General features: G+C 38.0%; 1 protein-coding gene across 4 annotated transcripts; it reads right to left on the reverse strand.

Moving 5' to 3' along the window:
- Positions 1 to 21,749: 21,749 nt before the first annotated feature.
- On the reverse strand, positions 21,750 to 46,881 carry LOC149238376 (cysteine protease ATG4B-like). 4 transcript variants are annotated; one of them, XM_089373006.1, is made up of 9 exons: positions 46,632 to 46,881; positions 44,715 to 45,077; positions 44,401 to 44,486; positions 44,190 to 44,240; positions 43,614 to 44,005; positions 23,357 to 23,495; positions 22,932 to 22,987; positions 22,736 to 22,806; positions 21,750 to 22,470 (listed from the first exon to the last, which is right to left on the reverse strand). In XM_089373006.1, exons 2-9 carry the CDS (start codon positions 44,968 to 44,970, stop codon positions 22,250 to 22,252), a joined length of 1,272 nt encoding a protein of 423 aa, XP_089229132.1. In that variant the 5' UTR covers positions 44,971 to 45,077; positions 46,632 to 46,881; the 3' UTR covers positions 21,750 to 22,249. The 4 variants fall into 4 exon arrangements, with proteins under 4 accessions (XP_089229132.1, XP_089229131.1, XP_089229130.1 ...); XM_089373005.1 differs by having other exon boundaries at positions 44,715 to 45,083; XM_089373004.1 differs by having other exon boundaries at positions 44,715 to 45,148.
- Between the last annotated feature and the right edge of the window lie 25,208 nt (positions 46,882 to 72,089).

Here is a 72,089-nt window from a genome sequence, read left to right on the forward strand (position 1 = left end):
CTGATGAGTTGATTGCAAGGTGTTGTTGTGAACATTAAAGGAGAAAGCGTGATGGTGGATTTTGAAGTCATTGAGATTATGGACAATAGTAATCCATATCTGGCTTTACTTGGAATCGATTGGGATTTTGATATGGATGCCATAATCAATTTGAAAAGGATAAGTATGGTATTTGAGAAGAATTGTACCAGGGTCATTGTTCCTTTGGACCCCTCTGAAGGAGCACAGTATAAAGAACCCATCCACGACGAATATGGCAATGAAGATATTGACCATATATATAAGTTAACTGTGTGGGACAAGGATTGGATCAACCCCACCATAGATGGGAGGATAAGCTGGGAAAATGATAGTTCATGTGTCTCGAACTCTGATGAGGAATTGGAGAAGTGGAAGAACCAGTTGAACGAAGTTTCTACTCTATGTCCTAATAGACTTACAAAATATCTCCGTTGCATCTCAACAGAGGTATGTAATTTACCTTACTATGATGGGCTAGGTGATGTCAGCTTATTCCTTGATGAGTTTGAAAGGGACATACCAGAAGAACAATGATTCTAGGCCTTGGATATAGCTTTGAAGGCTACACCTACACGATGGTGGGGCATGCATAAAGACAATATAAGAGATTGGAATAAGTATCATCGATTGATGAGGCTCGGGTTTGGTTATGCAAACACAAGGTTCACTGAGAAATATAATGGTAAGTATTATCCTCAAGAACATTTGTCTCGTTGGGCTAAAGCGTGCGGTGAACAACCTCAACCAGAGTGGGTACACATATTTTATCATATTTTGGATGTAATACCAATGAATTGGTATATAGAAACGGAGTTGCACCATGGCACCGCTGACTGGTATGATATGAAAAAAAGCTTCCTACTGACTTTTAATTTCGAATATGGGTTTCAATGTATGGATGATGCACTTCAGGAGATCAAAGCAAAAAAAATTCGGACACCAAAAGAGCCTATGACTTGGGTACAACCAAACTGGAACCCGCAGTTGCAACATGCTCTAGAATGTTATAATATAAACACGGAAGAAGGTGAGGAGGATTTGCACAACATCAACATCCCTGAATCGGAAGGACAGCGCAAGGTTGTGGGACCAAATGTTGAGATACCTGACATATTTCATCTTGTTAAGACGAAGCAAGTTAATATAGGTTTAGAAGTGGAGCCCAGGTTTGCACGCATCAGTGATTACTGGAATGAGGATATAGTAGGTAAGGTCACCAAATTACTGCATGAGCACCAGGAGTTTTTTCGAAGAAGTTCACTCGGTTAAGAGGTATTGTAGGCGATCTGGGCGTAATGAAAATCACTTTGAAGCCAAATGCGAAACATGTAAAACAACGACCATATAGGCTAAATCCAAAATACAAAGAGAAGGTGAAGGAGGAGCTTGAGAAAATAGTCACAGCTGGAATAATTGAACCTGTGGAAGAATATGAATGGGTAAGCCCAATGGTAGTACAGGAGAAAAAGACTAATGGAGAAATAAGGATTTTTGTTGATTTAATAAATTTGAATGATGCATGCATGCATGACTTGTTCCCAACACCATTTACTGATGAAGTTCTGGATAATGTGGCAGGAAATGAGGCCTACTACCTTACATATGGATTTTCGGGGTGCAATCAGATTAAGATCACATCGGAAGATAGGAGTAAAACCACTTTTTCTACGGAATGGGGATCGTTTCAGTATACAGTCATGTCATTTGGATTGAAGAATTCATCTACGATATTCTCCATATTTTTCGTTGCAGCGTTTAAAGAATTCATTCACACATTTCTAGAGGTTTACTTTGATGGCTGGATAGTCTTTGGACTGTTAAATAAGCATGTTTTGAGCCTGTGCTTAATGTTGGATACCTGTAGGAAATAACAAATCTTGTCGAACATAAAGTAACGACTTCTCATGCTCGAGGAAGATCGCTTTATTCCAGGATTTCACCAACAAGTCTAGAAATCCAGGGAAAAGGCATGGCATGACTGGCATATTAAGAAAAAAACTTTCAAGAATGGAGAGTTGGTTTTGTTATACAATAGTAAGTTCACAAAATTCCTGGGAAAATTCAAAATGCATTGGTTAGGACCATACATTGTCTAGGATATCTCAGATTGTGGCGCATTTCAGCTCGCAAAGCTGAATGGAGAACTCTTTCCTAGATGAGTAAATGGGAGTAGGTTGAAACTCTACAGCGACAATTATGTCTGTGGAACTACGCAATAACTATATGGACAAAGGAAAGTCTTAGTGCCACAGGTAATTGGAAGGAAGCACAGTACTATAAAGTACTTTGCCAAAGAAGAACTTTATCGAAGAGGGAGGGTTACACAGTATTCAAGAGGATGGCGCAGATGGAGGAAGCTACGATAAAGAAGGGGTAATTGCATTGTAGGGAAGGGTATGACGCAATTCATCTAGAATATGACCATTGGGGTTGTTATAGTTTATTTAACAGGGAAAAGGTCATTACAAGGAGTGGGGAGAATGCATTTAAGGCACATATATGGGAAAATATGCCGCCGAATTCGCATTTATGAGGAGGATCTGAAGGAGATCAAAAATTTTGAATTTGAAAAATGTTATAAATATGGCACCCCACTCCACATTTAGACACTTTGCTTGTTGATAATTCGAAGTGTGATTTTTTGGCAATGTGTGAGCCGAACGTTTTGTTGCATGTCTGGTTGGAATTGGGAGGAGATTGAGGAATATTTTCTTGGACAAGGGCTAGAATCCATTATGACTGCTACACCTCCAACACATGCCATTACACTAAGATCGTCGACGACAAAGCCTACTACCACAGAAGCAGCAGCTGAGACGCAGAAGAAGCCACAAAATCCTCTAGTTAGGCAATCACCGAGAAAATCCCCACAGAACAACAGACTGAGAGAATTGATAATTCGAAGCAACCAATGGAGCCCCAAGATTTGGATGAGGAAAAAGTGGTCGGAAAAATAGAGGATATCAACGCAGATGAGATGGAACCGATCTCCAGGTTTCCACCCATAAGTTCAAGAGAGTTTGCTCCAAGCGAGCATTGTTCAGGTGAGTGAGAGTCAAGCAAGCATGTTAACTTCAACTTCAGTCAGTACGTAGATGGTACTCACAACCAGCAGATGTTCAACGAGAAGAATAAAGCAATACAGGATCACGACGAGGCAGTTGCGTGCAGACAGCAACTGGAATATGTTATTACTAAAGCTTGCAGTGAGCTTCCATAGCTCCAAATCCAGACATGGGAAACCTTAGAAGAGAAGCTTTAGAAGCTTGCAGTGGGCTTCCATAGCTCCAAATCCTAACATAGGAAACCTCAGAAGAGAAGCTTTAGAATCTTGTTGCAGCGGTCAAAGGAATCAAAGGCATAGGTGGACAAAGTCATATTTGAGCTTCATATGCAAATTACGGAACTTCGGATGAAGCTGCAGCCTACCACACCACCTGAAGTTAGAGAGCAGCACGAAGCTACAATAAAAGTCGACATGGAAAAAATAGCCACTGTAGTTAAGGACTATGGTCAGATTTTTTAGGATACAATGGAGATATGGCCCTCACTACAAGAGGACCCACATGTGCAGAAGATCGAGGCAGAAATTCAAGAGAAACAACTGCAGTTCTATGAGCTCAAAGCAATGGCATAGACCTTAGCACCTATGCAACGGTTTTCCCATCTTCATGAGGGAACACTTCTGCAAAGAAAAATTGATGAGTTGTAGTGGAAGGCACAGATAATATCTGTGTGGATGTAGCCTTTGGCAGATGAGGCTAGTCAGTTCTCATAGACAGTGAAGAGAAATTTGAAGAGCATGAAGGAGACACATAGAACAATTGGTCTAGTGACAGAAGGGTCGACGACAGAGAAGCTTGTAGAGGAAGTTCGATAGGCCGCAGTGTAGTGCACAGAGACACTTCATCCATTGAAGTTTGCATACAGCAACCTCAAAGCAAGGGTTCAGGACATATCGGTTGAGTGACTCGAGAACGAGTCACATCTTTGTGTTGGGGATCTATTGGGTAGGGGTCCCTTAGGTCCAAGTTTTGTCTAAGTCAGGTAAAGTCTCTGCATTTTGAGGAGTGGAGTGTGATTCACGTAGAGTTCTAAGAGTCAAAGGGGCTTTATGGAAGGACAAATCCCCTTATTTTGTAAAGGGATGGGATAAATTCGAATATTTTCAGCTCTGCCCATGGTTTGCATATCATGGTATTGTAAGTGAAAAAAGTTATATAAAGATTCAGCTTAGTTAGTCATAAACAATGGATTTTGAACGGAATGAATATGTTATGTCTGTAGTCTTTCAGTATTTTGGTGAAGGGGAAGGCTCCTACAGCTGTGTGTGTGGAGACCTTGGTAAGTTTGTAGTTGTGTGTTCAAGCTCATAGAGTTGCGTGCGCAGGGTCAGAAATATTGTATTGGTCAAGATTTTAGATAATAAAGAATAATTCGAAATGGATCTATGTATTTTTATATGTTTGTGTAGTTTCTTTATTTATGCATAATTAGGGTTCGATTTTGTATATTTCTTTTGTAATTTCATCACAAATGTTCAAATACTATTTTATATGATGAATAATGCATGTTAGACTAGTTAGGTGTAGCTCGCAAATCTGTTAAGTAGGAAAATGCTCTATGACTGTAACAATAAGGTTAACGGTTCACGAAGGTCGGATTAAACCCTAAACTGAAAGAAACCCTACAGCCGCACTGCATAGCCCCTCTGGATGCAGAAACCTTGTTCTAGCATCCCCCAATATTTCCTCGGGTGAGGTTGTGCTCTACACTTTGTGAATTGTTGCCGAAAGGGTCGGTAACATAGGGTTTCGTTGGTTATCGCAGACTAGCTCTGAACTTGGGTCTAAGCCCCCTCAAGCCAACACCTATTATTTCCTGCCATAGATCCATAGTGTATAGTTTTGGCAGTCATGTTCATTTATGATTTATGTTGAGTATGGGTATGCCTTCTTAAAGGATGATCTATTTATGATTTATACTTGGCTTTCATGGGTTCTCTGATCTATTTCCTTTATCTCAACTCCTTCCTTGTATTCTGGTACCTAGTTGCAATGTATTTCAGCCATAATTGAACTCATGCATTAGGGGGTATCGATTATAACCCTATTTCCCACTCCACTTCAATAAGAGGAACCATAGGTCAGCTCCCTTTAGTTGTTGGTTTTAATTCACCCTTGTATGTGCCTACATAGGCGACCCATTACTCCCACAACACTATCATCGTGTATACCATTACTCCCATGTTAGCATACAATCTTTTACCTAGTACACAGCATGCCTTCTTTCGGGGAGTGATGGAGCTCAAATTTTCTAGATATTGGCCTTCTCAATAGGATCAAATCATCCTAGTATATCATGAGTTGGCTTGGGGTCAGTAATTGAAGAATTTTCCTATCTTCTCTTGGCCCTGAGTGCCTAGATACATCCTCCTAGATATAGGAATGGCATTTACAATGACACCCTCTCAGAGGTGAAAGGGAAGAGAAAGTAAATAGAATATCATGTTATGTTATAGAAATACCACCAAAAATTCTTCTCATGTTTCATGAATGATCCCAATTTGTGAGTAAGTGAAGGGAGGATAAACGTTAAGGGATTGGAGGATATCACTCTACACCTAGAGGTACAATTTTGTTGTTGTATTGATAATTTGTATGGAATATAAATTTGGTTTCCTTGTCTACATGATGTATTTCATGAGAACTGTTGTCGCTGTGACAACACCCTCCAAAATTTTGCCTGTATCTAAATTTTGGATCCTCCTTATGGTTGTGTCATCTTTCAGTTATGTTATTCAAATGTTCAAGTTTGTTTATGGGAATTCTAAGTGATGAACTACTTTCTTTCACATTCCTAACTCGTGATGTCTTCACAATAACACTTTTTCTAAACAGGCCTAGCAGTCCATGAGTTAAGCACTGCGCAATCCTTCAAAACCTGCATAGTTCCTAATGAAATTGGTTGTGTATTTCCAAAGACAGTGACTACGCAGTTCCTCGAGGATGATGAATGTGCAATTTTGAAGATAATGCTTGCAAAATTATTTTAGGTTGTGATAGTGTGATGGCATATTCTTCAGAAAGTGACTATGCATATTTTGTTGACAATGAGAGTGTTTCTCAAGTGATTCAATCCACTCTTGGCTCCTAAGCACATTCATCAATTACAAACCTCATGGCATGTTTGCTATCCCTGTATAAATAATCTAGTCCAAAGCTCATCCTTATCTTTCTCTTTTGATTTTATATATTGTTGCTTATAAGGAACATTCTCTCACTCATGGTTGTAAATGCTCTATCTGCAGGGTGAGTTTCTCAACTATCGCTTTTTCTTTCACAAGTGCCTCTTTTGCTTTCTTTTGCTCTTACATGTGTCATTTTTCTTTCTCTATATTTTACAATTGTCACTTTTGCCTACTTTTGTTCTTGCATGTGTCAGTTGTGTTTTATTTTTTTTGCAAGTGTCGTTTTCACTCTTGCATGTGTTTCTTTCACTTGTTTCCACGCATCTTAAAAGCACCATGACACACCTCCTAGAGGCAGTTCTAGCACACCCTCTTGCACTAGTTGATGTTATTTAACGTTATAATATGTGTTGGAAACTTTCCCATGGCATAGTGGACTTTTTATTGTAGCTGAAACTTGTATTTCCACTTGCATTTAAGTGTCATAATCTTATGTTTTAACTGTCGCACTCAAAAATAAGTGGCTACTAAAAATTAGTTTGCCTTGAATTTGATGGTATACATGTGTGTGATCTCTGTTTGGGACTTGTTTGGATGTTTTTCTCTTTTATTTCATTGATCCCACACTTATCCCTTTTGTATCTCTTCTTAATCCTCCCGTTAGGAGTAAGTAATAAAAGCACTAACCCTCCACCAGGTAATGATAACTACCCATACGCAAGCCTCATTAATGAAAACTTCACCTCCTAGACTTGCACATTGAACCTTTCCTGAGTATATCTCCCATTATTGTGCATTCAGTACCTTCAAAGCATAGTCACTGGACCCTTTCTACTTGTATTGCCTCACTACACAAAGCCTTGATCAGCCCCTCCCTATATTGTGCATTGAGAACTTCTAGTTGACATCAAGGAATTCTTCATCCCCTTGAAATGAAAAATTGTGCAACACAAATGCTCTCTCCCCTTCATGATGAAGTGAGCATCCTCAAGGTACAATGACCTAATTTTTTTCTGCTTACACCAACCAACTATGTAATATTTTCACCAAGTGAGATTCTTAATTAGAATTGTGTAGTTCTAGTGGATACTAGGTCCATCTCTAGGCCACTGCAACCGTCAGCTATTCAACTCTGGAGTCTAGTCCTCAATCAATGTGCACTTCAACTTCGACTTGATGGTTATGTCAGGTTCTCATAATCCTAATGGGATCCATAAGCTAGGTCAAATTAGAATTCTCTCACATAATTATTTTCTCAGCATTGTTTCACCCTGTTTAAGCTCCCTCTTGACGTCTTTTGCATTTTCAAGTTCATTCTCTTAATCCTCAAGAGAGAGTCTTTGATTGGATAGAATATTCTTATTTGGTTAAGTATTCTTCATGCAGATCCCTTCTATTAAACCCATGGTTAGAGTGCATATCTTTCATAGATTCTAATTATCAAGACAAATATTATCATTGGCTGAAGATTTATCCCTGTCAATCTCTTCCATGAATTACCAATTCCTTATATTTGTTGTGTATATTATGAAGTTAATGATTTTTCTTATATATTCATTCCTTTCGAGTATCATTCAATGTTTAAATCATGTGGCGGATCAAAACCCTCATACTGATATTGGACTTGATTTGACACATAATTCTAATCTTTTGTTAGATTGGTATCCTATTTGGCTCCCTATACTTACAAGATTTCATATTGTTCGTATGGTATATAATCGGGTACAAAGGGAACCAAAGGAGAATCGAGTATCTTATATGCCAACCCACCAATCTGATCATAACACCAGTTCTAATAATTGTCGCCCAATTAATCATTTTCCCACTAGTACATCTGATGATAGTTGTTTTATGTCAGTTAATATTGTTTACCACATTGATCTTTATGATTCATCATTCCATTTTTTAGGTACATGTCGGATAGTTGAGGCACTTCAACTTTTGCAAATGGTTATGTCAAGTCCTCACAATCTTGAAAAAGTTTCAGAAAAAGATCAAATCAATTTTCCCTCACAATATTTTCCTTATAATTCGATTGGGCTGACTGAAATTTCATCTTCTCAATAATTTAAGGGTTTTCAAATGGGTTGTCATGAATTTCGTGATCCAATTGTTGAATTGTTAGAGCAATATTACTTGGAAATATCCATTGCTAATAATAAGTTTTGATCTTTCTTGGTGTGCCCATACTGAAAACATGGATGAATATATATTCATGAGCATTTTTTAGGGTTTGTATGATAATTTTTATAATTGACAAGGTAAATTTGCAAATTGGTTAAAGCTAGTTGTTATGGCACATATTTATTCCAATAGGCAAAACCTTCAATTTATTGTGTAAGGTATTCAAGTTGTCATCTTTATTTCTGCACATTATTTCATATTGTTCTTGATTTCTTGTATCTTTCTGCTTGCATGTCAGGAGAGCTCCTGTGGCTACATTGGAAATTTCACTTTACTTATCCCTGGCCTTCTAGCCTATTAGATTATGAGTAGGTCCTAGTCGCATTTTAGCTTTTCTTTTGCATTGCAGCTACCCAGAATTTTGCTCTTTGTTTAGTCTTTGTAATTGCTTTGTTTTCTTTCTTCCCATCTTGTATGTTGCTTTTCATTTTAGTCTCATGTTTTCCTTGTTCTCTTGTTTTATTTTTCTTGTTATGTCATGTATTTCTTGCCCATTTTTGTTTTAATAAGACCATGTGTTAAAGCCATCTTACTTGGCTCTATTGTAATGTAGCAAAAGTAGAAAGGCTAATTGTGACAACTAGCAATGCTTGGCTTATCTTTGTTCTACTTCTTTGTTTGGGCCTAAATATCTTTAAGGTCAATGATGCACCTACCGAAAAATGTTCCATCCTAAATAAAATCTCAAGTAGATCTACAATGCTCGTATCTATAAGAGGATCCTCATTCCTTGAATCAGATTTTATATTGTTTGGTTTTAATGTGTCGTCTTAGTTGAGTAGAGAAGGGAAAGGAGGAAAAACTCAAGCAAGCTAACTAATTTCATAGGTTTATATATAAGAGTCTCTGTAAAATAAGGAATAAACTCTCTTTCTCGTTAAATAAGTCAGGATCCCTCCTTCATGATTGGTAAAATAAATGCCTATAAAATTCCAATGAGCATAAAGTAATAAAATAAACAAAAGGTGGAAGAAGATAAAGTCTTCATCTGTAGAGAGGTGAAACAAGAAACTTCACCAGGGTATTGAACTGGATCGTTGGAAGTGAATCAATGCTTGTGATTCCTTGAAGTGACTACATCAAGGTACTGAACAGGCCTGCTGGCAGTGAAGCAACACCAGCGATGATAATAAAACTATGAAAATCTTAACTCGTGAAATCTATATGGTCCTACTCCCTAATTGAAACCGCTAAAGTTTAACTGGTCTTGTGAAATATGTGGATCCGACAAGAGGAATAGAAGAAACTGCATCTATAATCGGGATAAGTAAGGAAGATAGGGTGATCAGTAGGATGAAATAGTACTTCTATAAGGCTAGACCTCATACTTAATATTATACCTAAATAGAGAAGCTGGAGTTCTTCCAATGTGTCACCAAGTGTTGTCGTTGTGACAACACCCTCCAAAATTTTGCCTACATCCAAATTTTGGGGCCTCCTTATGGTCGTGCCATCTTGTAGTTATGTTATTTAAGTGTTCAATTCTATCTGTGGGAATTCTAAGTGATGACTACTTGTTGGTGATTTCTTCACAAGCACACTTTTTAAAAACAAGCCTAGCAGTCCATGAGTCAAGCACTGCGCAATCCTTTAGAACAGTCACTGTGTAGTTCCTGATGTTAGTAGTTATGCAGTTCCAGAGATAATGACTACACCATTCCTTGAGGATGATGACTATGCATTTCTTGAAGATAGTTCTTGGACAGTTCTTGTAAGCAGTGATAGTGTGAGGGCATATTCAACAGAAAGTGACTATGCATATTTTGTTGACAATGAGAGTGTTTCTCAAGTAAGTCAATCCTATCTTGGCTCCTAAACACCTTGATGAATTACAAACCTCATGGAATGTCTGATCTCCCTGTATAAAGAGTCTAGTAAAAATCTCATCCTTATATTTCGCTTTTGATATCTATACATTTTGGGGGTATAAGGAGCATTCTCTCACTCATGGTTGTAAATGCTCTATCTACAAGGTGAGTTTCTCAATTGTCGCTTTTGCTTTCGCAAGTGTCACTTTTGCTTTCTTTTGCTCTTACATGTCTTTTTTTGGCTTTCTCTATCTTTTACAAGCGTCACTTTTCCCTACATTCATTCTTGCATGTGTTCCTTGTGTTTTATTTGTCTTGGTAAGTATCATTTTCACTCTTGTATGTGTTGCTTTCACTTTTTTTCATGCATATTAAGAGCACTATGACTCACCTCCTAGAGGTATTTCCAGCACACCCACTTGCATCGGTTAATGTTATTTACTATTACAATATGTGTTGGACACTTTCCCATGGCATATCACACTTTTTTTATTGAAATTGACACTTGTATTGCCACTTGCATTTTAAGTGTTGCAATCTTATGTTTTAACTACCACACATAGAAATAAATGTTGCTTTGTTGTCATTTCAATCTATATGTGTCAATGTTGGCTACTAAACATTTTTTTTGCCTTGAATTTGATGGCATACATGTGTGTGATGTCTATTTGGGACTTGTTTGGATGTTTTTTCTCTCTCTTATTCCACTGATCCCACACTTAGCCATTTTGGAGTTCTTCTTGATCCTCCCATTGGTAGCCATTTTGGAGCTCTTCTTAATCCTCCCATTAGGTGCAAGTTATAAAAGCGTTGACCCTCTAGCAGGTGATGATAACTACCCATTCACAAGTCTCATCAATGAAAGCCTCATCTCCTAGACTTGCGCATTGAACCTTTCCTGAGGACAGCTCCCATTGTTGCACATTGAGTACCTTCAGAGCATAGTCACTAGACCCTTGCTATTTATACTACCTCACTACACAAAGACTTGATAATCCCTACTCTGTATTGTGCATTGAGCACTTCTAGTTTACATCAAGGACTTCTTCATCCCCTTGCAATGACAAACTACAAAATACAAAGGCTCTCTCCCCTTCATGATCAAGTGAGTATCCTCAAGGTACAGTGACCTAACTTTTCGTTGCTTACACCAACCAACTACACAATCTCTTAACCAAGTGAGCCTCTTACTACACATTGCACAATTATAGTAGATAGTAGGTCCATCTCTAGGCCATTACAACCCTCAACTACGCAAGTATGGATTTTTCTCCTCAATCACTACGCACTATGCAGTTACAGTGCCTAGTCTTGCCACTCCTGCTGACTGAAAACCCTCACTGCGTAGTTTTCTTTTACTTGAATTTCCTCAATTGTAGACTTTACATTCCTAGTGGATAGTGGAGTCGTCCCTTATTCCTTATCAAGCCAAATTGTGCAATCCTTGTTTCCTTTTCCTTAAGCATTGTGCACTACACATCCTCAATCAGCAAGCTCATCACCCTTGTCTCCTGGAATTCCCCACTGCGCAGAACATTGAAATAGACTCTACTTATTGTGCATTGTGCACTTCTAGTGGACAACATGTCCATCCCTTGGTCACTGTTGAGGCCTAGTATCTCTCTCTCAAAACCCTTGCCCATTGGCCCATCGCAACTAGTATATTATATGAGAAAGAACATATAGAATAGGTGATTATGGGATTGTTGTTGGCTTATCATGAGCGAATTCATTTTTAGGTGATATAATTTTACCATGACAAGATGATTTCAAAGGGTTAGCAAAGAAAGGTCACAAGGAGGACACTTGTCAAGATGAGACACAAAGATGTTATCATGTAAGAGTTAAGGAAACTTGGACCAAGATAAAGAGATGGAAACTCATGCTGACTTGGAAGGTTCCAACACTTATCTAGACCCTTTGGAGGGTCAATATGGAGTACAAGAAAATATCTATCGTGAAGAAGTAAAATTCATAGAAAAAAGAGAAGAAATTGGCATTGATACAATGAAGTCTTATGTCACCGTCACCAAGTCATGGCTTCTCAAAGTATCACCACAAAATTTATGTGTCAATGTGTTTTTACACATCACTTGTGGAATGTAATTATGTAATTTCTAAAAAATGAGAAAATGTAAAATGTGTGCAAGCCCAAGGGTCCTACATGGAATGTGAAAGTCACTATAAAGTCCTAGGGTCATGTAGAAGCTCAAAGGTCACATGGGAATTCTAAAATTCCTAGTAGAATCTCAAGAGTCATGACGAAGGTAAAGAGACACATAGGAGGTGGGGAGTCACCTAATTTGTTATAAATACACCCCAATAGCTCAAGAGAGATGAATTTGAACTTTTCACCTTGGCTTCTCTAACTTAGCATAGGAGAGAAGATCATTCTTTGGGGGAGATAGTAGTGATTTAATGTTCCACTTTTGGGGCTAGTGTTGCATCGTTGCAATCATGTATCTTAGAACTTTCACTTAATTCAACATTTTAGCATCTAGAGGCACATCAAGAGGTGTAGAAACATATGGAAGTTGCTCAAGGCCTAACGCTCATCTCTAGAGGGGAAAAATTGGGGCCATATGGTCATGTATGTTCTCAAAATAGGGAAAAGTACCCCTTGGAAGGTCCTAAAAAGTATTCAAGCTATCCCTCAAGGGATCTTTGTTACATGTGTGATACTACTTGAACAAAACCTCTCAAGATCAATTAAGATCAACTTTGTTAGGGACATAAAACCATAAAAGCATCATAATGGACCATATCTAATGTTAGGGACAAAGAAATACTTTACAAAAAACTCACCTTCAAATGTATAACTAGCTCAAGACCTATACACAAGTTACCTCACATGTTTTAGGGATGATTAGGTCAACAACCCTATTAGGTGTTTCCAACCCCCAAAGAGAGTGACATGTCCCAGCTTGACCCATCAATACATAGTTGTGTGTGATAAGGTGGTCATGGAGTAGAAAATATTTTGAGGAAGATGCCACATCCTTAAGACTCACAAATTGGGGTCCAACATCCGAAGTGTAATGACAAAAGGAGGGATCAATCGTGATGGCAAGACTTACCTCTTTCCTTAGCTTGCTTTTTCAACCCCTCTTGTGTGCCTTTTACTTTAATGATTCATATTTATTTGGTACATAGCTTAGGATCCCATGCTTTATTTATACTTTTACAATAACCCTTTAAGATGTAGTAGTTTCTTTCTCATTGGGGTTGGGGCATTCAAGTGTTCCCTTATTTTAGGTGAAGCATTGCATGCTTGAGGAAATAGATGATGTCTATCTAGTGGGTAGAGCTCCTTCTAGGCTTTTACCCACATGTTAAATAAGACCCATCCATAATTTTCATCTTATGTTTTCATTCCAATATGGATTTATATGCTTGTATCATTCTTTTAGTAACATCAACCTTCACGGCCAAGTTTTTGAGCCCTAAGTCAATGATGTGGATATAGGGTGCCAATCCCAATCACCAATGGCTATCAACCTAAAGAATTATGATAGACAGTTGGGAGATATGGAAAGTGTTAAGTATGGATTAACCTGGAAATAATATATCAATCAATGCCTTCCAAGTAGTGCCCTTCCTAAACCATAAGACCTTAGAGGAGGTCCTACTAGACTAGATTCAAAGGCTAACCCCCCAAATGAATTTTAGGAATGATGATACAATTGAGACCAATCAATCATTTAGATTTCCCCATGATTCATATTAATATTTCCATATCATTAAATGAAAGCACATGATTACTAGAATGGTTAGAGTACCCGTTGATAGATATCTTGCCTTCCTTCAAGAAGCATGTTGAATGGGAGAGAGTGATGACTGAAGCAATAGGTGGAGAAATTTATCATAATTCTATCTATAGATCATATGGTTTCTATTTTGTTGGTTTTCAAACAAGAAGAAAACAATTCTCCTATGGTTACCAACTTTTGGTGGGTAATAGGGACTTTAAACTTAGCTTAATTTTCTTTCTAGTCTTGCTAAACATTGTGACTATCAAAATCTTCCATAAAACGTGTGATTGCTTCAACCCTCCTAATGCTCAGAGGAATTGTTGACCTGTGGAAATGCACCACCAATTAATTCAAGGGATTAAACCCGTATGAGATACCAAACTAGACTCTCCCTTGTTTGGGATAGTTGAATCCTCTAGATTATATGGCCCAACAACCAATTTCAATGGGATTTAATGATGGGAAAAGATGTGAATTAACTTAAAATACCCTAAAACATTATCATACAAACCATAAAATAAAGGAACTATGGGATTACTCGAGAATTACTAAGGCAAAATTCAAACACTATTTTGTAAATAACTAAAATAAAATAAAGCTACAATTCAGCAAAAAAAAATATTCTAGATCCATTGAATGACAATGTAAAAATCTAAATTAATTGTAGAAAGGAAAAGATTATTGTAATCTGATAGAAATGAATGAAAATAAATTTTTACTAATCGAATAAAGAAATGTCTAGCTAATATAACATGCAAAGGAATGTACACTTTTAGAGAATAGTCCATCAGCACACAGTCTTATCACGTGACTCCATTGAATTCACAAATTAGAATAATCCTTATGTAGAACTCAAGAAGTGATGTTAATCAAATAGGAAAAGAAAAAGAAAAATATATTGTATAACTTGCAAAAGAAATTAGTGCCCACATAATTAGTCCAAGGACAAGAAAATATCTTAAGCAAAGCAACTATACTAATTAAGCTAAGAATTAGAAAAGACAAAACTAATCTGAATTGCATAAGAAAACCTTTTTATTCCCGGAACATTCCAAAAGATAGATGCAATTTCGTAGTAAGGCTTCTTAGTAAGAATTGACTAGAAATAGTTCTTATAGAAATATTAATCACCCTTGAATATAAAATTTCCTAATACCTTCTCCCTGGGAAGCATCCCATATTAATAACATTACAAAAAATTCCCCCTCGTTATGAGTTCATAGGTTGCTTAATCATAAAACTAAATTTCGCTCCTAAATTTGACATGTAACGGTCAGGAGAAATCTCGATCAACGGAGAAAAAGTGGGGTAGTTTTGTTGTTTGTTGACCATGTGACACACGTAGCTATTTCGAGTTATTTTGATGTTCTTGTCTTGATGAAGACACGTATGACTTATCACTTATTTGCATATTTCCATGTTCTGAGTAAACAGTTATGGATCTTCATTAGTCCCTTTGAAGAATGACCTTTTCCGCTATGAGTCTTAATTGGTGTTCCTATCTATGTTGCCACTTTTCAAGAGTCTTCTTTGTCTCCTTATTTGAAAATTTATCTTCCTATTTTGGTTTTCTTTCGATATTTCTTAAGATCCACAACTTCTACTCATCAAGTGTGACTCTTGATTGCTTTCATTTATATGATATGTTGAACAGAATTGTTAAGGTTTAATATTTTTATCGAGTTCTAAAAATAGAAATTGAGTTAAACAAAAGGCACTAGAATACATTCATTTTGTATCATAAACATCCAAGACCTTTTACAAAGAATTTTGGAAACCAAGCCTTCAACTAGAATTTTGTCCTTTTTTAATGAAGATTTAGAGGGAAAACACTAATTTTACTTGGAGAAAATTTAAAATAATTCAAAACACTATCCAATAACCCCAATTTGTTTTACACCAACTTGAGACTCAAGTATTGATCTCTTTAATAAAAAATTGTTAAACCACTACACACATCATGTGACTTCTAGACGTATTATCTCTTAATCCACAAATAACAAAACCAATACATGTCATGTGACTTTCAGACAAGTGACAAATGCCCCCTCTTTATTTTACACCAACTTGAGACCTAAGTATTGATCTCTTTAATGGAGCCAATACACATGTCATGTGAATTTAAGACAAGCAACTAATGCTCCCTTTTTGTTTTACACCAACTTAAGACTTGAGTATTGAGCTCCTTAACGAAACCAATAAACACATCCTATGAATTTTAGACAACTAACTAATGTCCAAAATATTATGTGACTTTTAAACAAGTAACTATTGCTCAAAGTTTCATGTGACTTTTAGACAAGTAACAATCATGTAGGCATAACCCCATAAGCCACTACCATGTGGGCATAAGCCATTTCATGTGACTTTAGACATGTGAGGTGGTAGATGAGTAATTTTTTTAGACATGTGTGATCGCATACAAGTAACTATCATGTAGGCATAAGTTATCTCAAGTGACTTTTAGACATGTAGGTATAAGCCATCTCATGTGCGATTTAGACAAGTAATCATCATGTTGTATGACATCTCATGCAAATTTAGACATGAGATGGAAGTCAAGTAACTACCATATTGGCATAAGCATCACATGTGACTTTTAGATGTGGGAAGATAGAGAAGTAACTATAATGTGGGTATAAGTCGTCTCATGTGATTTTTAGACATGTGGGCATAAGCCATCTCATGTTAGATTTAGACAAATAACTATCATGTGGGCATAAGTCGTCTCATGTGAGTTTTATTCATGTGGGATGGTAGACAAGTAATGACTTTTAGATGCGTGGGACAGAAAACAAATAACTATCATGTGTGGGATCACAAACAAATAACTATCATGTGTGAGATGACATACAAATAACTATCATGTGGCATAAGCCACCTAAGGTAATTTTTAGACATGTGGGCATAATCCATCTTGTGTGAGATTTAGACACCTAGATTAAGCTCAAATTTACAAGACTCCTACACAAGTACATAATGTCCAAAGTTATAAGACATTCTACATAAGTAACTAGGGTCCAAATTCATAAGACATTCTTTTACAAATTTAAGCTTTATCAAGATATTTGGAAATTGTCAATAAGATTTTAATATCAAATCTATTTCACATATCCCTTTCATAAACATTATTTGACACTTTTCACTATATAAAAAATAATTACTAGTGGCTTGATTCATGATGTGGGATAAGGAATTAAAAAATAATAATTACCTTCTTTTTCCAACTAGCGCTTGCATATAGGTCGTCGGTTGATTGGAAATCTGAGTGATCATGTAAATTGATCAAGGTCCACTACATTTGACAGTGTAAACCAACATGTCATGCTCTTTAATTCCAAATACACATCATCAACCATGAAAGTACCCCAGACTAAAATATCCACAATCCCCCCTTCACTTACTAGATATTGGATTCAAATGGCAATTGGGGCAATAAGGAATTAAGTTGAAAATAACCTTCATCTACACACTCTTAAGAATTTGCTTCATTCTATTTCTCACATTTGCCAACACTAAGAAGGTAACTTAATCCTAATCTACAGATGCTTAGTGGGCTTGGAAGGCGCCTACTTGTCCCAATGGACCATTCCAAGATATCCTTCAATCCCATTGTCTCCAATTTGGAGTAATCAAAAAATAGGGATTGGAAAAGCAAGTGCAACAACTAACACCACCCAAATGTATCACAAAATTATTTGTATCTCATGAGTGGCGAAGGATGGAAAAATGACCAAAAACCATTTAGATGCCCATGGTCCTTGGAACAAACTCAATTCTTTGAACTATGGAAATGGAAATTATTTGCAAGTTCATGAGCACTTTAACATCACCCATTGGTTCCTAACATGTTTGGATCATTGTCAGTTATATTGCTTCAATAGGGAGTTGAAGTCCATCGATGCCAACAAAGATGACATGCTCACATTCGAGGAACATTTATGTTATCTTACCCAACACCTCCATCGTCATGATAAATAAAAAAGGAGATAAATCATCTTCAGCCGTGAAAGCAGTTGGATGTCCCGACATTAACCAAAACAATAAAAGAGACCAAGGAAAAACACTGGCTTATCAAATTTTTCAACCATATTGAGAACCCAAACTATAGAAGCGTGTTCTTTAAGAGCCCCAATTATAACTTGATATATGTCTCGACCAAATATAATTTCCAAAACATTCCATTTTTCTTTTGTGGCTTCAAGGAGTGTTATCACACAAATCTACACCAAAAGGCTATAATAGCACAAAGCATGGCAATCCTGGGTGGTAGAAGGAACACCCAATATGAGTGCCACAATCTAGATCTACATTGATTCATAATTGCCACCTAGAAGTGGATAATTGCAAGTTTAGATTGCTTGTGTGAGATATGCCAAATGGGTGTCGCCATTGAATGATTGTCAATGAGAAGAGAAATAAGAAATGCCCATTGGTGTTTGAGGTGCTGACCCATAGAATTGAGGCTTCAATGATAAGGATTTATAACACCAATGTATTTGGGACATTGGATTTGCTTGACATTTATGTAAATCTAAATCTAGCATGTTGAAAATAGTGCATGGGTCTCTACCATGGACTCAAACTTCTCATGCATTACTCACTATAATGTAGCTATCACAAGACTTCACATTCCATGGATCATTCCCATGGAACTACCCTTAAGATCAAAAGAGATATAATACCATGTTCAAAACACAACATAAAAAATAGTAAAGAACACCTTGGTTATCCCAACAATATATTCATCAAATGATATCAATACAAATACATGGATGTAATCACCTTGTAAACTAAAGAATGATAACACATTGACAGCTAATCAATATATTTGAATGACACCTCATGAAAAGATAATAATAAAAATTCATAAGATGATCTAGAACTTTGTGATTGTCTAGAGACTCGCAATTTAACAAAGTCCTCCTCACCCACTCAATCATATAGTGTGGATGTTGTGCTAAGTGAGAACCTCAAAGTTGATCCTAATGGAAAGCGCACTACATCAAAGCATCAACCAAAGAAAGAAAAAGCAAGGGAGATGTGAATATGGATTTAAGGTTGGCTTAACAGTTTAGGGCACTTTCAAATAAAATATTAATATTTGGTTTTTATTTCCCTAATAGGCATTGTGGAGTATCAATGTTATTGTCCCAATTTATGAAGCAATACACCTACCAAGAACACATAAACTGAATTAAAAATAAGTTAATGATAAAATTTTGTTCACTTTATGATAGCTATGATTATGACTGAATTAAAAATAAGTTATTGATAAAATTTTGTACACTTTATGATAACTATGATTATGGTTGTCGTTATAAATATTCTAGAATATTACTCATACTATATGCAAATCAAAGGTTGAGATTTGTCTCCAAAGCAATTATACTCGTTTTGTCTTTTTAATTAAATTAATTAATTATAAGAAAAAAAATGTCATATGAACGAGTGCCAGATGCAGTGTATAATGGTTTTCTAGGCATGTGATGTTGATAAGTCATAGTATTGGCCCATCATATTGCAACAAAGTGTATTTACATATTATGAATTTTCATGGTAAACTAGAGGTAAATGTCCAAGGTTAAGAATTTTTTTCCATATTATTTTAATTGTATATGTTTTGTTGATATATTAATTCATTTTACTATTTAATAATAATAATAATAATTTAAAATAAAGTTACAATTTAATTAGTTTTTATGATTTTTTTTAATTCAGCAACCTGAAATTTATCATGTAATAATTCATTTGATATTTATTATGGATTATCGGTAGTACGTGTTTTGATACTTACGTACTTAATATTGATGCTTATCAATATTACCAGCCATTTGATTTATATAGTTGCACTAATATATACATTGTTTATAATAAATTAAAATATATATATATATATATTAAAAGTACTCTCATCCACTCACTAGCTATAGAATAGATGTTGATGATGTATACTGTTAAGTCACTTCGTGATGTGAAATTCACAGGTTCAAAAATCGTTAAGAGCTAGTATGACCCAAACTAGGTGTGATCCCATGATTTTAACGGCATAGATGCACCTAGATAACAGATTCTCAAAGCAAAGATTAAACCTGAAGTCATCTCAAGACTCGAAACAACTTGACAAAAAAAATTTATTAAAAATACTACCATTAAATAAACACTCATATTTAAACATTTTTAAAACACTCGAAGTTCTCTCCATCAAATGAACACTCTCACATTTAAAACACTCATATTTAAACATTTTTAAAATACTAGAAGTTCTCTCCAATAAATGAACACTCACGTTTAAACATAGTGCTGGACAGTCCATCCAGGTTCATTCTCGCTATGCTCTTCCCTTCTCGCTATGCTCTTCCCACTGGAGTGACATGTTAAAAAGAAATAAACCCCTATGCAAGCCTAGGCGGATTCAACAGAGAATAAATGCTCTTGCACTTAGCATCTAAATTAAAAGAGAATCAACAGAAAATAAATGCCCACTGCACTCGGTATCTAAATTAAAAGGCTTACATATTATACCATGCACCACATTAAGGCAGGTTTAGAGAAGGCATTTCGATCAAAAAGCTTATACACACTCCTAGATCAAAAAAGCTCATACGCACTCCTAAATAGCTCTGACACACCACTAAATGCTCCTAAATAGCTCTGACACACCCCTAAATACTGCTTTCAGTCTTACCATGTTATTATATTGAAGAATGTATTAAACATTAGCATTTTTAGGCCACTCGTTTTATCACTTGTTGGTGGGCTTTTTTCTTATTAAAAATAAAATGCTATAATAAAGAATGGTTATTCTTTTCAGTGAATAGTGAAGATATCTAGAATGGTTATAATAAAGAATGAATAGTGAAGATATCTAGAATGGTTATAATAAAGAATGGTTAATCCTTTTAGTGGAGAGTTAAGTTCAGAGGAAAAAGATAGCTAGAGAGCTAACAAAATTAACCCATTGATAAAGGAATTATCTTTACTGTTTTAAAATTTGGATCTGTTTTGTTACTTTTTGGATTCTTTTTTATCATTATTTGACTGACTTTAACTGTATATACATCTAAAAAGTAAAATGGTTTGGCTGTTACTTTAACAAATATTAGATAGATGAAAAAAAATAAGCTTTTAAATCTACAAAACATTTAATCAAACAACAGACTGGTCAACTAGAGCAAGCATGTGTACTCATTTGAATATGCAACCAAATACTACGGCTTTTAGCAATAGCCATTGAAATACAAAATCGCATATCATCTGGGAACCGTGGTCACAAAATCTATAAAACAACCATATTGCCTGAGGAATTCAAGGAGATTAACCGGCCAATTAGTGCAAGCCACTGGTCAATTAGTGCAAGCCACTGTAATCTAAAGGAATTTGAATTTGTAATGAAATACTAAAGCTTTTTATCAATGATCGTTGACATGTCAAATTGCGAATCTAGTAACTGTCAAAACTGAGTGTGAAACTGTTTTACCTAAGGAATTCAAGAAGATGCATCTCATTGATTATCAAGTCTAACTTCCATATAGGATATGATTCATGACACCCATCTTAACTGTCTTATCAAGCATATTTTCCTCATCTTAGCCTGGTCATAAGAGAGAAGGAATAAATTTAAAAATCACCTTAATTGTTCCAAAAGCCATATGCACTAAGCAATGGATAGCAACTTCCATAAGAGTATTCTTATTTCAAGTTGATATTTAAAAAATGTCTTGGAAGATTCATTTTCCAAGAAAGCATTATCGGAGGCTTCTTATTATCAAAACGTGCAAGCAAAGCGATTCATGAATTCAAAAATAATGCACTTCAATAAAACTCCACTGTTACTGAAATTGCAGTAGTGATTACACGCCAAACTGAGATATAAAACGTAATTCATCCTTCTAATGTTGCCTGGCGAACATAACAACCCACACATTGTACAATACTATTATCTCATGAGCTTTTATCAAATACAAGGATATCATCAAACATATCCAGTCAATCTTGCATGATCAGCAAATTAGCCTATCCCAGGTTAACCACCAAATGGTAATAATGGGCAATAAGGAACAGAAGACAGGAATAAGTTATTCATTGCCATGAAATTTGGAACCACTCAGAGATATAATACCTACCCATCTGTGATACAACACCATGAACAATTTCTGAATGGCATTTATGAATTAGAATGAGGTTGCCCTTGTAAATCTTTACTTTGCAATGAACTACCATTGACACTGAAATTTGGATCATCAATTGGTGATATGGTTAGTCAAGAGCCACCAACAATCTTGTCTATGATATTAGAGAATTTGCCAATCATCTTCACTAGAAGGTACAGCTGTCATACTTTCACTTTCCAGGAGCAACTCTTCTGGAACAGTAACCACTGATTTCCCTCCCTCAGATGTCAAGGCATCATTTTGCTTTGATTTGTTGAGACTCTGAGCAACAGTGAACAATGGAGCACCTTCTGATTGACTTGCGAGAACAGATGCCCGTAAGCACAAGTCGTCAAAATTATCTGAAGCCACAATACAAGAAACTTATGTCTTTGTAACAACCCTAACAATGTCAATACAAGTATTTTAAGTCTTTGTAAGACCCTTAACAATGTCATGTATGGAGGCTTGTTCTCTACAGAAATAGCTGTAACACCTTTTACATGCATTGAATTTCACTAAATTGTAAATATAACAAATTATTGAATTTGAATCAATTATAAATATAACAAATCAACAATCTTTCATTAAGCTACAAGAGAGGAGAACAGAAACGATGTGACAAACCTCTATTCCGGCAGTAAAAACCTATAGCTAATGATGGATCAATAGCACTAAGTGGCAGCTGGCGTACAACACTGCATTAATTTTCATAGGAAATAGCAGTGAGTTTTGCACATTAGATTGCTGCTTTTATTAGTTCACCATGTGTAACAATAAACCTCTAGCAAAACAGCTCTGTATAATTCCAGGCAAATGTTACCTGCAATGATAAGAACCAGTATCAACCCCCATATTATCAGGAGAGATCTCCACCACCTGCAAGACACTCGTTGATTAGGACAAGGGAAGCCCATTAGCAAACACAAATGTACAACCAGAAATAAACATCTAAGTGGGTGACCCACACTTTTAAGCGTAAGAGTACAAGCCCTTTAAAATCGCAACATGTGACCCACAGTTTCTCTAAAAGCACGCTTTAGCATGTCCTTTATTGATAACTTGAAACTCAAGCTCTAATAATCTCAACAGATGACCCACAATATCTATTTTAGCACGATCTTCATTGATGGCTTGAAACTCATAATCATTTAAAGTTCTAAATATATCACTAGAACATTATGTACCAGCATCAAGCTCCATACATCAACACTACGAAATTTGCCCAATAGCATCATGAGTACGTACCTGCTGCACTTCATGTGGATCTAAGTACAGAGCTTGATCATCCTGAACACCAACAATATATGTTGAAGCTCCAGGCTTTCCACCAGCAATACCAAGACTTTGGGGAAATGTGAACGTTTCACGAAGTGATGGTACATACCTGGTAGCACAATAAGTGTTAATTAATATTCGATGGATCACACCTAATGGTAAAGCTAACTACAGTAATTCTGTGCACATCTAATGCTGTGCAGCATTTTCTCTTTACAAAAGGAAACAGCAAAGTCACTTGAGATCATTGTGCCACAGATGGCATCTTCATGCAGCATTTCAACAATTTGACAGAGATCTTATTTAGAGGCACTTTGCGAAAAGCAAATGTCAATATCATGATGGCCCTACTCAACTACATTGAATACGAAAAATAGGAAATGTTTGTGTAGAACTAACAGGAAGAATAATGGAAACAGTAGGGCATACATGTACAATATATTTCTTTACTGCATACTATGAATATGATAATACTACAGAGTTCAGAATAAGAGAACATTAACATAGTGTCAAATATCTACCAGAGAGAATGTGGATGAGTTGATACAAACTGCTCAATTAATGAAAATAACTTATCAAACTACCTAAGCAGTTATATAGTAATAATATCTACATGGTTTTCATGTCACAAAACAAATAGAGTGACGATTGATTTTTGGATGGGGTTGCACTAGCGTTTGTCTGCTGTTACAGGAGCTTCAGCAATGGAATGAGTCAATAATGGGAGCCAGCCCCCACCCCTGACCCCGTACAGGGTGGGGATGTGTCATGCATAGCCTTTTGTTGGCTCCTTGATTTGAGCAGCAGGTTTTCTGAGAGGCTAGCAGCTGCTTGGTGGTGCAGAATTTGTCAGTTGGACATTCTGAGGAGGCTTCTTGGGTGGGTTGACCCGGGTCCACAGCCGACCTGGCTCAATTAGGAACCATGGAGGACGAGGAATTAGTTGACTACAAGCCAGAGGTCTCAAGTGATGGGTCAATCTTGGTATCCACCCCAGAATCTTTGGCAAAATCGGATAGGTCCAGCTACGTGGATCTCGAGGGTTCCACTGTGTTTTCGCGGCCATTATCATCAGGCTTGGAAGAGGTTTCAGGGTTTGGAGGTACGATTGGTCACTGGTAGTTACCCTAAGGACATTCCTTTTCTGGGTGGAGCTCAAGGTATGCTTCCTGATGCAGAGGCTTGAGATCAGATGTCCACAGCATTTTCATGGGGTTTTTGACAGCCCTCTTTTCCATCTCTTACAGACTTTATATAGGTGGCTCTAAGCTCCTCCATAACAGACCATGTCAATCAGATTTTCTCCAGGTTTACAAGGGGCTACACATCCACAATCTCTTTATACTGTTCAGAGGGTTTTCCATCTCAGAATTTCTCTGTTGTCCCAAAACCAATTTGGGTTTTAGAAAGTGGTCTCCCGCTGGATGGGTTTTTTCAAACGACCATAAGTAGTCTTATAAATGAAGACTTGGCTGTGGGTGGAGTAGCGGGGCAACCATAAGTAGTCTTATAAATGAAGACTTGGCTGTGGGTGGAGTAGAGGAGCAAATTTCAGACAAGCCACGGAAGTGGAGACAGAGCATATGGAGACGTAGGGAGGCATGGCATTGTAGGTATCACAAATTCCTCGAAAGAGAAATCAAAGGGTTGGAAACAGAGGAAGAGTAGATGCTTGAAGAAAAAATTTGAAGAGTCGAAGCTTAAGTTGGTTCTAGGGGAAGACTTAGTGATGGAGAATGTTTCTGTTATGGCAGAAAAAGCCCTGGTGGGTCGAGCTCGAGGAAGGAAATTTAACATTAGCACAATTCATAACTCGACGGAAAAAGGCCTAAATAGCCAATTAAAATCACCACCTCTGAAAATCACGATGTTGGCAAAAGGGTGGACATAGCTCAACTTCCCGGATCACTCCAAAGCACTATGGGTTGTTGATTTTTGTGAGGTACTCCAAGCCTTGTGGATCGAGGATTTGGAGGAAGGAGCTCCACAAGTGGCCTTGTGGGCTTGAAACCCAAGCTTGGGGTTTTGCACCCATCAAATCAGGGTGGACATAGCTCAACTTCCCGGATCACTCCAAAGCACTATGGGTTGTTGATTTTTGTGAGGTAATCCAAGCCTTGTGGATCGAGGATTTGGAGGAAGGAGCTCCACAAGTGGCCTTGTGGGCTTGAAACCCAAGCTTGGGGTTTTGCACCCATCATGATTTGAGCCAAAACCATGAGCACATTTCGACATGTGATGGATTAGAATGATAGCTCTCATCGAGACAAATCCGACGGAACGAAGATCATCCGATTCCGAGTTGTAGAAGTTGACATGTGAGTTTTTGAAGATATAATGGGTAAATTTGTCTAGATTGGGCAAGTCGGCTTGGGGTCAAAGTGGTGCCCAAAGACAAATTTGTTGGAGCCACTCGATGCATATAAATATAGGTCAAGTGTGAGGCATAATACACATCCAAAGTGGGTTTATCTCTTGAGAAAATACATCCGAGTAGCAACAGCGACCGAGTAACAGCAGCTGAAAGACGACCGAGTAGCAGCAACGACTGAGTAGCAACAGCAGCCAAGTAGCAGCAGCTAAGCAACAGCCGAGTAGCAGCAGCTGAGCAGCAGCCATGCAAAGGAAGCCATCAGCCCTTAAGGACTTGCAGAGGTATGTGTTTTGATAGAGTTGATTGCTAGTTGGATGGGTGTCCAAGGGTTGGACAGTTGATGGAGTTTGTTGGCAGCCAAGAGGAGGGTTTCCTAGGTGTGAGGATGCCCTAGCCAGAGGTAGATGCTACAGCAAGGATTGGTCTCTCGTGGTCTGTTGGAGGGCAGCGTGGGAGTGGACCAAGTGTGGACATGATTCGGCATTTATGGTCTGTTGGAGGACAGCATGATAGTGCCCAAGTTGGAGCCCAGTGTGCAACACTTTGATGGACAAAAGTAGTTGCTAGAGTGGCAGTTGTTGGAGCTCAAGGGTCTGATCAGCTAGGAGCATTGTGTGGAGCCCTAGACTTGTGTGTGGAGGACTTCTACAGCAGATGATTGGCAGTCCTCCTAGCCCCTGTTCATTGTGGGAGATGGACATCTTGCAGTGATAGGTGGCAACCCTCCATGCCCTATGTTGGTCTTCATCGGAGCAATGCAGGAAGACCATAGTGGGTTGAAGTCCCTGAGTAGCTAAGGAGCAGCAGTGGGCAGATTGAGAGTTGTTCACAAGTGGAGCTGTGAACAACTCGACAGGAGTCTCGATTGGGCAGATTGAGAGTTGTTCACAAGTGGAGCTGTGAACAACTCGACAGGAGTCTCAATGTGTTGTGCCCTTGATAGACTAAGGCACAACTAGTGAACAAATTGATAACCAAGATTCAGTGGCCAGATGGACTTGGAGCATTGATAGAGGCAAGAGCTGCAAATTAGGATTCAAAGGACCGAGCAAGTACAAGATACGACCGAGAGGCGCTGAGAGACCATGCGACAGCGAGATGGTCATAGTATCTTGTTGAGGGCAGATTGGTTGTCAATGTACTGACACCAAGCCCTAGTTTGTATTCTTGTACTAGTGGATGTATGAGGGCCATTATCCCTGGTACGGGAGCCCTAGACTATTGTATTATATGTTGTTTAATATAACAAAGTTGGGTTGAAAAATGTAAAAAGTTGTCTATATTCTGTGCATGTGTGATTTAATGCTATTTATATTCCATTGTGCAAAGTAGTTCTCCAAAGTAGTTTTGTTAAAATTCCACCCCAATATGGCATATTCATAAAAGGCATGGCATATAGATTCCACCCCAGTATTATTCAAGTTTTGGTGTCGTCTTTTTGACGCCAATAGGGAGAGAATGGATTTAGTCCCTATATGGGTTTTGTTTTCCCGACCTACCTTCAAATTATTGGGATACAAGGGTTTTCAAAGATCTTAGAAATACCCTAGGTAGATATCTGGACCATGATATGTCCTAAGAACAGTCTAGAGACAAATCTATGGCACTGGTGTTGGTGAATGTAGATCTTCGAGAAGGTCTGACTGAAAGAATGGATACTGGGGTTGGCGAGGAGAGATAGCAGACTTTGGTTTATGAAAGGGTCTCGTTCCATTGCAGGAGATGTCACAAGTATGGACATCTAGTCATCTAGTCAAAGAATGTGAACTACCTTTGAAGATTTTTTTCACCCACCGGGGTGGTCAAGACTAATCTTCCTGTTTCAAACCCACCGAACTCAAGGGCAAATGCTCATCATAAGGAAGTTCCCAAACAAAATCAAAACGAAGGGGAAGAAGACATTCTGCATGTGCAGCAATCAGCTCATCCATCGCAAGAAACAACATCTACAGAGGCAGAGGGAAGAGGGTTGAATTCGTCATCCATGGAAGGTACTACTTCACCTTTGGTTATACGTTGTTCTTTATTTCATGTTTCCATTGTGGATCTCCTTGTGACAAAGAATGGGAAATTGGGGGTCTGTTAAAATGTGCTTCTTCTTCAACCTCTCCCTGTTTTGTAGTCCCTCCACCTCATCCCTCTATGGTTACTTGCCCATGTTCCAACTCAAACAACATTTTTTTGATCTTCAACCACTCTTGAGTGATATTTCCAAATTTGGAAGGGATTGTGGGGTGTTTGGGAAACCTGTCAAATCATCACATAGGAGTAGAGGAAGAGGGTAGGAAATCTCATTTATCAAGAGAGGATTGCCCAAAGAGGAGTCTCCCAATGAAAATCTTTTATTTTAAATATAGGGTTTAGCATGTCCCTCAAAAAAAGTGCATCTAGAAGACTTGTGGATTTAAATAACCTTGACCTCGCTATCCTTCAAGAAACTCTGTGAGATGGAACCTCTATTTCAAATCTTCTGGAATCCTTACTCAGTGGGTGGATTTTTACTGGATTGGATGTGAGGGGAAGATCTAGAGGCTTAGTGATTGATTGGCATCCTCAAAATATCAAAGCTACAAATACATGGAGTTTTGAATCCGGTCAAGGTATAGATATTTTTTTGAAGAGCTAGGAACCTCCTTAACGCCCATCAATATATATGGACCATACCTGAACATATTAGATTTCCAAGAAAATTTCTTTGCCAAGTCATTTGTGAATTCGGATTCACTAATTACAGGTGGAGACCTTAATTTTTCACTAGGGGCATGAAAGGTTTAAGGATCGAGAGCCAAACCAAATCCCTTAGTGGATTTCTTTATTCATAATCTTGTCAATGCCAATCTTGTTGATACTAAATCTGTAAAGCTACGAGCAACCTAGCGAAACCGACAAGCTGGTGATGAGCCTATTGCAAAAAGGCAATCATTTTTTGATCTGACGATCTAGTTGATCATTTTAATCTAATTAGACAACAGGTCAAAAATGGAGGGGAGTCTGACCATTCCCCAATCCTACTAGAAGTCAAAGGACCTAATGATAAACCCACCAGTCCTTTCAAAATGAACACATCATGGTTAAAAGAGGAGAAATTCACCTCCCTTGTAAATCAACATTGGAAAGCTTTTGATCCTCAGGAGGAATCTTCCACTGCTACGCAGTTTGAGACTAATCTAAAGCATATAAAATCTCTCTTAAAACACTGGGCCCACAAGAAAAGACTAAAGAGGATCAAGAGTTCCAAGAGGTGGAAAGGGATCTGCAGGTTCTCTCAAACAATGGGGGTGAAGGTTTAGTAGATGCTACTTCAAAGAAGACTCTGATTCGACTAGAATCAAAAAGATCCCTCTTGGAAGCAAAAGAAGTTGCTTGGAAACTTTAGGGCCATTTGGTTGAAATGTGGGAACAAAAATACAAAAATTTAATTTTCCAGACATATGCAAAGGGACATAAGTTGTGTAATACCATTTGGAATCTGGTTGATGAGGATGGAAGAGAACTCACAAGCCCCGAAGGGGTCTCTATCGCAGAAATCATCCACGGTGTTACAGTCATTTCAGTCGGACAACAGCCCAAGTCCTGACGATTGGTCAGTGGAATTTTTCATGGAACTTTACGACACTATAGGGAATGATTTACTGAGATTCACTGAAGAATCAAGAAGGGAGGGTCGGATTCCTGTAGCCTTTAATTCTACATTCATTGCTCTCATCGCAAAAGTGGACAAACCTATATCCTTTGAAGACTTCTGGCCTATTTCTTTATGTAATAACATTTATAAGGTAATAGCCAAAGTGATAGCCAGGAGACTGAAGCCCATTCTCTCAAAGAGCATATGAAAAGAACAATTAGGGTTTTTAGAGGGTCGACCGATACATAAGGCTATCGGAGTGGCCCAAGAAAGTATTCACAGAATGAAAGTCCTTAAGTTAAAGGGAGAAGTCATAAAAATTAATCTTTCAAAAGCCTATGATCAGGTCAGTTGGATTTATATCATATTATTGCTAACTCGCATAGGCTTCCGCCTGGACGCCATAGTATGGATAATGAGTTGCATACAGAATATGTCTTTCACAGTCGTAATAAATGGCTCTACTTTTCCATTTTTTCATGCCCAAAGGGGTATACAACAAGGGTGTCCGCTATCCCCTCTACTTTTCTTGCTGGTGGCTGAAGGTCTAAGTAGAATGTTGATAGAGGCAAAACGAAGAAGTGAGCTTCATGGTACCTTAATTTCCCAAGCTTTACCTATCACCCACTTGCTTTTTGTAGATAATATACTTATTTTTTGTAATGTGTCCAATAGAGATTAAACTAATCTTCTTAACATATCATCTCTTTTTGGGAAAGCTACTGGAATGCTAATCAATGACAAGAAATCTACTATCACACTTCACAATCTGGAAGAAAGAATCACAACACATCAGTATGAAGGGCTGAAGTATTTAGGCTTCTATTTAAAACCAAATGACTACAGCAAGGAGGACTGGAATTGGTTAGTAGCGAAAATGGAAAAAATATTAAAAACTTGAGTCATCAATGGTTATCCAGGGCAAGAAGATTGGTCCTTGTCAAATTTATACTTGAGGCAATTCCACTCTATTGGATGTCATTGGCTAGATTCCAAAATGCATCTTGGAAAAGATGAGGTGAAACTGTTTCAAATTATTATGGGCAGCACACCAAGATAATTATGTTCTTCCATGGATAAGATGGGAACACATTGCTGCCCCAAAGCTGCTCGGTGGCTGGGGGTTAAAAAAAAAACATTTTTCTATTGTCCAAATCAGTGGCAAAAAAATGCAGTTGGAGGCTTATTTCTACACAAAGTCTCTAGACCATGGTAATTTATCCTAAATAGATAGTCCATGCTCTCTTGAGGACAGGATGAAAAACAGAATAAGTCTAGGCCAAATATATCAATCATTTGGAGAGCGGTCCTGAACACCTTTGACCTCATCAATTCAGGTCTCGCTTGGTCGGGTCTTTCTTGGCAGACAGGCAATGGAGGTGAGAAATGGTGTTGACCCCTGGCCTGGCAGTGGGGAAAGACATCTCCTCCCGCAACCTCTTATTAATTTCTTCCAAGATACTGGGGTCTCTAATCTTTTTCATTTGGATAAGCCTACAGCTACTTCTTTATGGTCACAGGGATGGAAGAATGTTGTTGATCTAGGCTTAGAAGCAGATTTCAAAGAAGTTTGGAATGCATACTTGGAGGCCCTCAGAGAAGGACACGTCAGGCAATCAGACAGGGAGGATGATTTAGTCTGGACCCCTACTTTTGGTGTTTACACTCGGAAACTAGGCTACATTCAGTTGCATGGGATCAGAACTCTAGAAGAACCAAAATGGTGGGGAAGTCGGTTTGGAGATCCAAGTGTCCAGCAAAAGCAAGGTTTTTTATGTGGTGCATCTTGCGGAATAAAGCACCCACCTGGGATGTTATGCAGAAAGGATACAAGATCGGTCCAGGTTGGTGTGCTCTATACAAAATGAGCGAGGAATCTGTCACACACCTCTTCATAAATTGCTAATTTACTAAACAGGTGTGGAACAGTAGTATAGCGGCAACAGGACAAACTGTTACATGGGAAAGCACTTCACTAGAGGATTATTGGCAAAGATGGCTGTCATTCCAAAGTACTAAATCTTTCAGAGCTTTGCCTTTAATCATTTGTTGGGGGGTCTGGTTGGCTAGGAACAAGTCAATTTTTCAGGACATATCCTCCATTCCTGTTCACATGGCGTATTTTGACGGGGCATCACAAGAGGACAATCAGAAATGTGGGGGTGGTTTTATCCTATACCTTTCTACGAATCATTTCTTCCAAGTAAAAATGGGTTTTGGTAGAGGGACAAATAACAGAGCAGAACTCTTGGCATGCAAAAATTTGTTGATTTTCGCGACAGAAAAAGAAAGAACGCACATTCAAATTTTCGGTGATTCAATGTTAGTGATAAATTGGACCAATGAAACACAGCAGTGTAGGAATATATTACTTATTCCAATTCTGAAGGAATTATTGAGAGTAAAAACTTTTTATGACAGCTTTGCATGTTCTCATATCTACAGGGAATGGAACACACATGGATCGGCTCTCAAAGGATGGTTTAAATCCTGATCAGGACAGTTGGCAGGTTATGGAATTTCAGGACAACACCTCATATGAGTACTACCACAGGTCCTTCATGGAAGGAAACAGACCAGCAGATTCTCACTGAAAAAATCACTTTTCTACATGTCTATGCTTCCAATTGCCCAGGAAATCATTTTTGGTCTCTTTTAGGGAATCAGTTCTTTAGAGTGAAGCAATACGTCAAAATTTGACAGTTTTTTTGTAAAATCTGGTGGATGTAAAAGCCTGTTGGCAAACAGTATTTTTTTCTTTGGACCATGCTGCAAAAATTTTGAATCCTTTGGATATTTGTGAATACACACAGAGATGTGTATATGAAGAATGTAATTTTGTCTCATCTTGCAATGAAATAAAATACAGTTTTTTTCCAAGGAAGAAAAAAGCAATAATATCTACATGTCCATCAAGTGCCTCTTCCAAGCTCAAGAAAAAATAGATAATATTAGATAATAATGGAAACTGTAGATTGGCACTTAAATGTATACAGAAATGACAGTCTAAACAAATTTACATCATGGTGGAATGTCAGAGTACAGCACTGGGTTGCATTTATTGAATATTCAGACTCAGTCTATACCAAGACAAAAAGGCTGTTAAATGAGTTGTATCTAACTACCTGAGCAATTATATGGATATCCATTAAGTGCCTCTTTCCAAGCTCCCAACATCTTGTTCCATGCCAGATGATAATTAAGATATACCATCTCCTGCTAAAAAGCTCTAACAGGAGGTGCATCAATAGTTTTCATTCTAGACAGATTAGGAGAGTGCATGATTAATATCCTCTCTAACAGCATTGTGCCAGAGATGGATTATTGTGCAAGGGTAAACAAACAGACTGATATGGTCAAAGAGAACAAAGGAAGGGAAATATTCCCAACCAAATGATATGTATTTACATGTATAACTAATGTTTCTAGTTAGTTAGTGTGAACAACAGTGATTAGATAAAGTAGCAAAGGATTGATGAATTCCCAAAGCAGTAGTGACTGTCCATTGGTACTACTATGAGAATGGGGAGGTAAAATGTGGAATATGAAATGTGCACAATGGTTGGAAGATACTTTCAGCTCTGAAATATAGCAATTGGGCCTGATAGAGTTCGCTGAGAGAAGAAACAATAATAAAAAATGTCATCCTCAATTGACTGAAAGATGACAGAAATGTAGGTATGGATGCATCTTAGCAAAAGCCTAGTGGCATGTTGAGTTCCTATCAGCATGGCAGCTTGAAAACATAGAAAAAAAAATCTTATCTAGAAAAGAAATCATTTTTCACCTGTCTCTTATATATATATATATATATATATATATATACACTCTTTTCATGGGTGGATAGAGTAGAAATCTGTGTTAACCTGTCTCTGAAGTCTGCAGATCATTGTTACTATAATTCCTAGTTTCTCTTGTACAAAAATGAAATTTTTTTAATATTATTCCAAAAATAATACTTTAGAGGCACAAACCAGCTTTCACTTCTCCAGAGTCCAAACACAAATTAGTCATAAAATACTACCATATTCTTTCATGGTTTTACATAATATGATTTAATGTTCAAGCCTCAACCCATTTGGGAGCCCTTTAAATGATATTAGCACCTCCAAGAAAGAAATATCAAATTGTTCAATATGTTCAAGGGAAAAACATAAAATGCTTCAATACTGGATAACATAACAAGCTTGTTTGCACAAGAAAATAATCTAATACTATATCTGGGAACAATTAATTATTCATACTGGTTACAGAACCGTCTGTCAGCTACAAAGTAGATCTTATCTTGATGCTTGCAGATAATGCAGAATACACATTTAAGGATGACACCTATGCTGCAACATTCATCAAACTCATTGAACGGCCAGAAGAGGATGGTTGCCAATGCATACCTTTCAGGGGAATTATATTGAATTTTCAAAGGCCAATAAGGAGCCAATTTCATCAAGGCACAACTACTATATCCTACTGCCTCATGTAGAGTTGCTTAAAACCTTCTCTGATATTTTTAAATTTCCCATCTTACAATATGAAATTTAATGTAGAAAATTTTTGCAAGCTGGTAGCCCTCCCAGTTTCAAAGTTTTTGCATGAATGTTTAATACCCTCACCCCAAACAGTTAGTAGATATATAAAACTTTTAATAGCAAATTTATTTGAAACACCTTTGAGCTACCTCTACCATTTCTTTTCAGATGATATGAGAAATAAAATGCAAGCACACATACACAACTTTTACTCAGATTTTTCGTGTAATGACCCTGGAAAAACCCACAAAGGAAAGACCAGTTCTAAGGAGGATTTTATTGCTTCTTTTCACTGAAAAATTTACACAGTACTTAATATTTAAAGGTATTTATCTCCCCTTTAAATTCTGTTGCAGCCTCCTTGAAATTTGAGCCAAGGATTCAGCTCCTAAGTCTGGGAGATTGAATCACTGTTCCAGTCTTCAAGCTTTTTGGCATCACTTTCAAATCACTGCACTGATATTGACTTATATACAGAGGTATCCTCCTTGCAAAGGCTTTAAAACTGGTACAACTTGTCCCTGATTCTTGCCTTGGACTGTGTGTAGAAACTCACTGACAGAGCTCCTTGATATGCAGCCCAGCTATAGGTAACAGTGCCAGAAATCAGAGCTTCAAACAGCTCCTCTTCCACTAGTTTTGCGCTGAGAATCTCTCTCAGCCTCCCTCCTAACCAGCGCTGAAATAGGCAATGAAACTCGGCCTGTTGAGACCTTAGAACTCGGCCTACAAACCCTTAAATCTTGGCCAGCAAACACTAAATTTTCGGTCTGCTATCCTGGCCTGAAAATCTTAGACTGTGTGCCTGTACATTGGGCAGAAAACTTGGTTCTGGTAGTCTCCTTGCTGTACGAATCTCCCTTGCTCAGATCTGCAACGTAAGCCTCCTATCCTTTGCTCCTATGCTCTTCTCAATTCACTCATGAGAATAATGAATGGAGTTCTCTTCCTTTTCCTTTTTGTCTTCTCAAAAAATGAGAACCCTAACCCTTAGATCTAATGGCTGAGATTAAATCTCAGCTCATTAGATCAAGGCTGGAGATCATTCGCTCTCTTGACCCCCTCTCTAATGTGGTCCCCCTCAATTAATGAACCTCCTAGACACTTTTTAATGTTTTGTACCATGTCCACTTTTTCTCTCATAAAGTTACTTTTAAAACATAGAAGTTGCTTTAATATTATAAAGCAGTGTTGAAAATATCAGTATCAGCAAAATATCGGCGAGGCTCCTGAAAACATCTTATCGGCAATATCAGCGAAAATATTGGCAAAACATCAGAAAATATTGGCAAACATAAAAAAAAAAATGAATTTTTTCAGATTTTTAAACATAAAAAGCAATAATAATTTTTAGTCGATATTTTCAAAATATGGCGATATTTAGCCGATATTTTCAAAATATCGTGATATTTTGCCGACATTTTCAAAATTTCGTGATATTTACCTGCCGAAATATCGTTTGCCTGAAAATATCGCGATATTCGCAATATTTCGCGAAATATCGTCAATATTATCAACACTATTATAAAGTGTACTTTATACTTTTTTCATAGTCAGTTTATGATACAAGTAACATTAATATATTAAAGTACATGCTACATAACTCATACAAAGTGACATTGCTCCAAGACATTAATAAAACTCATAATGTCCCAAGACAAAAAGTCATTAATGTGTCTTCCTAGGCAAAAAGGATAAATGCACTAGGAAACACCTCCTTGGTACCCTTACTTTCAACACTCCCTCTTGCCAAGGAAGGTGTTTCTCACAACTCCCATCCTGTCTCTGGAGTCTTAAATATACATGCTTGCCCCATGGCAATGACTTGGTGAGAATATTATGCTACCTGCTCATCAATGTATATATACTCAAGCTTCACATCTACCCTCTAAACCCAGTCTCTGATGACATGGTGCCTGATCTCAATATGCTTTGACCAATCATGAAACACTGGATTCTCAAAGAGTTTGATACAAATCTGATTATCACAATATATCCTAGGTGATCTCCACCTCTGACCAAATAACCCATGTAGCATCTTGCGAAGCCAGAGTGCCTCGCAACCAGCCTAACTAGGTGCCATATACCTCTGCATTGCTCAATGCCAACCTCTGTTTCTTGTTGAACCATGACACAATTGTTGAGCGCAACGAGAAACAATACCTAAAAGTACTCTTCATGTCACTAACACTACCAGCCCAATCTAAGTCCATACAACCAATCAATCTAACTCCATCACCCCTAACATAGTCCAAACCATAGTCCATTATGCCTTGTAGGTACATCAACACATGTTTCGCAGCCACCCAATGCACTCCCTTGGGCTCCATCATAATCTAAATCGACATGTTGACTGCGAAACAAATATCGAGTCTAGTGTTTACCAGATACATTAAAGAACTGATAAACTGACAATATAAGGTGGGGTTCACCAACTCGGAATCTGAAGCATGTAGCTTCTTCCAATTGGTGATCATAGGAGTAGCCATAGGCCTACAACCCTCCATACAAAATCTCCTCAATATATCACCTGCATACTTGCCCTGGCCGACAAAGATATGCCCATCCTCCTGCCAAACCTCTGACCCCAAAAAGTAATGCATCAATCCCAAATCAATCATGTCAAACTCTGAAGCAAGGTCTCTCTTGCAGTGCTAGATGAGTTTGTCCTCTCCTGCAATAAGCAAGTGATCCACATACAGAACCAAAATGAGCAGATTGTCCCCTACCATGATAAAGTATAGGTTTGGATCTACATCACTCTTCTGGAAACCTATCTGTTGCAAGTAGGCATCTATCCTCTCATGCCATGTCCTCGACATCTGCTTCAATCCATATAAGGCTTTCTTAAGCCTACACACATGAGACTCCCTTCCATGCACCTCAAAGCCCTGTGGCTGCTCAATGCACACCTCCTCATAAATAACAGCATTAAGAAAGGCGATCTCCACATCCATCTGGTGAATCCTCCAACCCATCTCAGCTACTATAGATATCACTACTCTAAAAAGATATAACAAGCAACCGGTGCGAAGGTCTCCTCATAGCCAACCCCCTCTACCTATGAAAACCGCACGAGAGCCAACTCATCTCTCACCTATCCCCCTCATACTCAAGGATAGCCTCTCCCACGACAGCCAACTCATCTCTCACCTGTGTGATCTTGGTGAGGTATGAGGTCACATTGTCGGTCTTGGTCATCTTGGTGTTTCTTAGTTTCTGCCCCAACATCATCTTCTATTCTCATTGGAACTCTAGTGTAATATGACAAGTAAATCCCACATCTCGTGAGCTGTCTCTGTTGGGCTTTGTGTGGCCTGCTCTGGCTGCTACTCTCGCTTTCTGCTTCTGCGTTGGTCTCTTGGCATTGTCTCTGCCTCTTTACCCAGTACTCACTACCCCTCGTTGCTAATCACTTATTCACTTTTGCTTAGCAACCCCGCTCTAGCAAAATGAATGACTGATCACTCTGATGTATCTTCCAACTGACCCTCAAGCCTCCTCTTATACTTTTCTCGTTGGTCCTTCAACGGCGGAGATTAAATCTCTAATCAACAACTAAGATTAGATTTGGCTTGATCCATGACTTTTGGAACCTTCTAACCCAGTTTTATATTAATACCCATTAATATTTTATTTTTCCTAAGTTTAGACTTACGAACTCCATAAAAAATATTAATTATTTTAATATCTCCCAAACCGAGTACAATCTGTCCAAACCATTTCTGGGTCTTGGAGATCGCATGTGCTTTAGCCTACAATTTTCATGGCTATAGCACGTTCAATGCTACCCCAAATCAACACTCCCTCTTAGCGAGGATTGTGCTCTAGTAATACTCCCCACTGAGCATCACTCTGATTATACGACACCAATACCTGTGTTGATGCTAGGCCTCCCCGCCCAACATCCTCTGCACTGCTGCATCCTATACTGCCGCCCATGGCCCTGCCACTGCCACTGCTGCATCCATACGGTAGCTCCCTCTGCATCCGTGTTGTTGTTGGTCCATACTCCCAACATTGCATTTGCACTGCATCCCCCTCTCATCATGCTGCATTGTGCTACTGCAAACTGCTACTGCACTGCAACTCAGTTACTGAGAAGTAAGCAACTGATCCACCCAACTTCTGACATCCCTGTCAAGCTAGAAACACTCTCAAAGTTGAAGCTCTCACTGCCGCTAACAAGTGTTCCCTCTACTAACCTCTGCGTTGCTGCAACAACTCCCTACATTTCGCACCGTTTCACACCTCTCTGTGCCATCATGCACCGTTGCAACACTCCTGTGCCTTTCACACTGTTGCAGCCTGCTAGCATCCTGTTGCCCGGAGACTCTTGCACTGTAGCACTCTCTGCTGCTTCATCCGCATCCGTCTCTACCCACATCCGTCAGTCCTGCTACTTCTCTTCAGGGTTCCCGTAGCAAGGTATAATCCAAGAGTTTAGGTACCTAAAGGATCATGCCCCTCATCCCTGTAGTCATCCTGACTACAGCTCGATGTCTCCCCACCTCTTCTCCAGAGGTACATGAGCACTTATGGCACAATCATCATCCTCCTCGACTTCTTTCTCCACCTACGTTGGCGCTGCCTTAGAGTCAAACGCATCTCCCTTGTTCTTCTTCCTCGGACACTGGTTCACATAATGACCCAGTTCCCGACAATGGAAGCACTTGAACTTGGAGAGGTCCTTCTTCTTCCTCTTCTCTTGCTTTCTCACAGATGTCAGAGCTGCATCCTCTTCCTCTTCTTGATCCGGACTCCTTTGCTGCTACTTCCTGTCTTGCTCAGCCATCTAATCTCTTCTTGGCGAAGAGCTGCCCACAATTCTTCCCAATCTAGAAGATTCACCCTGCCCAGTATACTCTGGACAAATGTTTCCCACTCCTCGGAGACTGCGTTTAGTGCAGTCCTCACCATCAACTCCTGATCCGGCGTGGCCCTTATGGAAGTCAATTGGTCCCGGATCTCCTTCAACCGACCGAGAAAGAGATCTATCTGCTCTCCCTTCTGCATCTGGAATGACCGTAGCTGATTCTCAAGTAGCATCTTCCTCTGCATGAAGTATGCTGGTACAACGTCTTCAAGGTATCCCACATTTCCTTTGTTGTCTCCTTTTCGGCAATATGTTGGACCACATGATCCTTGACCCCATTAAGGATGATGCATTTTGCCTTAGCCATTGCCTCCTTGTACCTCTCATTAGTTACCGGGTCAACTGGGATAGCCATTACTCTCAAGGCGAAGCCCTTGATGCAATGTATGTCTAGAATGGGCAGGATCCTGGCCTTCCAGACCACAAAGTTGGACGCTCCATCTAGCTTGTGCTGATCCCTCAGCCCATTCACAGCCATCTCTCTCTCTTCTCTGTCGACTCCTTCGAGTCTTTCTACTTCCCGCCTGGAAGTTCTCTGTTCGACTCCTGCTAAGTCTCTCTACTTCCCGTCTAGAAGTTCTCTATTCGACTCCTGCCCCACTCTGATCGTTTGTGCAACTGCAACACTGATCCGGATTCTTTGGCTAGAAATTCGTCTCGGTAGCAACTCCCTCTACCTCGGTTTTGCCCTGTTAGGTACTGTTCTGACCACAATAACCCACCAGCTTTGCTCCCACAAACTGCCCACAACTTCCTACGCCCTAGCAACTAAAGGACTAAGCCTCTAGGCTCTGCGCAATCCCGGCATTGGCAAAAATAGTTCCCTCAGCCACTGCATCAACCCTCCTGGTCTCTACGTGAGCCTCTCTCTGCCCTCCTCAACCTCTGCACTGGCCTTTCTCTGGCCCGAACTGATAACGCAGTCCCTCTGCGTCAACCCTTCCTCTGTCACTTCTGCAAGGATCAGCGTCTATCACTCGGGACAGTTGATTCTGCTGCAAATGCTCTGCTTAGCTGATACATTCAACTTTCCTATGAACTGCAACCATGCTCTAATACCATGTTGAATTTTCTAAGTCTATCCGTTAGAAAATTAATCTGTATTCTACTGGTTTATTTCTTCTACTTGTAAATTTTGAACAAGTTATTTATAACATTTAAATACTGAAATAAACATAATACAATCACAACATCTACAGATCATTAGTTGAAAGAAAACAAACACACAAGTGACATCGTTTGGACAAATGTCCCCGGAAAAACCCAATGCGAGAAAATCGGTGCAGCTATTCTAAGGGTTTATTATTATCCAGTATTTCTTTGAGTACATTTGGGTGCCTAACTGGCTCACCCGACAGAGAAAAATACACAGCAACAATAACTCTCTATTTCAGAAACGGGTATTCAGAAAAACTGTCCCACGAAACCCTCTCCAGCAACGCTGAAGCTCAGCGTTGGCCCTTCTGGCCTCTGCGCCAGCCTCCTGCTGCACTGCATCAACCCCAGGACCCTCTGTTTCAACCCTCTGTGGCACTATGCAGCCTCTGGGACCCTCTGCGTCACTCCTTCTGCCTTTTGCATGGATTACGTAGTCCCTCTGGGCTCTGCGTTGTCTCTGTTGGGCTATGCGTGGCCTGCTCTGGTTGTTGCTCTCGCTCTCTGCTTCTGCGTTGGTCTCTTGGCACTGTCTCTGCCTCTCTGCCCAGTACTCACTACCGCTGGCTACTGATCACTGATTCACTTTTGCTTAACAACCCCGATCTAGCAAAATGAATGACTAATCACTCTGGTGTATCTTCCAACTGACACTCAAGCCTCCTCTTATACTTTTCTTGTTAGTCCTTCAACGGCCGAGATTAAAACTCTAATCAACGGCTAAAATTAGATTTGGCTTGATCCATGACTTTTGGAACCTTCTAACCCAGTTTTATATTAGTACCCATTAATATTTTATTTTTCCTAAGTTTAGACTTAAGAACTCCATTAAAAATATTAATTATTTTAATATCTCCCAAACCGGGTACAATCTGTCCAAACCATTTTTGGGTCTTGGAGATCTCATGTGCTTTAGCCTCTCCACCAATTTTCATGGCTAGAGCACATCCGATGCTACCCCAAATCAGCATAATGTCCCAAGACAAAAGGTCATTAATGTGTCTTCCTAGGCCAAAAGGATATATGCACTAGGAAGCAACTCCTTGGTACCCTTGTTTTCAAAATTTAATACCATACATTGAGTACCATGGACATGAATTTTTAGAAAGATTGAACTTGGTCTATAATATATCCATGAAAATACAAGCCTGTAGTTTGCTTTGACTAATAATTTGGCCTTGCCATTTGTAGCATTGTTAATATGACTTGGTAAGTTAGTTATATAGTTCTAACTTTTAAAGTCTTGTAGAAAGTATGATTTATGCCTCTATATACTCGAACCTAGATGAAGAAGAATGAATTGAGTCACCCTTCCTCCTATGGCATATTAGGATATTTTACCTAAGTTTAACCAGGCTCAATAGCCGGTACCAGAACTCGGAGATACATACATCTGAGGGATAAATAAAATTATAAATTAGAATGGACAAAACCTGAGAGAGACATGGATTTAAATCTCCAAATGAATGGGCAGCCTACAGATATGGTCATTCAACAATTTTCAGACTTTTCAGAGACCTTATAAAAAATAGAGAGAAATCCAATATCAATCATTTCCAAACAAAACCCATAGCTGGAGGCAGTCATGAGTACAATCATTGACAGTTACAAATCTCAGCCACAGTTGAGCTGCTTCCCACATGCCAATTAGTCTGTAATGTCCTCTACGAATTGAGGATAAATGGAATTAGTAGCCTATCTGTCCCCTAGGCTATAGTCCTTCATAAAGGGGATAAAAACCCAAAATACCGATTGTTGGGCAAGTTTTGGGTCAGCTGGGCGAAATAACCCAAAACTGGGGTTTTGAGTAAGACACACTCAACCAATTTAGAAGGTGAAATCCCTCGGGGAAGTCTATAAATAAAGGAGGATTGAATTCATTTGGAGGCATCATTGTGGAACATTTTATCTTTGTTTCCTTGAGCCTGAGGCTCTAAGGTTTTTAAGACCCCTTTCCTCCTATCAATTTCGGTGGTGAAAGTTTCCACCCTAGTTGATAAATTTTCTTTTCTTTTTCATACTTTTTTCTGGCACAGGTTATTGGAAGAATCTCTAGTTTGAAGGAAAATTAACAAGTCCGAGTCTATTCTAAGGCAACACCTATCTGAAGCGGGCTAATTTGAATTTATCCCCAAGGCCAGCGAATTCGTTGGAAGTCAGATCAAAGCAAGTTTCTGTGGACAAGACCATACAGGGTGTCCCTGTGATTATTCCTGAAACAGACGAAGTACCCTGTGGCCATCAAAGGTCTGAGTCAGAATTTTCTGTGACTGTGAAAGGAGATCGAATGCTAGAATTGGAGACAAAGCACTGGGACACAGTTAAGGAAGGGGATCAAATTCTCTGGGATCTTATGTTACAGGAGTTTAATCTGAATCCTGAGGCCAGTGGAAATCCGCATGTCTAGTTTATGACAGTTCTGGGCAGCCAGTTGAATTTTCTATGGCAGCCAGAAGTCAACAGTGAACACAAGACCAGCAGGCCCCTCCTGAAGCTTGACGCTAGGTCACCAAATCAAACTGAAGTCTCTGCCTAATTTTTTTAATATGGTTCTGGCACAACCGAGACAGCGTAAATCTTTTGTTTGATTTGAATATCAATCCGGGCAGACAACTAAGACTATCAGAACCCACATTCTAGCGTAGAATGTCTATCTGGAGGCCACAAAGCTTGCTCAAAATCATCCATCTAGAGCAGCGAATCTTATAACCATTCCTGAGACATTCCAATAGGGTGATTTTCTGGGAAATTACAACGCTGCATCAGTTTGCATGAGTAAACATCACAGTGCTGGGAGTTTCAGATGACTGGACAGTCCTCGCCAAAATCTAGCACACTGCAGGACAGAGCCTTCGCACCCTCGCTGTAGGAGACAGATCCTGAAGCAGAAAATAGGATTTCGTAGGGTATCATTACGAAGACGAGAACAAGGAAATCAAACTCCCACTCCAATCAAAGACATGTATCCCGTCATCATGTCTTAGTCTGGAAAAAACAAGCACTGAACAGGATAGGATCTGATTCTTTTAACAGAGTACAGTTGACATGAAAGTGTCAAATTTTCTGTATCACAGGATTGATTATATTAACTGGTTGTTAAAACTTAATTAAGGTTGTAACTGTGGTCTGGAATGAATTGTTCATTACATTGTTGACTGGGAATATATTTTATTAAAGCACCATCTTATGAATTTGCTGACTATGGATGTACTGAAGCTGTCACTTGGTGAATTGTTAAACTGTTGAAGATACCTAATTGCGTGAGAAAACCTAGGGCAAAATTACCCTAGTATGTTACATAGTCTACATTAGTAATCCTATTTAGATCTATGATTATAATCAGGGGTTCAATTGTATAGAAAGATTGTAATTTATGAGTTCTGAGAACCGCAGCTTAAAAAGGTGATAACACAGGGAAGCTTGGCTAAGTATTTTCCTTGTCAAATGAATGTCATCAATATAAAGTTTAAACAATACATCAGCCCCAAACATTACTTTTCATTTTGTAAAAAATAGCAATGGAATGGTACTCCTATTGTATTACACTTTGCAGATCAACAAAGATAAAATAGCTTCTAGTTTATCTTTTCTATCAAATTCCACAACCAATTTTAATCCAAAAGATAGTGCATTTTGATGCATCACCCAAAGGAAATGAAGTGATAACTCACCTTGGGTTGATCTTCTCCACACCAAGAACAAGCGGCACCAAAATCAGGATTGGCACCTGGTCTTCCCCTTGTCCATTGGACCACTCTGAACACAGCCTCGCAGCATCATCAATGCAGATAACTGGAGCCCCTCCACGTTCACCATTTTCATCACCAGAAACAATATAAACTGCCATAGGCAATGCAATCTTGGACTTCCCCAAAATATAATGCTCCTTTTCAGTCCGAGCAAGTTCCTCCCATGAACGACACATGGCATATGGTCCTAACCAATTTCCAGCAGCTAGGCCATAAGGCTTTCCAGCTTCAAGCAAATTGTGTATTGAGAAGGGAGCCTCTGAAGAAGAATCTCGAAAACACCGCAAGATCTCGATATACTCCTGATTAAATGGCTGCATCACCAACATGGGACCACTCTCATGAGCTATCCTGCAATGCAATGGCAAGAGCCTCATCACACACTACGTGATGTTTACTAGACCAAAAATTTAATCCCTTTTTTTGTTACAGTGCCTAACATAATGCGTTATCCCTCTCTGCAACCTTGTCTAAAGTACACTACGTTATTTTCCTCACCTGTTCTGTTGGCCTTCGCCAAGACCTCCCTAAATGATGAAAGAGTAAAGCCTGCATTGACCAAATCAAAAATTTAGGATCGATCAAATCTCCAGAAAAATAGAGTGTCAAAAAAGTAAATAAATTAAAAACAATAACTTTTTCTAACATAATTAACAACTTCAAAATGCAACAGAAATTTCTGGGATAATTCCAAAATAGCCAAGAGTACCTGAGCTACAAGCATCTGCCCACTACGAAGCATGCAACCCCACCCCACATCGGTGACATATTTTGATTCACCAATTGGTTCAAATCCTGTACGCAAATAAGACAAACCAGACTGCGATATATGAAACCAAAACCTCAAATGATTCAATGTGCATGAACTGGACCACGATATATGACACCAAAACTTATGATTCAATGTGCATGAACAAACTATCTAATAATGTCATTGATACAACAATTGATATTGCATCAAAAAGTTGATTTTCATCACAATATTGAACATTGATTAGATCACAATTGTGGTATGAAACTAACCTTTCCGATAGGTCAACCAAATTCTTGAAGAGAAATCATGCAGAAATTCTGCATAGCCCTCGCTAGCAGTTGAATCACTGGAAGATTCATCTGCCAAAAGCTTATAGCACACCCCTAACAACCAAATTTCACTGCTAGACGCCAAGCCACCTGTCCACCTTGGCCCCAGGATGCGCTCCTGCAGTCGCCTCATAGGGCCAGTGACAAACTTGTCGCCGTAATGGTAAAGAAGGTGGATGCTATAAAAGTTGACCATAAGGATGCCTTTGGAATCAAAATATGAGGTTGGTCTTCTCCTATTTAATCAGATGCTCGCTCTTGCTCTGTACAACTGGAACTACTCCGCAGTGATGATAGAATCGACTGAATCTGACCAACCCTTCTTTTAATTATTAAATATGACAAGTGGATGAAGGATGTACACAGCACCAATGCTACACATGGATAACAGATGATGTGAAATTTATTTATAGTGAAAGTCAAGGATTTACAGAAAAACCACAAATTGCAGCAAAGGGGGCAACAAATGTATTATAGAGCGATGGTGTGAACGTAAGAGATAGAGAGAATATTGGTTGAACACGCACATTTAGTCATACAAAGTCGAAAAGAGCAAACGATAAAACAATTCATCAGACACGATATAGTCTGCAACTAGACTTCCAGGAAAACATGGGTAAAAATGACTATACATGACAATTTATTAATTACGTATATAACCTAAAAATCTTGTCCTATACATCTTGTTAAGCTTTTTTTTAAATGTCGACTGAAGTCGTACCACCGTAGAATGATTTTGTTAATGTTGACATCAAATGGCATACAGATGTCAAATGATTTCAGTATGTGCATGTTCGCTTAGAACTGAGTAAAATTATCCAACTGAGAGTAAAATTATCCAGCCAATCCCGGCTGCCTATCAGATGGTAAGCACTATATGGAACAAGCTGGGGATGCTGCCCATCAAATATATACAATTAGCTGTCTAAATAATCTGCTTGATGTTTAGCGATTGCACTCACATGGTTATTTTTCAGGTCTAACAATGGCAGGAAATAATTTTTATGGGTCAAGTTGAAGGGCACTAATTTGAAATTGCCATCATTGCTATTAGCATAATAAGAGTAACTCAATTGAAATATTTTCACAAACATCGCATACAGTTACAGGTTTTCAAGTCATAAAACACAGACAGAATTTAAATGGTCATCATAAATCCACTTTCGCGTGCTAAGAATAAGAAAAGAGTAGTTGTAGATGCATTTAACTTTCATAAAACCCCAACGGGCAAAATTGGCTTCTATTTTTGAAGATGAACTTTATTTTTCAAAAACAAAATTAACAATGCCCAAAATTCTGCAAAACCCGGCAATAAAAAAACATTGCCAAACCTACCAGGAATTATATGAAGTATAAAAATTCAAGGATAATATACAATAACATACAAAATCGAAACAATCACATAAATCTAGGGTAGCTTCTGCAATTGCAACAAACCGGGAATATATAATTAAGGGGAACAGCGGAAACAATTTTTTCATCAGCAGCGAAAAAAATTGAAACACAGCACTCTCTTTGGATTGACCGTGATCTCGCCCATAAACAGATATTCAAACCCATTAATTTACGTGGTGATGACCAAAACGAAAGCAAACCCTCGACTAGAATAATTATTAGATTACCACAAGTTGATAAAAGAAGAAAGGAAAAATGGCAGACCCGTGTGTCCTCAAGGAAATGGGGCAAAAGATAAGATGATCGGTGGATTAAGTAGGGAATTCGCATAAGAAACTGGAAAAGAACTTCGACAACAGTGTAATTATAAATTACATATACCCGACTGCAAAATAAGGGAAATTAACCCACGCATTGATTTTCTAAGAATTTGATAGCGAAATTGAGGGGGAAATGACGCACCTTTAATGCAATTGATCTTCGATCTTGATGCTCCAAACAGTCACAGGTAGCCCCTGTGATCCTCCTCCTGCACTTCTCTGTTAATGGAGGGGAGAGGGTTGAAATCGTGCTACATTCGACGATGCTTATATATCATTTCAGAAGCTTTAAGGAACAGACGAAGCTTGCTCCCCCACGAGGTATTGCGGTGACCATGGTTAAGTCCAGAACCACTGTATATATGTATAGCTTCCGTATGAATATATGTATATATTCGTGCACGGAAGCGAATGGCAGATGACATTAGTTAAGCTCGTCTCATATATATTAGTGGAAATAAATTAAATTTCTAAAAATCAATCTAATTAATTGTATTATTAATGTTAATTGAGGTTATTTTAGGGGTTGGATGGAATCGGTTCAAATCAATTCTGATAGGAATGGCATTGTTGCAATGGTTTTGTGGCTATGAATATTATTGTAAATAGTTTCATGTCTTGTGAATTATTGTTGTTATTTTTTATTTATTTTCAAATTTTGGTATGAAGAGCATTGTTGCAATAGTTTTGTGGTTATGAATATTATTGCAAATGGTTTCGTGTCTTGTAAACTCTTTTTAGTGAATATACTTGTGGGTTAGCGTAATATCAGCGATGTCATTCTGCCCTTTGGGCTAAGAGAGACTAAACAAAACAATATATATATATATATATATATATATTATTTTGTAAATAAAATTTAAGAAGATATCATCATAATATTTATTTATATAACCTAGAGGGGTTAACTTAATGGGTCTTTTAAGCACTTTTGTTATTGAGAGATTATGGGTTCAATTCTCTCGATACTCTTGAGGTCGGGCTCTATGGTTGCACTAGCAAGAGTGAGCAAGAGTAATCCTTTCGGGTGGATTTGCCTAATACAAATATGTCCAATCTCTAGATCTATGAACCATATAGAATATATATATATATATAAATAGAAATTAAAATGTAAATAAATTTAATTAATTTTTAATTTAAATTTTATTAAATTTAATAATAAAAAATTGTAATCGAGGAATCATGATAGAAGAAGGTTTAATTCATTTTAAAAAGATTTGATCAATATAATTTAAAAATAAATGTAGATTTGTATAAGATCATTAAAAATATAATTTAAAAATAAATGTAGATTTGTATAAGATCATAAAAATGCAAATTTAGTGTAATTATTAATCTCTAAATCTATGAAATATATAGATATATGGTTTTTTTTAAGTTAAAATGTAAATAAATTTAATTAGTTTTTAATTTTACCTTTTATTAAATTTTATAAAAAAAAATGTAATTGAGGAATTTTGATTTAAGAAGGTTTAATTTATTTTAAAAAGATTTGTTTAATATAATTTAAAAAAAAAAATTGTGGATTTTTAAAATAATACACGAATACTTCCTTCAAAATGTATATTATGATAACATGTCCACTATGAATTAATAGTGTCATTGTGGATCATATTTTAGGAGAGTTCCATTTTTACTAAATTCCAAGTTTATATGTATAAGAGTGAATAGTATAAACAATATTGAATTGTAGTTAATCGATCAAAAATGTTATGCCATATTTTAGGGTTAAAGAGTAAATTTAATGTTGCATTGTTTTTTATTTATATAATTTAACCAATATCATTTTGTTTGGTAAAGTACTTTTTTTAATAGGTTCAAACTTAATTAATTTAACACCTCGACTAATAATAATTTGCATCTAGAGAAATTATATTAATTGGTTTTGTGTCATTTATAATATAAGTGGATAAAAGTTCACCTTCATGTCTATTAATTTTATGGAATTGTGGTTCATAGTTTGGGTGGTTGGGTGAAAGGCTTGTTTTCTTCCCCACTCGGCTTCAATTTCCACAAATGACTTGTTGGCTCATTGTGATAAGGCTAAAAAGGTAGACATATCCTTGCAAGTGAGACACCCTTTGTAGGTATGTTTTCAAGCATCTTGACTCTTGCAAAGTCAAAAGTTTCTTGTTAGGCATTGGCTTCCAAAATATTGGCATTGGCCTAAAAATTATAGTAACACTCAACTAACTTTGAAATTTCAATACATCCTATTTATATTAAATTAGATAATTTAATACAAATTATATTAAATTAGATAATTTGACCCAAGTTATTTGAAATAAATAATAATGATAAAGAAATATTCAAACTAAATTAATTTTATCAAATAAAATAAATTATAGTAACCAATATTTAAACATTTTATTAAAAAAAAACCATAATTAAAAATAAATAAAACCAAGGGAAAAGATTCCCATAAAGGAACTATAAATTCCATGCTCTATATTCTTGATTTGGTTGGATACTTTTCACTTTGATAGATTTTGAATTCAAAATTAACGAATAATACTCCAAGATTTTCATCGATGTTCTTCTTAATCTTATTAATTATAAATAGGCCGTGCATTGAATTCAAATCCAACCAATAAAAACATATATGAAAATCTATATTCTTCTCAACCTTAATAACTATAAATGTACTGTGAATTAATACGTCAAGTGCTTGATTGCTCGCTCGTGAAAGATGAAAGTTGTGCAATTCTTTTTTTTAAATGACATTGACTTCAAACAAAAAAAAATGAGTTTTGTCGTAACAGAGTTGGAAAGGTTAAACATAGTGTGAACCTGCCGTAACAAAGAGGTGCATCCACTATGATGGAAACATTGCTTTAAATTTTAAAAAAAAAAATTATTATATATAGGGAATAAGCAAGATGATGGGAATTTTGTGCCTTAAAATTATTTTAAAAATATAATAAATAATTAAATTTAATATGGTTAAATATATTTTTTTATTAAAAGATAATTATTTATTTATGGTTAAAGTAAAAAGAAATTTAAATTTTATAATGTGAATAATTATTTTTTTTAAATTAGATATAATATATTATAATAATTGGATTTATTCATGAAAAGAAATCAGTTGAAATTTTGTTTTGCTAAGGTTTTTTTTTAAAATGGTGATGCCATTTGTGTTTTATGGATTTGTAATCATGTAATTGCAAGGTTAAATATAATTATTTTTGTCTCATCAAGGCATTCGGCTATCCAATTCGACTCGAAGAAGGTTTCAAATCGCATTGTGAAGTTGTTGGCTATAGATCTCGATGAGAATCGACATGTGATCGAGGCATTAGCTAACACACACTATTGAAAACCCTTGTGAACAGTGGCCTCCTTGACCCCACATCCCTCCATCTTGAGGACTTTGTGGCCTACTCTAGTAAATGCATGGCATCGAAGAATGTGGAGACATTTGGCATGGTTGTGTCCAATGTTTTCCACAAAACAACGTCAACCCTCTACCTTGCAAGAGAGCAAGGGACGAATAGAACGATGTGATGGAGGTGATGGACTCGGCTTCTTCCATTGAGGATGGTTCAGATGTTGGACACTTGCAAGCTTATGGAAATTTAAATGTTCTTGGAGAATCTAATTTCAATGTCTTTCATGACTCTATCGATGGATCTGTAATTTCAGCTCTCGTAAATCAGGGACAATCTTTTCAGCTTCAAAGTCTTCCTTATATCCAAGAAGAGGTTTTTACCCTAGATCTGGTAAATTTTACAATCTTTGTGAGACCTTTCTTAGGGGGTCTTTCTATATGTTTCTTAAAGCCTCAGATCTCATCTCTTCACACATCACCAAAATTCAAGACTAGTTTTGAATCCCCTCTAACAGTATTTGGCTCCTACATGGTGGAAGGCAACTTCAAAACTTGAAATCCCTCAAAGAGTAAAACATAGCCAAGGATTCCTCTGTTCATTTTGTATCCAGATTGAGAGGTGGAGCCAAAGGAGGACGGGTGGAGGACGGGTGTCTTCCTCCTCCTAAGCCAAGTCTTTTAAGGAGGCCTTAAAGTCAAGACATTCACCTTCGAACCCCAAAGATCTCTCAAGGCCAACATTCATCGTGGATCAAGAAACGAACACTCCATCCCTTGAAGTAAAAATTGTTATATCCAACTTCATGGGTACAACTTATGAATGGCAGGTGATTATTTGTTGTTTTAATGGATTTTGGCCCTCGACATCTACTCTTTAGGAATATGTACACCATAATTGGTCTTCGAATACAAAGTTGCATTTTTGCTCAAAAGGTTTCTTTGTGCTACTCTTTAGAAATTTAGAGGACCAGTAGAAGGTTTTTGATCAAGGACCTTGGTTTTGGCATCGTTCTAGTCTCTCATTTCAACCATGGTTTCCTGATGTTAATCCTCTTACAATGACGACTTTGGCAACTCCAGTTTGAGTAAGGCTTCCAACCTTTCCTGTCTATTTGACACAACATGATATCTTAGCCGATGTAGGATATTTACTAGGTTGCTTCATCAAAATAAACATTGAAAGGCTTTTGAAAGGAATTCTCACATTTGTTCACATTTGTGTTGAAGTGGACCTTAGTAAAAGGTTGTCTAATAAAATCCTTCTCGAGTGGAGGAGTAAGGTTTATTCATAACCATTGGCTTATGAAAACACTACTTTTTGTTTCAAGACTTGTCAACAGCCCGATCATCTTCAAAATGCATGCCCCTTTTCGCAAGGGGCCATTTCCTCCCAAGATTCGAAGAAAAGGAGTCATGGATGACAAGATTGAAAGGGAACAAATGGTCCAAGAACACTTCGGGTCAAAAAGCAGGGCAACTCGCAACAACATAAGACATCTACCGCCAATCGAACACCCTCAGACTCAGCTCAACCTCATGTGGAACCATGTTATCCTTCAAATTAAAAGGAAAGAGACTCAGCCATAATTGTGGCTTTGGAAATGAGTGGGAAAACATGTACCCACGAATCAAAGCACCTAGATAGCAACAAGGAAACGACAAATATGATAAAACCTTCGTCAATGGAGTTGTCTCAAAGAAATGATGTCACCGTCCCATCTACATTTGCACCCAACAACTCCTCGGAATGGATTGACATCCGCAAGAGAAAAGGAAAAAAGGAAAAATCCATGATCTATCTTGGGATCTAATACCATGAATGCAATAAATGCAATACCATGTATTGTGCTTATTGGTGATGGATGAATGTTGTAATTTGCTATTTTAAGGTAATACAAATTAACTTAATGTGTGTGTGTGTGTGTTATATTAGCATTGTACAACTAAAATGAGATAATATATATATACACACAATAATGTTGTCAAAAAAATTCTTAAAAAATCATTAGTTTAAGGATTTTTTTCTTCTTTTTTTTTTCTATTTTAATTTTCTTTTTTGCTTTTTTTCGATATTTTCCTTTGTTTTTCCTCTATTACCAATTTAATAACCACAATTCATATTAGCATATATTATTATAATATTTATTTAATATAATATTAGAATAATATTATAACTATGGTGGTAGCTAAGTGGGCGATGGCCGTGAAAATTAAGTGTTATATGTGAGGAAGTTCAAGGTTCAAATCCCCCTTATTCACCTATGCCTAAAGGGGCATACGTAGGCACCTATAGGTTATAGTGGTAATGGTTGGAATCGACCCCATGTCACGCGAGTACGAGATCAACCAAGTTGTCGATTCCTATATATATATATATATATGAGAATAATATTATATATTAAATAGTAATGTAATATTATATTATATAGTTAATATTAATTAGTTAACTATATAATATAATATATGTAGCTATTAATAATTTATACATACTATATTAGTAGTACATGTATATATTATTATTATTTTGCCAATAAAAAAGCACAATTTTCATTAATAATAAGAAAATTACATGTTGTATCTTCAGCATGTGTGAAATGCAATCACCAGTAAATGGATAAACCATTCAAATCAGTACAGTGTCATAGTTCAATATTTACAATAAAAGCATAATATTTACATAAAATTAAAAGGTATAATTGTCTAGTAGCATAGATATGAACCAAAAGCAAAAAAGGCGAATGACCTTATGAAGATCACTCTGATATATTCCCATCCATCTCAATGAATGGTCGATGGTAAATCAGGAAGAACACCCAATCTCTGAATCATGTATCAACCACTGCCCCTTATTCTGTTGTGCAGCCTCCTTGGAAAGAAAATCAGCGATCACATTCCTGTCCCTGTATATATGAGAGCATACAATAAAATCAAATTGTGATTTTAGAGTGATGACTTCATCCAATAAGCCCTTAAGTGTGTGCAAGTGACAATAATATGTAGATTTCATCTAGTTTATAACAAGCTTTGAGTCCCCAAAGATTTGTATCTTGTGGCAATTTTGTTCCAGAGCAAATATGTGCAGGTATATGAGACAATTTAATTCAACATAGTTGTTAGTGCCTCTCCCTATCCCACTTTGATCTTGAAGAAGTGTGAGTCGCTTAAAAGAAGTACTCCCCCCCCAACATCCAGTTGTTTGTGTTGACCCATCGAAATAAGCCCAAGGGATGTTCATGTCTATAACTTCTGGATTGATGACCCTGGCGAGGTGGTGGTCAAAGTCCTCAGGGATCAAATTATAGATTGCAGTGATATATTTGCATGTGGTCGACCAATGGGTAGGTGCATCTTGAAATATATTGCCATTCTTGCTCAGCCAGATACCCCGACAGACAATCAGAGGGAGGTTTCTGTGTTGGGTTGTGTTAAATTCTTTCCACGACTAGCCTACGTAGTTAACCGAGGGGTTAGAGGGGGGGCAGAGCCCCCCCTTCATTGCACCGATTATGCAGCGGGGGGGTCATAGGGGGGCGGCAGCCCCCCCTGTCCAAGGGGCTTCAGGGGGGTGGGTAGCCCCCCTCTACGAGGTCTGGGGCAGTGCCCCGGGGAAAAAAAAATTTGGACCCTATATTAGGTTGGGCATACCTACTTATGGTTTTGTGCATGGTTTTCGCACGTGGTTTTAGACACGATGGTTTTCGATCCATGGTTTTGGACGTGATGGTTTTCGGTCCATGGTTTTGGATGCGATGGTTTTTGATCCATGGTTTTGGACGCGATGGTTTCGGTCCATGGTATTGGATGCTTCGGCATGTATAAATATGTGTTGTAACATTAAAAGGAACATAATGAAAAATCAATCTGGTAGTCCCGGTTTTGGGATCCAGGGGAAAATCTTTGTGTATATGTATTTTATGTGTTATGCTCTCGCATTATTTATTTTCTGTGTTTTAGAATTCGTATGCATGTAATTTTTGTACGGGGTTAAAACCTACATTTGGTATCAGAGTTGTTTTGGCTTCAAGGGGACGCCTTTGTTGCTAAGGGGTTTCGCTCGGGCCTGTGGTAGACCCTGTTCAGTGGGAGATTTTCAGGATCAATTCTGGTGGTGAAAGAAGATGGTGAGCAGTGGAAAGATAGAGATCGAGAAATTTAATGGTCAGAGTTTTGAGTTGTGGAAACTCAAGATGGAGGATCTATTGGTGGATAAAGATCAGTGGATCGCGGTAGATCCGAGTACTAAACCAACGGGATTGTTTGATGAAGAATGGAAGAAGTTGGATCGGAAGGCAAAGAGCACAATACGATTGTGTATCTCAGATTTAGTATTGTTGAATGTATCAGGGGAAGCTATGGCTAAGGCTTTGTGGGACAAGTTAGGGACTTTGTACCAATCTAAGTCTCTGGTGAATAAATTGTTCCTACGGAAAAAGTTGTATAACCTGAGGATGAAAGATGGAGACTCGGTGATAGAGCATCTGAATGCATTTAATACTGTGGTAAGTCAGTTATTATCTGTTGATATTAAAATTTCAGATGAAGATAAGTGCATCAGTTTGTTGTGTTCCCTACCAGATTCGTGGGATAGTCTGGTTATTGCAATAGGTAGCAATGCAACTGCCTTGCAATTTGATGAAATAGCCTTGTTGGGCATGGAATCCCCCCAAGGCATGTCTTGGGGCTCAAAGCCCAAGTTTTGACCAAATTTTGTTGTAAATCTCCGCGAATTGTGGGCACAGGGTGCGAAAGTATAATAGAGTCACCGGGTTGTACGCCCTAGTTTTGTAATGTAATGTCAGCTGGATAGACCTACCCATGGTCCACGGGCCATAGGATTGTATAAATAGAGCGAGGTTCTAAGTGTAAAGAGATATAGAAGTAGAGAGATAGGAAGAGAGTCTAAGTAACTAAGTGAAGTGTGTCTTTGGGTCGTAGAGTAGGGGAAGGCTTTGCAGTTGAGTGTGAAGAGGCCTAGTAGTCCGCAGTTGAGTGCGGAGAGGCCTAGTAGTCCGCAACTGAGTGCGCGGACCCCTGTAGCTAAGTGCGCAGGGCGGAGTCGAGTCTGTAACCAAAGAAGGAATTAATAAAGAGAAGTTTTATCATAATTTTGTGTATCTGTTCTTGGGTTAATGCATGTTTGATATAATTTGCAAATATATTGTTTATTTACTGCGCGCACCGTCTGAATGGTTTATGTTGTTAAGTATAACTTAAAGCTCGCAAGTAGGTTAAAATAATTAACTAACATTGGAATACCAATAAGGACTTGGGTAATAACGCAGAAGCGCAGCATTCGGCCCCTGAATAGGGCTGCGTGAAGGCAACATATTAGGGTGCGAGGTATGGGAAAGTGCATGAAGCGACTTGCGTGTAGGGTCGAACCGCGGACCACTTGAACTCATCAGACATCTCCAGGGTGTGGAAACCTAGTTCTAGCACCCTCCCATACTACTTCGGGTGAGACCTCAGTCCACGCTCTGCGGACTGTTGCCGAAAGGGCCAGTAGTGCGGGGATTTGTTTGGCTAACTTAACTCTGAACCTTGGTCAGGCACCAATAAGCCAAAAAATGGTTCTATTGTCGGGACTAGGATCTGCATAAGAGATGTCTGATGTCGTATCACTAGAATCCGACAAAGAAACGAATTTAAGAGTGGTTGGACATAAAGATTCATGAGTTCGTGGCACAGGAAAATAGGAATCCACGGTTATCGAAGGAAGAGTGGTTAGGTTGCTACTTATATACGGAAATCCACGGAATTTTCTTTGCATCCTTCCCTTCTGAGTTGTACGAGTGGATTGCAAAGCTAGCAGACAATCAAGGAAGGTGTAGGCTCGACAAACCTATTGTGTGGGCTCTAGAGTTGGTGCGCAGACTGGAAGCATCGGAAGATAAGATCGCGCACGTTGTGGACCATTGGCTCGATCAAATTATAGGAGGGTTTATCACCGAGTTCGTGGTAGATACTTCAGTCAGCTATAACGAGCCGGAACGACGCTTCCTCAAAGGATCATGAGGTAAGTACGTTAAATCTTTGAAACTTGGATTAAAATGCTACTGTGTTAAAAGCAGGTTATGCGAATAAATTGATGTTTGGGGCTACACGAAGTGGGAGGATCTACAAAAATGAAGGTAGCACAAAACTAGAAACTAGCCCTTTGATTTCACCTCCGCAAGAAAGCGAGGAAGAACTCACGAAGGTCTCACCAAGAAGTGCGATCAGTTTGATAAAGCAATGAATTCCACGCATACCACCCCCAACTACACCACCACCAGTTTTACCATCTTCACCCCCGTCTTTTCCCACACCACCTCCACCGCCACCACAGTTCAATATGGCGAGCGTGATAAAGTTGTCGGTGTTCAAAGGAGTAGGGAATGAATATCCGGACCAGTTTTGGTTCGTGGTAAAGGTTGTATGGGAAGCGCAAGGAGTCACAGATGAGAATATAAAGAAAGCAACGCTGGTCAGCGCCTTGCAGGATCGCGCACTGATGTGGTACATTAAGCATTCCAATGACAATCCAAACGCAGGGATCGCAAACATCCAAGCTAAACAGGGAATTTAGCAGGCCAAAATCAGAGACACAGTCGATTATTGGATTTAAGGAAATCACGATGCTTCCAGGCAAGACCCCCTGGGAGCTAGATCAGAAACTGAAGTGTATGGTTTGTGAAGCCAGCCAGTGCCTTTGCAAATAAATGTAGATCCTTTATACCCCATCCTCCCCATTTTTTTGGTTTCCCAATTCTGTCCCAATGAACCCAGGCAAAAGTCCTCCCCAGATTTTTTCCCCGCCATAGGAAGAGACAACAAATTTGTTGTATTATGTTGATAATGCCTTTTGGTATCCAGGCAAGAGTCATCTAATATATCAGGATGGCCTCCAACACCGATTTGATCAGAGTGAGCCCGCCAGCTCTAGAAAGCCATCTCTATTGCCATATGTTAATACGACCATCAATTTTTGCAATGAGCCATGTCCAATCTGCAATACGATAACCATTTGGCTTGAACCTAAATCCAAGGTATTTGAGACCTGTCTCCAACTCTTGCCTGACAAATTGAAATTGTTGTATAGCATGTCTTTGCTCATTTTGTAAGAAAGACACCAGCAAGATGGTGGATTTGTTGAAGTTGGGCTCCATACCTATAGCTTTACAAAACAGGGATAGAATTTTCTTGAAACAAGTGGTATCACAGATTGAACCATTTAAAAAAATAAGAACATCATCTACAAACAATAGGCATGAGAGATAGGAAACTTCACATATCTTTACACCACCCAATGACCCTTCATCACGCGCTTTAATTAACAGTCTACTTAGTCCGTCCATGATCAGAATAAATAGCAATGGAGATAATGGACATCCATGTTGAAGACCATGTTTAGCATGAAAGAACCTCAATGTAGCCCCATTGATGAGAATGCTATAGGATGCAGATGTGAAACAACACATGATCCAAATTATGAAAGAGTGAGGAAAAATGATATGGGTAAGAATAAACTGAAGATAAGACCAACTGGCACGGTCAAAAGCTTTTGATAGATCAATTCTAAGAATGATAATCTTAGTATTCATTTTATTGATTGAATGGATCCCTTCCTGAGCTGTCCTGATGGCTTCATGTATTTGGCGCTGATTAAGGAATGTGAATTGTTCCTTGGAAATCATCTTGGATAAAAAAAGGTTTGATGCGATTAACAATAATTTTTGAAATTATTTTGTATATACAGTTACAAAGGGAGATGGGACGATAGTCATCAAAGGTTTGAGGGTGATAGAATTTGGGAATGAGGGCAAGAAAGGTTGAGTTGAATCCTTCATGCATCTAGCCAGAAAGTCTGCTTTCCTCAATAGCCAATAGAAGATCAGGCCCAATATGATCAAAGAAGGTGCTATATAATTCCATAAGCCACCCATCAGGACCTGAGCTCTTATCTCTTTTGAACCATTTCAGGACAACTTCAATTTCCCCCAGCATCACCAGTTCATTTAGGATCTTTGTATATTCAACCTCCACAAATCTAGGAATTGCTTCAATAGTGGAAAATATATCAGCAATGGAAGCTTCACTAGGCGCTTTGAAGATTTGTGAGAAATATCTGATGCCCATATCAGCGTGATGATTGAAAGTGTTGGCCTCCCTACCTGTTTGATCCCTTAGTGTCTAGATAGTGTTAATAATTTTTCTTCCACTAGCACATTGTTGGAAAAACTTGGGGTTTTCTCCCCAACCTTTAGCCATATCGCTCTGCTCTTTAATCTCCAAGTCTACTCTTGTTGTCTTAGGAGGCGAATCTTTTCAGTTTCCAATTTTATCAGATGGTCCTTTGATTCAATGTTTGTATAACTTGTAATCCCCAAGTTTTCCTTCTCCCTAATGTCGGATTCAATCTTCTAAATGGTGGCCTCGTCCCTTTGCTTCTTTTCTTTGGCCCATCTAATAGTTTTGAGTTTGATACGAACCAAGTTGCATGCAATCACCTCCGTCAGTGAGTTGCTATTGCCTAGTCCATAGTGAGTCCAAGCAACCATTACTAACTTATGAAATTCAGCTTCAGCAAGCCAAGTAGCATTGAATTTGAATGGGGAGTGTGGTTTATGGTTGGAGCACTTAATCTCCATAAATATCAGGGAATGGTCAAATATTCCCCCCGATCCCACCCATTGTTGAATGCGATCCAACCTAGCCAGCAGAGGAGCTTTAATCATGAAACTTTCTAGTCTTCTGGCCAAAGCATCCTCTCCTATTCTCCTATTCCTCTAAGTCGACAGTATCTTGGCCGAGTCTATGTTCATGAGGTTATAGGAGTCCATCAAATATTCAAAATAAATCGTCAGGAAGTCAATCTTTGCTCTATTGCTCCAAGATTCAGCATGCCCCAAATAAAAAATTAGGTCTCCCCCAATGATTAAATTATCCATCTGCATGAAATCTGCACTCAACAGCCTATCCCAATAGGCCTCCCTATTATGGCATGGACCATATATATTAATCATTCTTAGGGATAAATCAATATCGATGACTTTGAAATCAGCCCCCAAATATCCTTCTCCCCCCCAAATATTGTCTATCTTTATAGTCTTATTATTAAATCCCAACGTACAACCCCCATATCTAGCTCTTGCATCCAATGTGTGGAAATTCCAGTCCAGGAGCATATTCAGTAGGATCTTGCTTATGGATACCCCACCACCCAAAGTCTCCTAAAGTAATAGTACATCTATCCTATCCCATCCAATCAGCCTCCTAAGAGTCAGTTTCTTATCCGAGCTGGCCAAACCGCTGCAATTGAAGGAAAGGCACTTCATGGGGTAATCCTCTCAGGGTTTCCTTTTGCTCTAAGAACACGATCAATAGGAGTCTGTATGCCAATCACCACCTCAATACTCACCTACCGAATGGCTTTAGATAAATGTGATTGTCTTCCCCTAGGCAGTTTGAGGGCTCTAGAGGGAGAGTCGTCGCCAAATTTGAAAGTGAGGTTTCGGGGTAGGGGTAATGATCTCAGGTTATATCTGTGGGAGCCACTTGAGCTAGAGCCATCCATAGAGGGGTTTGGGAGAGGGTATATGTTACAGGTTGGAACAGAGTTTAGAGCAAAGGAGGGTGCCGACACCACAGGACAATTTATAAAACTCAATTTACATGCATCAATAGCCGAACCCGAAACAACAAATGTTGACAATGCAATTTCATAATCCATAAAATTTTGAGTAGAAGGGGGAGAGGAATGTAGAGTACCCAGAAATAATTCAAGGCCCCTTGATCGAGAGCGAGTGACTGGAGCATAGGGAGTCCTGGAGCCCTCCTGTTGTGCCACCTCCATTTCCCTTTTCCAGCTCGACTGAGGTTCCTATGTGTGTGTAACCAGAGTTGATTCAACCTTCGAAGTTGTCTGAGTGCCCATTGATACAAAACTTCTCTGGGGGACAAGTTTATTTCCAGTGATAAGTGGGAAATATTTGTATAGGTGTCCCACCTCATGACACCTCCTATAACAAAAGGGTATCCCCTCGTAGTCTAGAATCTGCCACCGCATAATCTCCCCCAGCTGGAGCCGATAGCTCTCCACCAAACCCTCGCGGGTGTCTAAGTGCACTAGTATGTAACAGCCTTGAAATAAAAACATGTAATTAATTAGATTAATCATGCGATTTATAATCAACACGCAATTTATCAACTAATTAACATCAAATTTCAAAAATATATGAGTAGAGACAACTTACCTGTGGCGATGATGTTTCTCACTTGTGATTTCAGGGTTGAACGCTAGTTGAATTCTGCTAACTGCAACAAAGTTTTGGGGACGACTCTCCACCCAACCGTAGGCTCAATTGCACAAAATCTTGCTACAATTGGCCACCCCCGAGCCCTCAATCAACGTACTACTGCCAGGGAATCCTTTGTCTCACAACACTATTCTCCCAAGAGAATGGATGATGGAATCATAGAATGATGGAATGCCTCTCATCTTCCTCACCATCTATTAAATAGAGCAAACATTGGAAGGGGAACCACATGCACACACTCCATGTGTCAACATGCAACTTTATTGCTTTCTTGTTTTATTTCTTTTGTTTTTCATTTTGATAGCTTTACTGATTTTTACTGCTTTCTTGTTTTATTTCTATTTATATTAATTTAGAGCTTTAGTATTGTTATTTATTATTTATTTACTATTACTATTTTTTATTTATTTTCTTGTATTTTAATATTATATTATATTATATATTATTTATTATTTTTATTATTATTTATTATTTATTATTAAGGGACATTACATACTCCCCCACTTTAAGGAACTTCGTCCCGAAGTTAAGTTAAATTATTTAACATTTTATTTTGTTATTTATTACTTCATGTTTGCTCTACACCCTTTGTTGAACTAGTATAACCAGCAGGCATCGAAAGTTTTCACAACACCTGGGAAATCCCAAGGAATCTTTGTCCTTTTTCCCACTTTTGGAACTAGGCATAAGCCTCCCTGGTCTGTATCCTAGTCCAAGGTTGGCCCCAAGGCTCGCACCTGACTCAGACCTCATCTGCCCCAAGGCAGGCATCTAGTACAGTACTCAATGGCTCCGGGCATCTCTCAAGGTTGGCCCACTCCCTCCACAACTCACTAAGGCGCACAACCCCAGGCATCGAAGTCCTTACACCCCCACCAGACTTCGGCATCCCAATCCAATAACAGGCACCTAGCCTAGAACATCAGGCACTTGGCCTCCTCAAGATGGTCCCATAGCCCTTCAAGAGATATCCATCAAGAGCTACACAAGACAAAGGAACCACTGGCATATGTAGTGTTGATTGAGTTTGTCCCCAACCCATATGGTGTTACTTATTCTCCCTCATGCGTATGGGCTCGCACGAGATCATCAAATAAACCGGCCCTCTCGGCCCATTTGTGGAGTCCTGTCAATCATCACACCTCAACATGCAACCAATGCATTAGCTATACCATCATAGTATCATAGAAAATAATCCACACGACAAGTCTTGCATGTCATCATGAGAACATTCATCATTGTTAATTGCAACATTATGAATAATAACGAACTGCATGCTCATGCATGTCATAAATTTGTACACAACTATCACATGCTTCACCTCATGAAATACCATCATAAGTTATAACATCAACATATTTGCATCAAAGACATATCATGACTTCACATAATAAATGAACCACATGTCAATAAACCTCATATTATAGCATCATAATTCCTATGCCATGTTATGCATATCATATCCATCATGAGTATTCAACATTAAATACCTATCATCACGTAGTAAATGAATATGTCAATATAACATCATAATGCCTATGCATATCATCATCATCATAAGGATACATCATCACTATAAGAACCACATGTGCATCATTATCCTCCTACCATTATATCACGAAACCTCATGTAACATTATACTCAACATCATAACAATTAATTAAACTAAACTGAAATCATAGTGTACAATTTAGATGTATCATAAAGTTTAAACAATAAAACATGATTAATATGCTCCATAAAAGTATCAGTCTTAGCTAAGTAAGCACTCCTAATTAGTTCACCACATCTTAATCATCAAGGATTTGTTGTCATCGTTAGAAGATCATATTTAGAGAGTTGTGTTCTTGCAATAATAGACCAGAGAAATGCCAAGCAAACTGCTATCGCTAAAGGACAATCCAACCCAAATAAATAGTGAATAATATGATCAGCCTTCAAGGAATGTTATCTCTGTGTTTTTAGATCAGATTGAAACCATAAAATAATGAACAGATGCAAGTGGACAGAGTCAACAATTTTTCCACATAAACAACGATCATCTAAAGGTAATAAGATATCAGAGTTTATACCATTGTGAATTGGAACAAATTTCACTATTTTAGAGCACTTCAAATGGTGACGATATTACAAATGTCAACATCAATTATCCAAATACTTCAAGCACTATGTAAACTGTGTTGTAAAATGAACCGGTGGTGAGTAGTTAAGAAAATACACCAGTATTAAAGATTTGTTCCTCCACAAAAACATGCCAGTATACCATATCAATAGTGCTCAAAAATTTTAGGGAAAATGTCATCCAATGTGGATCGAATCATGTCAATTGGCGCATTGTTCAATCACAAGAAATGAATGTTTAGGATGTGAAATTCAGTTGTTTACAATGTTCAGAAATGACCATCATTCAAGATATGTTTAACATCATAGCATGGTATCACAGGATTCTCAAGGCAAAATTCATGTGAAAATAAGCTGATAGATAGAAAATATACCGATCTTTCAGAGAATTATACATCGTCAATTATGGGTAGATTATCACCATCCACGAGTTTATTAAGTGTGACCATAACTAGAGAGCAAGAATTCAGAATTTACAGCCCATGAGGATGTAGGAAAGCATGCATCTCAACTACCCTTTAATAATTCGCAAATAAAACCAAATCATTCACAAAAAACTCTCGGACAGTGATTCAGCAGGCCTAAGCAAATTTGGTGGGTGACGTCAGGCTCAGGAAGCAGGACATCCAGATGAAATCAATCCACAATATTAATATGTGAAAAGTGTGTTCAACGTGAAAACATCTCCAGGATTGTGAGAATAAACTATATGACCTTGACTCTTTTTCTATTCCTTAGACTTAGATGTTGCAGTCCTTAAAGAAACAAAACAGTCACTTGAACCAATCAATTGTTAGCATCCATTAAAAGGTCATTCAAGCATTATAGGGTCTGTTTGATTCTTAATGGCGTTTGGATGGAAGATGTTGCTGAAAAGTATGAGTTAGAACATGAACATCCATTCATAAATAAATTACTGAGCTCAAATGATGAACAAGACCGGTATTCACCATATTTTTTCCATACTTGAATAACCGTAACTCACTTGAAATGACAACAGACTATGCATCGAGAAATAATACACTATAAGCATTCTTATCATGAATCAATTTCATATTCTTATATAAACAATGAATATCAACTATGATACAAGATTATTCAACATCCATCTAAGATCTAAGATATCCCATAAACACTCTTAGTGTTGTGTTCTCAACCAGATGTCAAATGCTTTCAATAATCATTTTCTCTTCTTTCCATAAGAAAGTTCAAAATTCACTGAATAGGCATAGCCATACTACCAGTATGCTATAGTTTTGATATAATCTCTTTACTTCCAAGTTTCACCCAATAAAGTCATAATCTCTAGTTAAGTTATTCCTAGTCTTACTATCATTCCTTAAATTTTTGTTTCATTTCCAATACATTGACTTATGCAATCCAAATTACATAAATAATAACCAACGAAACTAAATCACATAAGACTGACAATCCTATAAATAACTATCTGATAAGGATTGAGAAAGTATAAACATTAGTGATTAAGGAAATGGGAAGCTAAGTATTTTGAATCTGCTGGATTAAAAACAGAAGAATATAACAAACAACCACATTTGACGAAAAAACATAGATCAATGACTGTAAATTCGCCGACATCAACTTAATTAAAAACAAGGCTCGCATGACATCAACTTAATTAAAGCATAAATAAAAAAAAATGAGCAGTAGGTCGAACCATTATTAATACATAAGAAACTAAAGGTCAGATTGCTTTTACCTTCAAAGTCCAGATCTATGATTGAAGCTTTAAAAACTTGGCGATCCTAATGCAAGGAAAACCCTTCTAGGAATCAACTTCATAAACATCAACAGTTAAATGGACATGGATCATCAGAGAAGTAAAAATTTAACATAAAAATCTAATGCATTAATTCTTAGATAATGATCTTCCTAACTGGGAACTAACAGAAATCAGGGAATATTAATAAAGATTTCAAAGTTTTGTAACAAAAAATTCCATTAAAACAACCTTAAAATAAAAGTAAAAGACTCATATTAAGGATCAAGACACGTTTCAGAACAGCATGAAGTCTTCAAACTTTCATCAGTTAAGAAGTATAGGCCCAGATGCACTAAAACATGCAATAAAGCCTTCAAACCCTGATCATTCTGAACAACGACGATTATAAAAAAAACACAGCCTTCAACTATCATCCATTCGGGAATCGAGATACATTCAATGATTTTATGAAACCTTGAAGCTCTTAGCATTTTAGAGATCGAGACGCATTAAAATAGAGTATTAATGCCTTCAAACTTTCCAGGAATTCATATAGGACATATAGCCTTCAAACTCATTAACCAAGCTAATATGGTCAATTCCCAAAAAGATCTACATGGAGCAGTTTGTTCAAGACCAAAACTCGACAAAACAGTGGATCTAACATCTCAGAGAACAAATCTTTCCAAGGACTGCACCGATTAAACATGGAAAAACTGCACGGGAAGAAATCTTCAAGTAATTTTACCATTCAAAACACTTTAGAAGCATGAATAAAAGCTTCTACAAACAAACCACCAATCTAGGAATTAAGAAGACGAATCCTCATACAGCTTTGGACAAAAAGAGCGAAGACAAACAAAGATTCGGTAAGATTAAGGATTCAAGAAAGAAATCTTGGCTTACAAATTTTATAACCAAGGTTTATAAACATAAATAAAGAAAATTTATCTACTATCTTAAAAGTAATTGTATTACAGACCCTATCATTGTTGGATTGGTTCAGGGCAACCGGAGGGGGTATGCCTGAAAGGCATGAAGCCTAAATTCATGGGGGGAAAAGTGCTAAAAACTCGTGATAAAGTTTGGTGTTTCCTTCAAATCTGGAATTAATTTCTTGGAATCAGAAAAGCCAAATTGCAGATTGATGATTTAAATTGTCAAATCAACTCGAAAAAACATAAATCCGTGAAATCCTGTTTTTTTTCCAAACTAATTGCAGAACGGCAAGTTTGGTGCCCTATAAATGTCAGATTTTCACTTTAATATCAACAAATTAAGGTGAATTTCTAATATTACAGCTGGTCTTATCAATTCCGGTACTTTGCTTTGGGAAATGGAGTCAAGAAAATTCAAACAACACATTGAATTCCAAATTGAAAACTATGAAAGCATTTAGAAGATGAATTTTTGCACACATAAACATTGGTGCACAATCAAACTATGTGAATGTGATTTCCATTATTCTGAATGAAAATACGAGTATAATGTTCAATCAACAACAAAATCGAATCAAATTTTCTCTATAAAAACCAAGAAGGGTTACTAACAAGCTCTAAGCAATTAAATCCAATCATTCGTCCATGCAATAGTATGGATCTCTGTGAAACCTGGTGAAGATGCACTAACTTCAAGTCAGAGAGTAAGTGCAGTAGAAAATGGAGTGGAAAATGAGGAGGAAAAGAATGAAGGAAATACCAGAGTTCAGAGAGTAATGGAGCCCCCCTATAATTTTTGAATCTATATTAATAGACTAGTCCTCGCCAAGGTGACGTCACTTGCTTGGCTTGTTTGTTTGTTTGTTTTGTTTGTTTGTTTGTTTGTTTGTTTTTTTTTTTAGTACATCCATGCATCTAAATCTATTTAAAATATATATATAATCATTGTAAAAAGAAAGGTTATATTTGTATTTATTTCTCTCAAATTTAGTTTGACTAAATTTTTCTTGATCATCACAAACAAAATAATTGGAAAAAATAATTTAGTATTTTTCTCAAAAATTTTACTTAGAGGTCACACAGAGTTGAAACCTGCTCTGATACCATATGTAATAGCCCTGAAATAAAAACATGTAATTAATTAGATTAATCATGCGATTTATAATCAACACGCAATTTATCAACTAATTAACATCAAATTTCAAAAATATATGGGTAGAGACAACTTACCTGTGGCGATGATGTTTCTCACTTGTGATTTCAGGGTTGAACGCTAGTTGAATTCTGCTAACTGCAACAAAGTTTTGGGGACGACTCTCCACCCAACTGTAGGCTCAATTGCACAAAATCTTGCTACAACTGGCCACCCCCAAGTCCTCAATCAACGTACTACTGCCAGGGAATCCTTTGTCTCACAACACTATTCTCCCAAGAGAATGGATGATGGAATCATGGAATGATGGAATGCCTCTCATCTTCCTCACCATCTATTAAATAGAGCAAACATTGGAAGGGGTACCACATGCACACACTCCATGTGTCAACATGCAACTTTATTGCTTTCTTGTTTTATTTCTATTTACATTTATTTAGAGCTTTAGTATTGTTATTTATTATTTTATTATTTATTTACTATTACTATTTTTTATTTATTTCTTGTATTTTAATATTATATTATATTATATTATCAGTTATTATTTATTATTAAGGGACATTACACAGTATCTAGGCTATGGCTAGATATCTTGTATCAATATAAGATCTGTCACGGTCTAGATAGATGCCCAGATCATCCCCAATGCATCTAAAAATATCCTCAGACCAGAATTGCAAAGGTAGCCATATGAGTCGTACCCAAATTGGCCTCGCCCCCATTTTTTTCCTTATCTGGGTCGAAAAGGTGCAACCATCTCTTGAGGAGAACTGATGTCATCTCAATGTGATAGTATCTTGTTAAAACCCAGTTTACAGATTCTGGCTATGGGAAGATGAGAAAAACCATCCCCGGGACACAGTAATTACTGTAGGCAGCTGGTCCATAAGGTGGCCCCATATCTCCACAGTCCACTGCTTGAGACCCGTCGGGGTGTAGTTCTGGCCCCGGACTCTCCCCACCAACACAGTGCTCTCTGTGAGAGAATCTTGGGACATGTTGATACCCTCACCAAATACTAGTAGACGCCCCCTTTCACGCACCTTTGAGCACTTGGTTTTTTTATGCCCTCCCGATTGGTGTGCTTGTGTTATCGAAAATTTCTCATCTCCCGCCTGTTGATTATCATCCGAGTCTAAAGCCCTGTTTTCCTCTGGACCCAAGTCTTGCCGAGTGATCCCATAAAAACAACCAGATGTTTGAGCAGTAGGAGCAAGTCTTGTAACTAGGGGGTCAGCACCAGGTGCGCCATAGGTTAGATTTAAACCTCCATTCATGACAAAATCTACGTCGCTCGCACCTCCAACCGCCACACATGAGGTCTCCTGTATATTTTGCATGTAACCTGTTGTTCGTGTTCCCAGTACATAAGCTTGGAAGGTGAAGGGATTTTAGAAAAGGATGGTCCTGTTCCACCCCCAGGTTGAGTAAGCCCTCATTTACCATCGAGTCCGGTTGTAAAAACCCTAACCCTTGAAGGGTTACTTCCATGTGCTCCATTTCTGAGGTATAATCGGCAACTTGGGCATCCAGTGATAGGTGCGGTTCTGGTGGAACCCCTCCTCGTGACATTTGTGTTTCTTAGACCCATATTTGGGATGAGTCCCTGTTATCATATGAGTAATCAACTAACTCTTCATCCATGAAAAAATGTCGTTGCTACAAACCGGTTACTGTTCCGAGCAAATGTTCATGAACCCCCGACAAGCGTTGACCCCAACTCGGTAATCCGTCAAAACCACCTCTCACTTCTTGTTGTTGACCCTAAAAACTCGCAGGTCCAAACAACTGCCAAAACTGTCACGGCAGGAAAGACTGGAGAGTCAGACTGTCCTACGGGTAACTATCATAAACCACATACTAATGGTATCTCCGACTATATTAATGGTAAACCCCTCCCCATTTCGCCCGTGTGTAACCAGGTCAAGACAAAGCTTCACTACCATAATCGTTGACCGAGGGTTTTCTCCCTAAGCGAAACCCCATTTTCGTCACAGAGCTCCAACTTTCCATTCTAGCTTTTAGTCTCTTATTCATGAACTGCTAGATCATATATTATTATGTTTGTTATATATATATATATATATAGGTTTTTTAATTAAATTATGTATTTCCTCAAAATAACATCCTTACAAATCAAAGACCAATGTTTAACTTTAGCACTATTGCAGTCTACCACAAGGGAAGCCAAAATTGCTAACAGGGGTCTACTTTTTATCAGTGAAAACAATCCTGAAATGAATTCGCTTGAAATTTAAGTTTCTGACATGCCTTGGGCTAGATATATAAAAATCCAAGTGACTATCACTGTTAGCTACATAATTGCATAAAGAAACTATTCTACTAAAAGTAAAACACATTTTCCAAGAGGTTGAAAGAAGCATCAATTATCTGAGGAAGTGATTGGGGTTAGATCCTAGCACTTATGGGATTTGGGGCTTGAGGTCGCATTGAAGATGACCCTCTATGTGGGCCAAGTGAGCACCTAGGCTAACGAGACATTAGCGTTGGTGGCATTGGACTCATTGAGTCTCATTAAGACAAGCTATAATATCATTTTGGTCCTTGTGCATGCCCTAAGGAGCTTTCCCAGGAGCGTCTTCATTTGCAAATGGAGGGTGATGGAATTGAGATATTGGATCCTTCATCTTGACTACGGTCAGGAACCTAATTAGTAACTTCATTTTGGATTTCATAATGAGAGTAGGCTTGGTGATCATTAGTAGTTAAGGCTTCTAGATGATAGGTTTCCTCTTGGATTTCTGGAAGGGCGAAGGAGTGGAATATTGCCGCAACATTCTAAGGTTGGGACTGGGCTCGAGGACAACCCTAAGGGCCTTGACCTCTAAACCCTTGATGAGATATCATTAGTTGGTGGGGCATAATACTCAGTGAGGAGAGAGGTTCAAGTAAAGATGCCCCCAATAGAAGGGAAAATCAGGGCATAGTACCCCATGACCAGAGAGGCCCAGGTAAATATGACCCAGAGTAGAAGGGAAAACTAGTTAAATAGGTTAACAGAATCCAGGAAAATATCAGAATAAATTTAGCACTTGGCTGCCAAAGGGGCCTAGGAATTAGATTAATAGGTAGTGACAAAGGATGAGCACACGTAGAGTATCTATGGGCAGGGTCTAACAACCATAAAATCCATGACACACCAATGAGAATCCACACCACCGAGACACCTTGTAGACCATAAACCAAATTACACCATGCAAATACTAACAGACTAAGAATGCAATATTGGACATAGAAATTATTGGAATGTTTAGACAAAAATGAAATATAATCGTGAATATTAAAGATGGCTTACATATAAATACAATATTTTGACCATTGGTTTTAACTTCCAAGGTCTCTTGGGCTTCTAGTAATTTTCCACATTCCACATCATAACCCTAACGAATTAGGTTTCCTACATTACCCCCTTAATTTGAAGGGGTGTATATGAGACCAAGAAGAGAGATAAAGTGAAAAAATGCATGGCAGCCAATGGTTGCATGTGCTTTCTGAAATGGAGGTTTAAGGAATACCACAAGCCAATGAGGTGGGAGAACTCGAGGTCTCTACCAGTGGTGTTTGAAGGCTAACCACCGACTCTAGAACTAAAGTTGAAAGCAATTCCTGAAAAAATTCCAAATCTAGATAGAAGCTAAAGTATTATGCTAGTGGAAGTGCTCCTTGATGTTGGTTTAAGGATAACCACAAACTATTGAAAATGGTGGTTTGAAGTTAACCATAAATTATTGGAACTTGGCTCCAAGGCTCAATGGTTCTTGGAACATTTCCAAATCTAGCAAGAAGTTGTTGTCTTCTCCTAATTGAAAGTGGCCACATATAGAGATTTGAAGATAACTGCAAACTGATGTCGGCTTGAATATGACTGCAAACTAAATCACGCTCATAACTTTGACTCTAGCTACAACTTTGATTCTGGTTTAGGCTATGGCTTAGGCTCGCTTGAGGAATCTTTGAAGCTTCTAGCTAATTGTCAATTCCTCCCATCAGATACAAGGTAAGAACATGATACCATTATTTCTCAAGCTCACTTGTACATGCTTGGTTGATAGGGCTTCAAAACTAGAAGCCTCACTAACAATTACTGATGTCAATTCCCACTTATCTCATACAAAGTGAGAGGATGAATATAATTATAGAATGTTCACATGGATGAAGATAAAAAACTATGATCCTCCATGTGAACTCAATACACCTGTTTATATTGCAATTTCATTGATAACTTTACACAACCACAAGTACACTTTGCCTTGCCTCTGTAGGTCATAGATCATGTGGAATGAAAACTCTAAGATTACTAAGAGAACAAATAAGGGGTAGTTGAACAGGTACCACATGCATCCAATCTACAAATATTAGCAATTCAAAAAAAATGTACGCTACCAAAATATCCAAAAATTATAAAATTTCAATCAATATCGATATTGTGAAGATGAGCCTAGCAATGAAGATGACCCCAAGAGTGAAGGATGTGAACATGAAGTCAACTCTATGTAGTGAAACTTCACTGTAGTTATCCTTTCTTGGCACATAAGGCCTATGGATCTCATTGAGATAATTCTTCTCTAAAACACGTTCTCTTATTCTCTAACAGTGTAAGTATTCAAGCCTTGGATCTACCCCATGATAATTAATATAAGATAATAGCCCATTCCTGACATGCAATGAATAAGAAGGAGGTAGATCCTGCCTCTGATACAGGGATGCATAAGGATTTGATGCTTGCAAAGCACAAACATTAAGCAAAGGTGCACGTTGAGTCAATATTATGTCAGGTCGATATAATGGAACTTGGGGAATCTAATCAACATAGGGTGCATGTCTTGTCTCTCTTGCCACCATAGCATTATGAATGCCTTCACATACAGGTCTCACAAGCCAAAACTAGAGCCTCTTCAATAAGCCCCTCTAAGTATCATGTGCAATGCATGCACTTCATTGTCATAGCCAACTATGAAGGACCCATTCACCTTTGCATCGTAATAGTGGCAGAAGCACTAGTATTTGATGTATCTACAACAACCCTGCTGATAAAATATGCATATTTGATCATCAAAACTAGCTCCATTGGCAACAAATTATCCAACGTTTGGGATCCTACATGCTATAATCGATAAAAATCGTTGTTTCTACAATAACCCCACTAGAAATATCTACAAAGAGAGGGTTCGTAACCATTGGAAGCAGAAGGCTCGACGATAAGATGTGTGCTCAAATTTCTTTCTTAAGTTTCATTATCTTGGCTTTTGACATCACCGCATTTGAAACTCGGTGGGTTTTGGGAGCTTCCTCGTTCGAATTAGAGTTGTATTTCTCCATTTTAATGGCTTAAAGGGGCATACAATGAGGGACATGGAAAGTAGGATTATAACGTGAGAATTATATTGATAACACCATGGAAGAGTGGCATAGATGTAGGTAGTCTTGTAGCCATCAAGGTACTAGTGTATGGAAATAGATGGCAGATGTGGGGGTTTGGCTCAAATTCTAGGCAAATGAACACACAAAAGATGGTACAAAAAGGAAATGACACTTAGAGCTTTGAGAGGCCACGGAAAGGCATACACAAGATTAACGCACGAGAAATACAGTTTTGAGGAGCGTCACGGTTTTACAACAGATTTATGGATTGCAGACAAGCAAAATGTGTGAATTTGGTTGAGGGAATGGTAAAAGCTCATAAACAAAAGGGGTTTCAGAACCATGCATACACAAAGAAATAACCAAGGATTCAAGGATCGCTCATAGTGGAGATTTGAAAAACTTAGTGAGGCAAATCTGACTAGTCTCTCAGAAAGACCTACTATGATACCATTATTGGAACATGCAGACCAGAATGAAAGGCAATCATGAATCGAATTTCATTAAAGATCATGCACATATAAATACAATTTTTTGACCATTGGTTTTAACTTCCAAGTTATCTTAGACTTCCATTAATTTTCCACATTCCACACGATAAGCCTAATAGATTAGGTGTCAAACATAAACATTTACCCCATAATTGTCTACCCA

The sequence above is a fragment of the Pinus tabuliformis genome, chromosome 8 (assembly GCF_031772625.1).
Source record: "Pinus tabuliformis cultivar Carrire ecotype Pingquan chromosome 8, CPIR1, whole genome shotgun sequence".
NCBI lineage: Eukaryota > Viridiplantae > Streptophyta > Pinopsida > Pinales > Pinaceae > Pinus > Pinus tabuliformis.

Coding starts and splice junctions, on each gene's coding strand:
- LOC149238376 (XM_089373006.1), bottom strand. CDS start 44,970: ATGGTCAACTTTTATAGCATCCACCTTCTTTACCATTACGGCGACAAG. Junction 44,487..44,714: donor TTGGTTGACCTATCGGAAAG/GTTAGTTTCATA, acceptor ATTTGCGTACAG/GATTTGAACCAATTGGTGAA. Junction 22,471..22,735: donor TTTTTACTGCCGGAATAGAG/GTTTGTCACATC, acceptor TTGTGGCTTCAG/ATAATTTTGACGACTTGTGC.